Raw genomic sequence first — 72,089 nt, 5'->3', positions numbered from 1 at the left:
GTTCCTAACAAGAAATCCCTGGTAATTACGTGAAAACTTTATCCAGGGAGAACATGGGAAACAGAACTAACCTACAGAGAGAAGGTAATAACTTCCATTTATTAAGAGCCAATTTTGTGCCAGCCGCTGTTCTAAGTACTTTGTGGTCCTAACTCGTTCACACAACTCCAAGAGGTCTCTTACAGGTTGGGCGGGTCTCGAGATGGAAATCCTGGCTTCACGCCCTCCAACAACCCACAGGGCAAACTGGATGTGGAGCAGATAGCCAGGGGAAGATTCTGCCTCCCAAAGCACTGTTGCTTCAGGTTTGTTTTTATGTTCCTCTGAGTAACCAAACAGCCACAGAGGAGGAGTGCTTATGGGGTAGGGGGCAGGCAGGAGAGGGGTGGAACTCTTGGGGTAACAGACCAAATTCCAAAAAAAGGAGAGAAAACCTCCACCCCAGGCTGCACTTACTCTTAGATTTTACTCCTCGCCAAAAGAGCAGGACCTCATCTTGGGTTCAAGGAGACACAGAAGAAATACAAAACTGCAGCAGCAGAAACTCAATCAGCTTGGGAGGCCTGCCCAGACACCTGGATGGCTGGAACCATCATCACTCCAGAGACAGCGCCCAGGCACACTGTCTGAAGGATGTTAACTGACCCACCTGGATTGAGAATCTTCTTGGGTCCTTATCCTGGATCTGCTAACTGTGATGGTCAAAATGACTGTGCCTCACCTCACCCCAGGAGCCCTTCTATACGCCTGGCTCCCCATGCCGGAGGAAGAAGTATGGGTAGGGACTGCTTGGAATCAATAATAGGCCATCTTCCTTTTGCTATATGTTAATTTTTATAATTAGTATATTTTTCCAAGATTCAGACAGGCATGATTTTTATGCAATCTAGCAAACCAAATGATAATCACATGAAAACCACTGATTAATTCATAAATGTTTACACTGAAAGGTGACAGCTGGATGGTTGGATGGTGGCTATTTATGAGACTTTTACATTCTTCTGGCTCTTTTGGAAACTAACCTAACTTTTACAACGTGTATTCTGAACTTAAATGTAGTGTGTGAATGTATTTATTGGAATAGAACGTGGGTGAGGCACATTTAATGTATCTTCTGAAGTCTATATTGAGTAACAAGTACCAAATATTGTTCTCACCACTTTGATCAATGAGTTCATTAAGAGTTTTACTAACCCTGAGAAAACCATAATTCAAAAAGAGTCATGTACCACAATGTTCATTGCAGCTCTATTTACAATAACCAGGACATGGAAGCAACCTACGTGTCCATCGACAGATGAATGGATAAAGAAGATGTGGTACATATATACAATGGAATATTACTCAGCCATAAAAAACCAAGATTGAGTTATCTGTAGTGAGGTGGATGGACCTAGAGTCTGTCATACACAGTGAAGTAAGTCAGAAAGAGGAAAACAAATACCATATGCTAACACATATATATGAAAACTAAAAAAAAAATGGTTCTGAAGAACCTTGGGTCAGGACAGGTATCAAGATGTAGAGAATGGACTTGAGGACATGGGGAGGGGGAAGGGTAAGCTGGGACAAAGTGAGAGAGTGGCATGGACATATATATACTACCAAACGTAAAATAGATAGCTAGTGGGAAGCAGCCACCTAGAGGGGTGGGATAGGGAGAGTGGGAGGGAGACGCAAGAGGGAGGAGATACAGGGATATATGTATATGTATAGCTGATTTACTTTGTTATAAAGCAGAAACTAACACACCATTGTAAAGGAATTATATGCCAATAAAGATGTTAAAAAAAAAAGAGTTGTATCTAAGGAGAATAAAACACAGTATATGAATAAACATAATGCACTGATGCTTTATTAACAACTATTAAGGTCAGCTAGAATGACATGTTATACAAGGTGAACATGAAAAATGATCAAGTGACATGAAGAGATAGTTCAAAAACTAGGAAATGCAACATATAAACACATTTATGAAAAATTAAAGGGAAATTCAAATAAAAACAGTTTCCCTTTTAAAACTCTTCAATTAGGAAAAAATGGTTTTAAACGATAATATCTCATACTGTCAAGGGAACAAAGAAATGGGTACACTCATGCATATCTGATTGTGTTTTTAAATGCTCCAACACTTTCAGAAAGCAATTCAGCATTATATTAGAACCATAAAAATTATTCATACTTTCTGTGCCAGAACCCCCATTTATGTAAATCTGTCTTAAAGAAATAACCTGAAACACTGAAAAAGTTATAAATTTAATCCAGCATTACTTATTATACCACCAAATAGAAATAAATTAAATGCCCAGTGATAAAGAAATAATCAAATTATAACACAATGAGTAGAATATTATGCATCCTAATATATTTAATAATTATAAACACTTATGCAGCAATACGGAAAATGCTTATGACATAATGGGAAATAACAACCTCCTATCATTTTGGAGCAATTGGTAGAAATAAATTAAGACAAATAATATACTTCAATTAAAAAAAAAAAGGGTGGACTTCCCTAGTGGCGCAGTAGTTAAGAATCCACCTGCCAATACAGGGAACATGGGTTCAAGCCCTGGTCTGGGGAGATCCCACATGCCGCGGAGCAACTAGGCCCGTGAGCCACAATTACTGAGACTGCACATCTGGAGCCTGTGCTCCACAACAAGAGAGGCCGCGATAGTGAGAGGCCCGCACACCGCGATGAAGAGTGGTCCCCACTTGCTGCAACTGGAGAAAGCCCTCTCACAGAAATGAAGACCCAATACAGCCATAAATAAATAAAATAAATTTAAAAGTCGTGTCTTTAAAAACAAACAAACAAACAAACATGAACTCAGCTATTAATATCAAGCTACACTGTATTCAAGGCAAGCAGAAAAGAAAAAAGAGCACTTTGTAATTATACAGCTAAAATTCACAGTGGAAAATATAACTCTCATAAATGTTTATATTTTAATTTCACAAATTAAACTAAAACTGCAAGAACCAATGGAAATGTCATCATAATGAGCGATTTTTCACCCACTCACACTGCTCCATAACAGATCAAGGAAACCAGAAATAATGGATACAACTGACTGAATATTATAATGAAAAAAAATTTTGCTTATATTTGCAATATGCCAAACTGTAAGCTGAAAACAAGTGTCTGTAGAACATTTCTTTGAAAATGTATTTTATATCACACCAACATCGTAACTTCAGTGATTTCCAGAAAAAACAGAAATAATGCCACATTATTTAACCATAATAAAAAAAATTAGAAATACAAATACTTTAATATTCTTAATACTTACTCTTAAAGACCTTCTGGGTCAAAGAGAAAATCAAAACCAAAATAGAAGAATATCTTTAAAGTAGCAATAACTAAAGGACTAAAACTATGAGACAACAAAGCTTTATACATAGACATATGTTCACCTTAAACACTCTGACTGATAGTCTAGGAAAAGTGAATATACAATAGTTCTGCATTCAAAGAAAAAGATATAAAAAGAGAAACAAAATAAAGTAGCCTATATGAAGAATGCTCAACATCACTAATCATTAGAGAAATGCAAATCAAAACTACAATGAGGTAACACCTCACACCAGTAAGAATGGCCATCAACAAAAAATCTACAAACAATAAATGCTGGAGAGGGTGTGGAGAAAAGGGAACCCTCTTGCACTGTTGGTGGGAATGTAAATTGATTACAGCCAATACAGAGAACAGTATGGAGGTTCCTTAAAAAACTAAAAATAGAACTACCATACAACCCAGCAAACCCACTACTGGGCATATAGCCTGAGAAAACCATAATTCAAAGAGTCATGTACCACAATGTTCACTGCAGCACTATTTACAATAGCCAGGACATGGAAGCAACCTAAGTGTCCATCAATTGATGAATGGATAAAGATGTGGCACATATATATGATGGAATATTAGCCATAAAAAGAAATGAAATTGAGTTATTTGTAGTGAGGTGGATGGACCCAGAGTCTGTCATACAGAGTGAAGTAAGTCAGAAAGAGAAAAACAAATACCATATGCTAACACATATATATAGAATCCTAAAAAAAAAAAAAAAAAAAAAAAAAGGTTCTGATGAACCTAGTAGAGAATGGACTTGAGGACACGGGGAGTGGGAAGGGTAAGCTGGGACGAAGTGAGAGAGTGGCACGGACATATATACACTACCAAATGGGAGATCAGCTCAGTGCTGTATGACCACCTAGAAAGGTGGGATAGGGAGGGTGGGAGGGAGACGCAAGAGGGAGGAGATATGGGGATATATGTATAGCTGATTCACTCTGTTCTAAAGCAGAAACTAACACACCATTGTAAAGCAATTATACTCCCATAAAGATGTTATTAAAAAAAATAATAATAATTTAGTAAAAATTGGTGAACAATTAAAATCATAAAACTGATAGAGCAACAGCACTTTAAAAATTTATTTATTCATGTTTTTTTATTTATCCTATCAATTAATAAAACCAATAAAATAGTTAAATTGCCTAATATTAACAATGACTTTCAGTATGAAATACTCATTTCTCTGTTTCACACAATTCCTTGGCTTTTGAAACATCTTGAATGATACTCTTAGATGTTGTTCTATCTCATGTGGAATTTCTTCTCATTACCCTAAATAAAAATGCACATCCCAGGCTTCCCTGGTGGCGCAGCGGTTGAGAATCTGCCTGCCAATGCAGGGGACATGGGTTCGAGCCCTGGTCTGGGAAGGTCCCACATGCCGCGGAGCAACTAGGCCCGAGAGCCACACTACTAAGCCTGCACGTCTGGAGCTTGTGCTCCGCAACAAGAGAGGCCGCGACACTGATAGGCCCGCGCACTGCGAGGAAGAGCGGCCCCCACTCACCGCAACTAGAGAAAGCCCTTGCACAGAAACGAAGACCCAACACAGCCAAAAATAAAACAAAATATTTTTTTTAAATGCACATTCCATGAATGTTCTTTTCCTTAGTGTAACTGAGCTCTTGGATGGTAAGAAGAAAAAGGGGAAAAAAAAAAAAAAACGGCTCTGGCCACGTTAAATAGGAACAGAATTTGTTTGAAGCATATCTATAACTTCCTGGCTCAAAGTGAAGGCTTAATAACCAGATTTATTTATAAAAAGGATGGGATGCCAAGGCAGTCTTAGGGATCCAAGCTACAAGGACTAAATGAGAGTCTCACCAAACTGCATGATCTAAAATAAATACTCTCCAACTATTTTTTTTAATTTTCCTGTCCTTGTGCCATTCTACTCAAGATGTAATGACCCAGAAGATTTTGATCTCATCTTGTAACTAGAGCAGAGCAGAGCAATTGATTTTCAACATACCAAGAATGAACACAATGGAGAAAGAGGTAATTCTCCAAAAGGAAATTAAGATGCTGATTAATAAAAGAACCAGGACTAACCAACCAACTTTCATCACACTCAGTGCTCTGTCCCAGTCACTGCTCTCTCCTCCTCTCCTCTCCTCTCTTCTCTACTCTTACCTTCTCACGCTACACACACTCTCTGGAAATCTCACTCCCCGCCATGGCCTCAGTTATCATCTATATTCTGAAAATTCTCAAATCTGTATCTCAATCTTGGACCTCTTCCTCAAGCTTCAGACATTTATCCCCAACTATCTACTATAAATTTCTTCACTTAAAAAAGGGCATCTCGGGCTTCTCTGGTGGCGCAGTGGTTGAGAGTCCGCCTGCCAATGCAGGAGACACGGGTTCGTGCCCCGGTCCGGGAAGATCCCACATGCCGCAGAGCGGCTGGGCCCGTGAGCCATGGCTGCTGAGCCTGTGCGTCCGGAGCCTGTGCTCCACAACAGGAGAGGCCACAACAATGAGAGGCCCACGTACCGCAAAAAAAAAAAAAAAAAAAAAAAAAAAAGGCATATCAAACACCTCACATCCCAAATTAAACTCATTTCTCATTCCACCACTCTACCCCAGAGTATTTCTTGGAATGGCCACAGTGATTGCATGAGTTGAGATTATGAGAAAGGATGGGTTCTATTTGAAGTTGAATCACTGGTATAAATTCTGGAAGGGTTTCAGGCAAAGAAGTGCCTGAGGTGACACTAATGGACAAACAGAAGGTGACAACAGTCAGTTCAAAACAGTGTAATCAAGGCAAGAGAAGAGGCATTGAGATAAATGGGGAAGTTTTCTTAAAAAAAAAAAAAAAAAAAAAAAGGGTACCTGAGCAAAATCTCTGATATCAAAGGAGAACACAAAACAGTGAATTCAATATGGATGAAGTATGAAATGAGTATGAGACTGTGTGTGTGTGTGTGTGTGTGTCTGCAATAAGGAAATGAGGTCTACTCTACAGATTAGGGTTGATAGAGCATAAAGGATATGTGACCTATTGGGGGAGCAATGGGAAAGTATTACAAAAGAAATTCATCTATAAAATTTAATTTTTGAAAAATCTAAAGAATGAATTGTTGAGTTTAGAAAAGAGAACACCAATTAGGAAACGTGTAATGTTCCAGTTGAGAAAAAGTGGCCATGCAGATATACAGGAAGCGAGTTATTTAAAGAGCAACTTCAGAGACTGAACTTCCCAAACTTGGGAATGAACTGAATATAATGGGAGAGAGAAAGGACTGCTGGCTTTGGGAACTTGATTGCTGGTGATGTCATTGTTAATACTGGAAATAGAAAAGGAAAAAGAAGTTTAAATGGGGTAGTAGGAAGGATTAAAAGTTTACATTTTGAAACATTTAATTGGAGAATCCTGTAAGGGAAGTCCAGTGGACTGTTAGATGTACATACGTTTGTATTTCAAGACAGAGGGCTAAGTTGGAGATAATAAATTTGGGAGTGATGAACATATCATAGCATTAAATCAGGAAATGGGAGAGATGAGTGATTCAAACAAAAACCTAGAATAGCTTTTAAAGAAGAGTCAGAGGAAGATTCCTAGAAAGAAGATTGGAAAGTATGGCCTGGGAGTGTGGAAAAAAAGACAGCAAGTGTTCTCCAGGAATTGGAAAAAAATATCAGCTTTTAAAGTAAAAGCAGTCTACAGGAGACCCACTTCAGACCTAGGGACACATACAGACTGAAAGTGAGGGGATGGAAAAAGATATTCCATGCATATGGAAATCAAAAGAAAGCTGGAGTAGCAATTCTTGTATCAGACAAAATAGACATTAAAATAAAGACGATTACAAGAGACAAAGAAGGACACTACATAATAATCAAGGGGTCGATCCAAGAAGATATGACAATTGTAAATATTTATGCACCCAACATAGGAGCACCTCAATACATAAGGCAAATGCTAACAGCCATAAAAGGGGAAATCGACAGTAACACAACCATAGTAGGGGATTTTAACACCCCACTTTCACCAATGGACAGATCATCCAAAATGAAAATAAATAAGGAAACACAAGCTTTAAATGATACATTAAACAAGATAGACTTAATTGATATTTAAAGGACATTCCATCCAAAAACAACAGAATACACTTTCTTCTCAAGTGCTCTGGGAACATTCTCCAGGATAGATCATATCTTGGGTCACAAATCAAGCCTTGGTAAATATGTGAAAATTGAAATCGTATCAAGTATCTTTTCCAACCACAATGCTAAGAGACTAGAATCAATTACAGGAAAAGATCTGTAAAAAATACAAACACGTGGAGGCTAAACAACACACTACTTAAAAATAACCAAGAGATCACAGAGGAAATCAAAAAATACCTAGAAACAAATGACAACGAAAACACAACGACCTAAAACCTATGGGATGCAGCAAAAGCAGTTCTAAGAGGGAAGTTTATAGCAATACAGTCCTACCTCAAGAAACAAGAAACATCTCAAATAAACAACATAACCTCACACATAAAGCAATTACAGAAAGAACAACAACAACAAAAAAACAAAGATAGCAGAAGGAAAGAAATCATAAAGATCAGATCAGAAATAAATGACAAAGAAATGAAGAAAACAATAGTAAAGATCAATAAAACTAAAAGCCAGTTCTTTGAAAAGATAAAATTGATAAACCATTAGCCAGACTCATCAAAAAAAAGGGGAGAAGACTCATATCAATAGAATTAGAAATGAAAAAGGAGAAGTAGCAACTAACACTACAGAAATATAAAGGATCATAAGAGATTACTATAAGCAACTATATGCCAATAAAAAGGACAACCTGGAAGAAATGGACAAATTCATAGAAAGCACAACCTTCTGAGACTGAACCACGAAGAAATAGAAAATATACACAGATCAATCACAAGCCCTGAAATTGAGACTGTTATTAAAAATCTTACAACAAACATAAGCCCTGGACCAGATGGCTTCACAGTCGAATTCTATCAAGCACTTAGAGAAGAGCTAACACCTATCGTTCTCAAACTCTTCCAAAATATACGAGAGGGAGAAACGATCCTCAACTTATTCTATGAGGCCACCAACACCCTGATACCAAAACCAGACAAATATGTCACAAAAAAAGAAAACTACAGGCCAATATCACTGAGGAACACAGACACAAAAATCCTCAACAAAGGGCTTCCCTGGTGGCGCAGTGGTTGAGAATCCGCCTGCCGATGCAGGAGACACGGGTTCGTGCCCTGGTCCGGGAAGATCCCACATGCCGTGGAGCAACTAAGCCCGTGAGCCATGGCCGCTAGGCCTGCGCGTCCGGAGCCTGTGCTCCGCAACGGGAGAGGCCACAACAGTGAGAGGCCCGCGTACCGCAAAAAAAAAAAAAAAAAAAAATCCTCAACAAAATACTAGCAAACAGAATCCAACAGCACATTTAAAGGATCATACACCATGATCAAGTGGGGTTTATCCCAGGAATGCAAGAATTCTTCAATATACGCAACTCAATAAATGTGATAAACCATATTAACGAATTGAAGGAGAAAAACCATATGATCATCTCAATAGATGCAGAAAAAGCTTTCGACAAAATTCAACACCCATTTATGATAAAAACCCTCCAGAAAGTAGGCATAGAGGAAACTTATCTCAACGTAATAAAGGCCATATATGACAAACCCACAGCCAACATCCTTCTCAATGGTGAAAAACTGAAACCATCACCTCTAAGATCAGGAACAAGACAAGGATGTCTACTCTCACCACTATTATTCAACATAGTAGCCAAAGCAATCCGATAAGAAAAAGAAATAAAAGGAATCCAAATCGGAAAACAAGTAAAGCTGTCACTGTTTGCAGATGACATGATACTATACATAGAGAATCCTAAAGATGCTACCAGAAAACTACTAGAGCTAATCAATGAATTTTGTAAAGTAGCAGGATATAAAATTGATGCACAGAAGTCTCTTGCATTCTTATATACTAACGATGAAAAATCTGAAAGAGAAATTAAGGAAACACTCCCATTTACCACTGCAACAAAAAGAATAATAAACCGAGGAATAAACCTACCTAAGGAGACAAAAGACCAGTATGCAGAAAACTGTAAGACACGGATGAAAGAAATTAAAGACGATACCAACAGATGGAGAGATATACCATGTTCTTGAATTGGAAGAATCAACATTGTGAAAATGATGCTACTACCCAAAGCAATCTACAGATTCAATGCAATCCCTATCAAACTACCAATGGCATTTTTCACAATTTGTATGGAAACACAAAAGACCCTGAATAACTAAAGCAATCTTGGGAAAGAAAAAAACGGAGCTTTAGGAATCAGGCTCCTGGACTTCAGACTATACTACACAGCTACAGTAATCAAGATAGTATGGTACCGGCACAGAAACAGAAAGATAGATCAATGGAACAGGATAGAAAGCCCAGAGATAAACCCATACATATGGTCACCTTATCTTTGATAAAGGATGCAGGACTAGACAAGGGAGAAAGGACAGCCTCTTCTTCAATAAGTGGTGCTGGGAAAACTGGACAGGTACATGTAAAAGAATGAAATTAGAACACTCCCTAACACCATACACAAAAATAAACTCAAAATGGATTAAAGACCTAAATGTAAGGCCAGACACTGTCAAACTCTTAGAGGAAAACACAGGCAGAACACTCTATGTCATAAATTACAGCAAGATCCTTTTTGACCCACCTCCTAGAGTAATGGAAATTTAAAAAAAAACACACACACAAATGGGACCTAATGAAACTCAAAAGCTTTTGTACAGCAAAGGAAACCATAAACAAGACAAAAAGACAACCCTCAGAATGGGAGAAAATATTTGCAAATGAAGCAACGGACAAAGGATTAATCTCCAAAATTTACAAGCAGCTCATGCAGCTCAATATCAAAAAACAAACAACCCAACCCAAAAATGGGCAGAAGACCTAAATAGACATTTCTCCAAAGAAGATATACAGATGGACAACAAACACATGAAAGGATGCTAAACATCACTAATCATTAAGAGAAATGCAAATCAAAACTACAATGAGGTATCACCTCACACCAGTCAGAATGGCCATCATTAAGAAATCTACAAACAATAAATGCTGGAGAGGGTGCGGACTAAAGGGAACCCTCTTGCACTGTTGGTGGGAATGTAAATTGATACAGCCACTATGGAGGACAGTATGGAGGTTCCTTAAAAAACTAAAAATAGAACTACCATACGACCCAGCAATCCCACTACTGGGCATATACCCTGAGAAAACCATAATTCAAAAAGAGTCATGTACCACAATGTTCACTGCAGCTCTATTTACAATAGCCAGGACATAGAAGCAACCTAAGTGTCCATCAACTGATGAATGGAAAAAGAAGATGCGGCACATATATACAATGGAATATTACTCAGCCATAAAAGGAAATGAAATTGAGTTATTTGTAGTGAGGTGGATGGACCTAGAGTCTACCATACAGAGTGAAGTCAGAAAGAGAAAAACAAATACCATATGCTAACACATATATATGGAATCTAAAGAAATTTTTTTTAACAAAAGGTTCTCATGAACGTAGGGGCAGGACAGGAATAAAGACGCAGACACAGAGAATGGACTTGAGGATACGGGGAGGGGAAAGGGTAAACTGGGATGAAGTGAGACAGTGGCGTGGACTTATATATACTACCAAATGTAAACTAGATAGCTAGTGGGAAGCAGCCACATAGCACAAAGAGATCAACTTGGTGCTTTGTGACCACCTAGAGGGGTGGGATTGGGAGGGTGGGAGGAAGACGCAAGAGGGACGAGATATGGGGATATATGTATATGTATAGCTGATTCACTGTTATAAAGCAAAAACTAACACACCACTGTAAAGCAGTTATACTCCAGTAAAGATGTTAAAAATAAATAACATTTTTATGCTGCTTATATGTCAATAAATAAATAAGTAAAGTAAAAGCAAAGTTTTAGGGGTTGCACTCAGGAACATGTATGTTTTTGTTCTTCGGGAAAGCAGTTTTAATTATGCAATGGTGACAATGTTCATTTTGAAATAGATTAGATAGCACATTAAGGAAGTACAAAAATCAAAGAAGAGAAGTTTTGTTTTTGGTTTGGTTTAGTTTTAGTTAAAGTTGGAAAAGAAACACATGTTTAATTGCTAATGAGAAGTAGATTATAAAGGTTGAAAATGTAACAGGGAGGGGTAATAGGACCATGGTTCCTAAGTTAGTGGAAGGAGATGGGATCCAGAATATAGATTAGAAAAATAGAATTAGATTGAAAATATAGCCTTATACACTATTTCAGAGAAGGAGGAGAGGCTGGACCTGGATACAGACAGTTAGAACATTATGGGAAATCCTCTGTTTCTGCAAGGTTTGCTACAGAAGTGAAATGGGGCAGGAACTGGGAGTTAGGGTTTGAGGAAAGTGGAAAATTTCTGAAATATCTCATGAAGAGAATAAGGTAAAGGTGAGTGACAAAAACAAGCAGAAACTCCTGATTACTGAGGTTGGATACCATGAATTTAGAGTGGCTCCAATCTCTAGAGTTGTGGAATTATTTACAGTAGCTCTGATTCTCTCATTTGAACATGTGGAAAAGGCAAACATCTAAATTGGGATTTGGGGATGCTGGGATTTGGGACGATGGAGTGAGAGATATAAAACAAATCTTTGAAGTGATTTATCATGAAGAGGGTTATTTAAATTTAAGATTTCATGATACAACAATTCTTTATGACAAGGCCCAGTGGGAAACTAATGGCTAAAATGAAAGGAAAATCATGGTCTCTCATGATAAGGAGGTTAGGGAACTTAGAAATTAGGGTGATGAATGTGTCAGCCACATCAACACTGAAGTCATTTTGGATGACGCAGCAGGATTCAAGGAGGAGAAAAAGTGACCCAGGTTTTTAAATCTCCAATGAATATTATAGGATGACAAGAAGCACAGTGATGACAGCAACAAGTTGAGTTGGAGAATGTCTACCTGGAGGTTGTGAGCCTCAAAAAGCACATTTCATACAAAGGTGTTGGAACAATTGTATGGTAGTGGCCATTCTGAAGTTTTCAGTTTGTAGGAGAATGAGCTACCTCCATCTAAAGTACTATAGGCAAAATACTATACTCAGTGGAAATCCAAGGTTTAGTTAAAATAAAGAGGTAGAAAAAATATTCTGTGAAAATTTCCAAAGATCTAAGGAGCAAGGAATGGATGGTCTGGGGTCATAATGACAATTTTTGGAAACAGCAGAAAGCTGTGATAGGAGAGATAAGCAGAGCTTATCGGGATAAGAAAACAGAGGAGGATTGAGGACCAGAAGCACTAACATCTTGAGAGGTTACCAAGAAGAACAGGGATTTTAGAGATAGTATATGTAGCCCCAATTTTTCAAACTGACTAATCCTAGAATTTTCCTAGTTGTGAATGCAGGGGCCGGGCAGCGGGGTGGAAACTCAGACCTCTTAACCTATGATCACTTGCTTCTCTACAAAATAAATTTCCTCATCTCTCAGCTAGCAGATCACTGTAAGGTAAAGCCATGGATACAAACACAGAGGTATTCTGCAGAAGTAAACACAGATCTGGAGTCTAGTACACTTATGAAATGAAATTCAAGACTTCAGCCTTTGGCAGAGAGCGTCCCCAAGGATGAGGTGCACAGCCAGAAAGTTTCCTGGCTACGTGGCCCTGACCCTCCAAATTCACCCCCAGCAGCTGCCCAGAGCCTTAGATTTATTTTGAGCCCACAGTGTACTGAGACTTAAGGGCAGAGGAGCAGAGTAATTAAGATGTGGATCTACTGCTCTCCTGGCTTTGGACAGTTATCTTACTTTTCTCACCTTAGATGCTTATCTATGAAACAGATGTAGCTTCCTCCTTGAATTGTTGTGAGGATTAAAGTAAATAGATCTAAAACACCTAGCACAGAGGTGGAATAAAATATGTGTTCAATAAATGGTAGCTTTTATTATTATTTTTTCCTGAATAATGTTCTGGCAAGAAGCACATAGAGCTTTTCTGAGACTGCTCATAGTACCTTGCTGAAAGATGGTGGGGAAAAAGGATCCAGTTTTAGAAAAGGTGTCTCACTTCCTTCACTGAATTTTCCTGGTACCAAGCCAGTCTTCTCTCCCTGCCTACTCCTCCTTTAAAAACTGCAATCCAGTAGTTTCTTGGACCTCAGCATTGGAAATTCTGATTCTTAATTCCAAGGAGGGACCACACAGTTCTATATTTTTAATACCTCATGGGAGAATCTGGTGCATAGCCAGGGTTTCAGACCATTGTAAACTGTACACTATTCTAGAAAGTCACAAGAGTCTTCATCAATGTAGGTATTAGGTGAAAATGAGGTTCACAGAGAACAAGTAATATCTCACACATTTCACCTTTAAACAGGGAAAATTCTGAATAACCTCTGAATTATTTGGCTCAGTTATCAATCTTTACTTTCAGCTTAGCGTCCATACAGGACTAGTTTATTCTTTAGTCACAGATCATTTCAGATAATGAAGGTCTACTCCCTGACTTCTCAACCCCACCCTTCCCTGAACTACTTCACATTCTTGCCTCAATGTCTCTGCTTCTTCTTTGCCTTTTTTACCCCAAAGCTAAAAATAGAAGTCTTTATTTCCTTTTTAGTAGATATTACATCTACACACAGTAAGTACATAATTCAAAAAATCCAAATTGCATATAGTGGAAAGTTGATTTCCATCTCTTTTCTGTTTCCTAGCCACCTACTCCCACGACTTGGAGACAAGCACTGTAACAGTTTCTGGAATATCCTTTGCAGGATAAACATATTTTTCCATACAAATGGGAGTGGATTATACCTTTGCTTTGCATATTTCTCACATTACAATGGACACTGGAGAATTTTCTATATCAGTATACATAGATATTTATCATTCTTTATAATAGCTGCATATTCTCCAGTGTTTGAATGCAACAGCATTTTATTTAGTTAGCTTCCCTGTAAAAAAAAAAATCACCATTTTCAGGCAGCTCCTATACATACTATGAAGGAAAAATATTCACACATTATGTTGAAAAGAAAGGCAAGGAGGTGAAATTACGGGACAGCAAGACTAGAGCGAGTAGATTATATTTTGTTTTTTTATGAAATATTTGTGACACAGAAAAGAATATTTGTCACAGATACAGATTACTATATATACAGATTTTATGAAACAAAACAGAGAAACAAACACCTCTGACCCCATCAACCAACTTAAGAAATAAAACATCATCCATAACTTTGAGGCACCTGTCTCCTGTCTCCTTCTGTCCATTCTATCCCCCGCCCTCTGCTTTTCTTTATAGTTCCGTTAACATATTTATTGAATTTTATATTATAGAATCACACTGCATAATTTTTTTATGACTTGCTTCTTTTATTTATGTATTAGCTTTCTAAGATTCAACCTTTCTAACGTATGTAGTTTGAATTTATTCATTTGCACTGCAATGTAATGTCCAATTCATGGACATTGGACAATTTCATTACCCATTTTTTCACCAACGAATATTTGGGTCGCTTGCAGGTTTTTGTATTTGTTTTTACTATTATTAACAATGCTACTGGGCTTCCCTGGTGGCGCAGTGGTTGAGAGTCCGCCTGCCGATGCAGGAGACACGGGTTCGTGCCCTGGTCCGGGAAGATCCCACGTGCCGCGGAGCAACTAAGCCCGTGAGCCATGGCCGCTAGGCCTGTGCGTCCGGAGCCTGTGCTCCGCAACGGGAGAGGCCACAACAGTGAGAGGCCCGCATACCGCAAAAAAAAAAAAAAAAAAAAAAAAAAAAAAAAAAAAAAAAAAAAAAAAACAATGCTACTTACACATGATTCCTTGTACAAATGGGCAAACATTTCTCTAGTGCATATGCTAGGATTGAATGTGCTCATATTCAACTCATAAGATAAACCAAATTGTTGTGCAAATTTAAACTCTATAGTTTCCTAGTGTCCCCATCGTCCTTTATCTTGTCAAAATTTGCTATTGTCATACTTTGAATATTTACCAATGTATTGAGCATACCACGGTATTTCATTGAATATCTATATGCTTTTCACTGGTTATTATAAATTTGAGCATTTTTTATATATTAAAATATACAACTAACATAATAAGTATAACTTTATATATTTATTGAATGTTTATATTTCTTCTGCGAAACACTAGTTTGTATCTTTTGTCCACTTTTCTGTTATTTCCTCTACTGTGAAATTTTTTTCACATTTTGCCTATTTTTATTGGTTTACTGTTTATAATAATATTTCATTGATTTTCAATAGCACTCCTTTTTCAATTTTATGTATGACAAAAAAATCTTCTCTCAGTATGTGAACTGCATTTTTTTTCTTCATTATACCTTTTGATGAAAAGAAGTTCAAAACTTTAATAGAGTCAAATTTATCAAACTTTTATTTTATGCTTTGTACTTTATATATATTATTTAAGAAATCCTTTCCTGCCTGAAGGCCATAATGGAATTATTTTATATTTTTTCCAAGTTTTTAAGTTTTCCTTTCACATTTAAATTATTAGTGTATACAAAGTTCACACACACAGAGATAGGTACATACATAGACAGATGGATAGACAGTTGTTTGTGGACTAGTACACATTTTCTCCACTGATGCTCAGTGCCACCTCATCATTCATCAAATATCCATACTTTCATTGTGCTGTTTCTAGACTATCAAATTTCTGTTTTCTATTGGTCTATTCCTGTACCAAGACCACTGTCTTATTTTCTATAGATTATAATGCATCTTGATTCCTGACAAAGCATATCTTCCCACTTCATTCCACTTGAAGAATTTTTCTCCACCCTTGGCTCTTTGAATGTCCATGTAAATTTTTAAATTAATTTTTCCCATTTCCTTATAAATTCTGTTGGATTCTGAGTTGAAATTGTTTTGCTAATATAATTTTGATGAGAATCACACACACACATATACATTTGTTGGTCTTATAAATATTTTAAATTATATTGTCTAAATCTTTATTGCTAATGCATAGAAAGGCAATTGATTTTAATATCAATATCCATATCTATCTTGAACTATCCTATTCTGTGAATTCACAGGTACTTCTGTGTGTGTGTGTGTGTGTGTGTGTGTGTGTGTGTGTGTGTAGAGAGGAGTTCCTATTTGGACAATTGCATCATTTGTGAATACTGACAAGTTTTATTTCTCCCATTACAGTCATTATTCCTATGATGGCTTGGACTTCTATTACAGTGTGAATTAGAAACAATACTAGCAGGAAATTGTGCCTTGTCATGATTTACAAATACTCATGCTACAGCATTTCCCCATGGAGAATGATGCTTGCTTTAAATCTTAAATATATAGATTTTTACCAGATTAAAGAAGTTCTCTTCTACTTCTAATTTGGTAAGAGTTTTAGCATGAATAATTATGAATTTTAACAAATGCTTTTTTTTCCTGTTTCTACTGAAATGCTCTTGTGTTTTTTCTTCTTTAATTTCTTAATGTAAGGAATTGCACAGGGCTTCCCTGGTAGTTCAGTGGTTAGGAGTCTGCCTGCCGATGCAAGGGACACAGGTTCGAGCCCTGGTCCGGGAGGATTCCACATGCCGCGAAGCAACTAAGCTCGTGTGCCACAACTACTGAGCCTGCACTCTAGAGCCCATGAGCCACAACTACTGAAGCCCATGTACCTAGAGCCAGTGCTCTGCAACAAGAGAAGCAACCACAATGAGAGGCCCGTGCACCGCAACAAAGAGTAGCCCCGGCTCACTGCAACTAGAGAAAGCCCGAGTGCAGCAACAAAGACCCAAATAAATAAATAAAATAAATATTTTTAAAAAGAAATTGCATTAATAAATTTCCTAGTATTGAAGTAACACTGCATTGGGACTTCCCTAATGGTGCAGTGGTTAAGAATGTTGTCTGCCTCCCTAATGGTGCAGTGGTTAAGAATGTGTCTGCCGATGCAGGGGTCATGGGTTCAAGCCCTGGTCCGGGAAGATCCCACATGCCGCAGAGCAACTAAGCCCCTGTGCCACAACTCCTGATCCTGCGCTCTAGAGCCCTCAAGCCACAAATACTGAAGCCCACGTGCCACAAATACTGAAGCCCATGTGCCTAGAGCTCATGGTCTGCAACAAGAGAAGCCCACGCACCACAATGAAAGAGGAGCCACCACTCGCTACAACTAGAGAAAGCCTGCACACAGCAATGAAGAACCCACAGAGCCATAAATAAATAAATAAATAAATAAATTTATAAAATAAATAAAGTACCACTGCATTATTGGACTAAACCCCAAATGGCCGTGATGAAGGAACTTTTCTTACACTCTGTTGGGTTTTTCGATAATACTGTGTTTAGAATATTTACATAAATGGTCATGAACACGATTGGCTTTTTTAGATTTTGGTACTTAGAATTTATAGGGGAGCATTCCTTCTTTCTATTCACTGAATGATTTTATATGAGACAGAAATTAGGATTCTGGTCTTTATGTTTATTTTGTGGGAAATTTTTTTTTTTGCTAATTAAATGTCATTAATGATAATAACTCAAATTTCTTATTTCTTCTTAAGTCAGCTTTATAAGTTATATATTTTTTAGTTCATTTAGTCTGTCTTAAAATTTATTTGCATTAAGCTATTTATTTTATCCTTTTCCCTTTTTAAAATCTCCGTTCTATCTTTATCTATGACATTTCTTTCTAATCAATTTTGTCACGGGTCTCTTAATTTTTTTGTTATTTCAAATATTTCTCAGGAATATGAAAATGCATTCCAGCCTGTGACTCTTCCTTTGGTATAAGAAGCTGCAAGTGTCCAGAGGAAAATTTATTGATTTTTCTTCTCTAAGCTTTCTTTAGAGGCATTCAGATTTGTCTTAATTGGGTGGGAATCTGGTATTCGGTTTGGGAAAGGTTGCTCTCTGAGCCTCCCTGTATTGGAAGAACTCTGTGAAGTGGAATGTCTCATCTACACTTCAGTCCACTGGGAGATCACCCATAGTCAATGCCTGATGACTCCATTCCAGTCAATCTGAAAGAGCCTCTTAATCCAAGACTAGGCCCTCCTGAGGGCACCACCAGGGTATTGGAATACTTTAGGTAAATCTCCCAAGAATGCAATGTTCCCATTACCCAAGTAATTTGTCTATTGGTGATTTTATTCAGGCAAAGAATCCACTGAAGTGACAATAACATCACAGTTACATAATGAAATTCATTTCCTTCAATATAATTAAATACAACAATGTCTGTTGGATATACAAATGGAAAATCCAAAGGACAGAAGGGAAGCAAAAAGAGAACCAACAAAATTATTCCCATGAAGTTATCAAGGCTTACCTAATTTTTTCAACTTTCCATTGAAAACAACTGAACGCATAAGATGGGGAGGGATCTGGGTGGTGGCAGGAACATAAATTCTCACATGTGAGAAAACAAGAACTAAAGGAGAGTTAGGAGTGACCAGAAGGAGAGGGCACCCTTGCTAAACACTTCCTGGCTGCTTCTGAATAGAGAAACTCCCCAAGGGCAGGCCAGGAAGTCTAGGCAGACATCTACGTCAAATGCATGGTAATCCTGGGGCAAGTTTAAAGTTGGATTCTGATCCTGTTGATTGTCAAATCTCCTTCTTTTCTAACATGTGGATTTAAAATTATAAATTTTCCTCTAAGCACCACTTTGGCTCAAGACTTCAGATTTCAAGGCATGCTGTTTTTTTTCTTTTGGTTTAAGTATTTTCTAATTTGCAATATTATTGCACATAGATGCATTAATTACTTAGAAGTATGCTTTGTAAAAAATAATCCAAATGCATGGAATTTTTTCTTAACGTTTTGTTACTAACTTCTAACTTAACTTCACCCTAGTCAAAAATGTGGTCTCTGTGATACTATTTTTTTAATATTGTTGATATTTGCTTTATGGCCAAATATGTGCCATATATACAAATAATCTATGTGCATTTGGGAGAAAAAAAGTCAGTATACTTCATTGTTATTATAGAAGTTGATACATATCTATTACATAAATATAGGAATTTTTTTTCTTCAGTTTCTATGCTTTTACTGATACTTCTTTTCCTGCTTAATCTCTCAGTTACTGAGTAAAATTACTAAAGTTTCTCACTGTGAAGATGGATTTGTCAATATCTCCTTGTAGTTACATCAATTTTTGTTTTATATACTTTCAAGCTATTCCATTAGTTATGTACACATTTAGAATTATTATATCCTCCTGGTAAATCTAATCCATGAGTGAGTCTTTTTTCTCTTCTAATGCTTCTTCCATAAAATACATGTAGTTGCTATTATTATAACTATACAAATTTCTTTTGGTTAGTATGTACACAATATATCTTTTCTGTTTCTTTGTTTTCATCCTTTTATTATCCTTATGTTTAAGTCTGTCTTGTATGGAGTTGGATTTATTTTATTATCAAGTGTGACAACTTGATTCTTTTTTGTAAGAGTTCAATTAATTTACATTAATTATTAGCATTACTATATTTTTACTCATTTATGCCATATTTTTATTTTCTGTTTATTTTTTCTACCTTCTTTCTCCTTTCTTACCTTCTTTTGAAATAACTGAGTCTTTTCTCATTCTATATTTTTTCCCTCTACTGATTTAGAAGATATGCATTTTATCCTTTTCATGGTTACTACTGAAATTTTTTTTTTTTTTTTTTTTGTGGTATGCGGGCCTCTCACCGTTGTGGCCTCTCCCGTTGCGGGGCACAGGCTCCGGACGCGCAGGCTCAGCGGCCATGGCTCACGGGCCCAGCCGCTCCGCGGCATGTGGGATCTTCCCGGACCGGGGCACGAACCCGTATCCCCTGCATCGGCAGGCAGACTCTCAACCACTGCGCCACCAGGGAAGCCCAACTGAAATTTTTAATATAAATCCTTTATGCCTCACTCTACCTTAGGGCCACCCTGTTGCACAACTCCACAAGTTAAGCATAGCAGTAGCCCAGCCCCATGCTCTAAAATCTTTAACAATAAAAGAATCTTAAAAAGCTTTAACCCCATCAGCTTCCTCCTGGTTGAAAAGCTATTTTTGCCCTATATTTTATCTTTCTCCATCTTTTTAACCTTACTTGTTAGACATTTTTATTATTGTTTTATTCAATCAATATCTGTTGCAATTTATCCACATTTTAAATTTCTTTTACTTTTCATTCTTTCTCGAATCTCTGATATTCATTCCAGGATTCTTGCTTTTTTCCTTGTGTCCTTCAGGCAACACTTTAGTGAGGTTTTTCTTTTTTGTAGTAAGCACTCAATTCTTTTATGTTTGAAAAAATGTTTTGAAGCTTGTTTTTTAGAGTTTTACAATATACACAATTTTATATTTAGTTATATTCCCTAAACACTTTGAAAATATAATTCTACTGCTGACCATCCCCAATGTCACTGCTGAAGCTAAGAGTCTAACTGTTCCTTTGTAGGTAATCTGTCTTTTTTACTGGTTGCTTTCATGATTACTACTATTGTTGTTGTTGACTTTATTTTTAGAGCTGTTTTAGGTTTACAGAAAAATTGAGCACAAAGTACAGAGAATTCCCATATACCCCTCACCATCTCCACCACCAACCACAGTTTCCCCTGATGTTAACATCTAGCACTAGTGTGGTATGTATGTTACAATCGATGAGCCAATATGATACATTAATATGAACTAAAGTACATAGTCTACGTTAGGGCTCATTGTTCAAGTTGTACATTGTATAGGGTTTGGCAAATGTATGATGACATGTATCCATCATTACAGTATCACACAGAATAGCTTCACTGCCCTAAATATCGCCTGTGCTCCCTTCCTTCCTTCCTCCTAACCCTGGGCAACCCTGATCTTTTTACTATCTTAATAGTTTTAACTTTTCCAGAATGTCATATAGTTGAAATCATACAGTATGTAGTCTTTTCAGATTGGATTCTTTCACTTAGTAATCAGCTTTTAAGATTCCTCCATGTCTTTTCACGGCTTGACAGTCTGAGGGTTGTGAGGGCCTCCTTACAAATTTATCTAAGATGCAAGTACACCTCTAAACTAAGCTTCTATTTTATTTTTTTTGAATTTTTTAAAATTTTCAATTGAAGTACAGTTGATTTACAATGTTGTGTTAGCTTCAGCTGTATAGCACAGTGATTCATCTATACATATATTCTTTTTCAGTTTCTTTTCCTTATAGGTTATAGGTTATTACAAAATATTGAGTACAGTTCCTTATGTTATACAGTAGGTCCTTGTTGGTTATCTATTGTATATGTAATATCAATAGTATGTATATGTTAACCCATCAGCCAGACAGAGAAAGATAAATATCATATGATATCGCTTAAATGTGGAATCTTAAAAAAAAAAGGGGGGGGGGGAACTTCCCTGGCAGTCCAGTGGTTGAAACTACACACTTGCACTGCAGGGGTTGCAGGTCTGATCCCTGGTTGGGGAACTAGGATCCCGCATGCTGTGCAGTGGCGTGGCCAAAAAATATTTTTTAATAAATTTTTTTTTAATAAAAAAGATACAAATGAACTTATTTACAAAACAGAAATAGACCCACAGACATAGAAAACAAATTTATGGTTACCAAAGGGGAAAGGTCGGGGGAGGGATAAATTAGGAGGATGGGATTAATATATACACACTGCTATTTTCTTGGAGGAACAGTCTAGTTTCATATAAGACTATTCTTCCTGTTAGTAGAACACTGACCGTGCCCTTTGTGAATCAACAATCACAATATTACTGTACTAAGGAATAGTTAACTCTTTTTTTGGCATGCCTTACATTACAGTAGATACTACTTTGGCCGTAACAGACTCTCTTAGAAATCCAAAGCACTACTGTCTACTTCTGTTAATTCAATTTTAAAATCTTACCTATTTCCCATCTGTCCCTATCAATGGACAAACGGTTCTCTTCCAGTACATCTGACCACATATTAAAATCATATATCGTAGGGTCATTCTTATAATAAGATTGTTTTCAAATGGTGGAGATTGACCAAAATCTCACTATAATTTTCACCAATCTATGGAGTTACATTCATTCTAATATCATTTCCATAGCTGTTATTCAAAGCCAGTCACCCCCAAGGCAACATTAGTATTATTTGAGAAGCACAAATAAAGATTTCCCAGCTGAAAAATTTCCTTCCCACTAAGCTGCCACTAGGGAAAGAAAGAAATTAACATTTATTGAGTTTCTTCTAAATGTGAAGCACTCTCACAAAAATTTATCTCATTTAATCCTCACAACATGCTGCAAGATGGGTACTATTATCCAAATTTTGACACTTGGGGAAACTAAAGACTGCTGGTTTTCTCTGCAGGTAGGGACTCTGCCCTTTATCTGTTATTCCTTCAGGACAGCTCAGTGGTGGACTCAAAAGAGGTACTCAATAAAAGGTCAGCTGAATAAACAAAACTTGAAAAGGCTAAAAAAAAGTTTCTGAGGTCAAAAACTTTCTAAAAAGCCAAGAAAAGATTCAAATCCTATTCTTACTCCAAATTTCTAACCTTTATTAAGAGCCTAAATTACACCAGGTGCTAAGATTGTGCTGTCTGACAATTAAGTTTACATCATGGTATAACTTAAACATCGTAAGTTGGACTTCCCTGGTGGCGCAGTGGTTAAGAATCCACCTGCCGATGCAGGAGACACAGGTTCGAGCCCTGGTCCAGGAAGATCCCACATGCCGCAGAGCAACTAAGCCTGCGTGCCACAACTACTGAGCCTGCACTCTAGAGCCTGCAAGCCACAACTACTGAAACCTGCGTGCCTAGAGCCCATGCTCTGCAACAAGAAAAGGCACCACAATGAGAAGCCCGCACACCGCAGTGAAGAGTAGTCCCCGCTCGCCACAACTAGAGAAAGCCGGTACACAGCAACAAAGACCCAATGCAGCCAAAAAAAAAAAAAAAAAATCGTAAGGAAGTGAAATATCTGTAAGTACTCTGCACTTTAATCAGTACCTGGGACATAGCTGGGATACAGTAATATTATTTCCCTTTCCCTATCTGAATAGAGCTACATTAGATTCTTCTGGAACCAATTCTCTCTTGGATCATCCAGACCAGAGACATCACTGTTATCTCACATGTGGAACTAACTGATATCCATGTATCTTCTTGGCTTGAACCAATAGCAGGATTTTCTGAGACTGTATCCTGTTCTTCTAATGCGTGCCCATCACTATGATATGTATTATGAAAGAAGAACCAGAAAAAAAGCAACATTTGTTTTGTAGTCAGTATGTGCCAGACCCTGGACCTAGTCACACAGCTAAAAAGTGAAGGACTTGGAATCCAGTCTAACTCTCCCAGATTTCCATACTGTGTCTCATAAAAAGTTAGAAAGTACAGAAAGGTGAAGAGGTAGGGAGTAAAACTGATCAGCATGCTAAAGATGATAAACCGTATTTGTTAAATCAATGAAATCTAAATGCAGAGTCAGCTGGGGAAAAGAAGGAAACAGAGAAGAAAAAGGAGGAGACAGAGGAGAAGACGATCTTTTCTAACTTTTCACTTACTGACTCAGAGCACAAAGATGCAGGAGCCCACTGAGCTCTCCAAGCCTGTCCTTCCACTCAGCTTGGACAATTCTAACATCTTTTTACACGCAAATACTCCCAGCAACTCTCCCTATTCCTGGCACAATGGGCTGCTTGGAATTCACCTTCTAATCACAGAAGGATCTACCCAATCCATAAAATTGATCCCAATTCTAATGAGCCCTAAGGAGTTTATTGAAAATCTTTTATGCTTTCAACTTTGCTTGTAAACACATCATCTTATTCACAGAAGAAAGATATTTTGTCAATAGCAACCAGAATATGTCAACAACAGCGTCAGTATGGTGTGCCTGTCTGGACTGAGTCCCCTGTGCCATTTATTGGCTGTGGCTCTACCAGACGGTCTCAGCACTTCAAGGTGCCTCTGCCCTGGTCCCAAGCGAGGTCTGCCTCAGCCCCTGGAGCTAACTTGGCACTCAGTGGAAAAACATGATTGTAATCCTTATTTTCAGTTAAGAAGTGAAGGTCTTTCCTTCACCTCCTCCTTCCCGGCCTCCTATACCCTTAATGTGTATTTATTTTCTATCTCTGCTGTAACCAATAACCACAAATTCAGTGGCTTAAAATAGCACAAGTTTATTATCTCACAGTTGTGGAGAAACAAAAGTCTGAAATCATTTTTCCTAGGTTGAAATCAAGGTGTAGGCAAGCCTGCATTCCTTCTGGAAGATCTAGGGGAAAATCTGTTTCTTTGTCTTTTCCCAACTCTAGAAGCCACATACAGTCCTTGGCTTGTAGCCCTTTCCTTCATTTTCAAGGCCAAGAGAGTAGTATCATTTCTCCCGTCCGACCTCTGCTTAATCCTTACACCTTGCCCACAATTCCCCTAGCTATCATCTCCATTTCTTCTCATGGCCAGTGACACCGCCACTAAATGGTTATTTCGAGCAGTTGTTGCAGGGTATACAAAAGTGAGTGCCCATCACTGTAGTTCAGGCCACTTCAGCCAGGCCGCAGGCTTTTTTCAGGCATGAGGCTGACACCACCCCACGTGCAATCACAAGCTTTGTAGATGCACAGTCAGCTGTCTCAGTGCCTGAAATCCCTCTTACCAGGCATGAGATGAGGGGAAAGTAAGCTCTATCCTTCTCCCATAAAAGCCGGATCCAGGGTCCCAAGTGTACACGTTACTCTCTCCAAAGAAAGCCTCCAGTTTCCCAATAAACATCCAGCTGCATCAACTTTAACATTAGCCCACTTAAAGCAAAAGTAAATGAAAAGCTATTTTTTTCCAACTCCTTTTTTTAACATAAGGAAAAATGAGGAGATTGTCACATAGATGATCGTGATCCTCTGTGGAAGCCTAAAGAAAAGGAGTTCCATTTTAACATCCTGTCATATATGGTCAGTTCTGCTAGAATATTACATACATGTTCTTAAAAATCACCACATTATTGTGGTGATAAAAACCACAGGGCTTATGGGTTTATGAGCATAACACTTTAAAACTTTTTCAGTGACACATTAAAAAAATAGGACCCTAATAAATACAGAAGCACAGTTCTACACTTGTTAAATGGTTAGGAAATACATAAATGGGTTGCAATAAATACGCCACTTTACCTTGAAGAGACTTGGGAGTGTTCTTGTGGACACAGGCATCAGAAAGATGGCAACTTGTGGGTTATTGTGAGATGGTGAAAAGAGGGTCATCAGAAGGAAGAGGAAAGGAGGGAAATCAGATGGATTTAACACCAAACGTTAATGGCGCAGCTTGTAACACGTGCAGTGAATCAAGGTAGCTGGCAGATGTTTAAGGTGTGTGCGTGCGCGCGCAGAGGCTTTGTGCTTTCCTGGGTGGCTAGGTTCAGCTGAATGCAGTTTTCTATGTTTGCCTAGTGTTTCTTGTGGATAAAATCATGCATAAGTAAACAGGAGATTCCTGTTATGCTTGAATTATTCTCTGATACACCCATTGTGTTGGAACAAATTTGCATTTTCAAAACAAGCATTATAGCAAAACTGAATGTATTTGTGTATGAGTGTTCTGATCAGATCCTCCTGAGGGAGAGATATCAAAGGACAGTAGCTTATCAAACTATTAAGCATAAGTTGTTTCCACTTGTCAGGCATCTTCGTGTATTACTGGACAGATGGTGAGAACTAAGAATCATTCCCCTACATTAAAGGCAAAAGGGAGAAGAGAGTGTAAAGATGTCTCACAGGGACACAAGAGAAAATGTAGGTAAGGAGGCAGTCTATCATAGCAGGAAGGAAACTTCCACCGAATTCTTGGTCCAAAACATTCTAGCTACATACTTTATGATTCCAACTATATGACATTCCAGAAAAGGCAAAACTATGGAGACAGTAAAAAGGTCAGTGGTTGCCAGGGTTTAGGAAAGGAGAGATGAGTAATCAGAGCACAGAGAATTTTTAGGGCAGTGAAACTATTCTGTATGACACTACAATGGTAGATACTTGTCATCACACATGTGTCAAAACCCACAGAATGTACAACAACAAGAGTGAGCCCTAACATAAACTATGAGCTTTGGGCAACAATAATGTGTCAGTGTAGGTTCATCAGTCATAGGAAATGTACCACGCTGGTGGAGGATGGGAAATCTCAGTTGGAGGCAAACCTGCCCTGTACTACCAGGAGAATAGTTTTAGCCTTTATTTATCTCACTAAGTATGAATAATCTTACATTTCACTATTACATTAATAATACTATAATCAAATATTAATTTATATGCTTAAAAGGTACTGCCTCAAATCCCACTGGGATGTTACACAACACGGAGTATGTGTAACACTACTTTTCTACAAACTAAAAATCTTGACTTCCAAAACATATTTAGCCTAAGGGTGATAAGGAATTGAAAACCTGTATGATTTTCAAAGTATTCCTGTCAACCAGGAAACATAAAGCTAGGTTTTAGTACAGCTGCTGAAGAAACTGCTAGGTGACCCCAGATGTGTTCTTTCTGGACATGTAGCTACACATAATTCCCAACACCCCTTGCAGATACGTGTGAGCAGATGACTAGAGGAATCTGAGATGAAGAGATATGTGATGCTGCTGTATCATGTGGTTAAAGGCCACATCTCTTGCTCTGGACTTCAACTTTTCCTAACCCGCCTTGCCCCTACTAGCTTGAAATGTTCATGACTGAAACTGACCTGGAAGCCATATGCTGGGGGTGGCAGAGACACTTTGCTAGCCTCGGTTTCTTCATGACTTTGGAGCAAAGACCACTTAATCACCAAGCACTGTTACATGAGAAAAAGGTATTCTCTGCTATTTAAACCATGGTATTTGGTGGGTTTCTTTGTTATAGCACTTTAACTGCTACAACAGCCCAAGCCCATGAGATCACCAACTTGAAACTAGAATGTTGGTTTCATTGTTTCTATTAAAAATGTGTCCACAAATTTTTGAGTAGGTTTCTTAGTTTAAATAAGATGCCCTTTCAGCTCACTGATTTTCTTTCCCTCTTATTGAATCTCAATTAGCGTGCAAAACAATCAGCTGGTCAGCATTGGCCCAAATTGACTAAATTGTTTTCCTTTGTTTCCAGTCATTTAATAGTAAGTTTCTTAACTACCAACTTTCTCAAACACTGTTTTTCTCTCAGATAAAGTACAGAAGTAGCAGCCCTCAAGGCTGTGTTCTCTTTGCCTCGATTTCATAAACACACTGAAGAAGTTTTCAAAGCAGCTCGATTACCTGAGCAACTAAAGTGCCATGATCAGCCATCGGGCTGGAAAGCCAGGGTACAGTCCCCAGAGGGCCAAGTTTCCAGGGAAAGAATCTGAACCCAAACACAGGGCCAAGATATTGTCCATAATGAAAGATAAAGGTGGTAGAACTGAGAAGAGGTGCATAAAATGGAATCTGATTTCTAGCAGAGATTACTGAGCAGATCATGTGTCTTCCACAGCTTGTTCTTTTTAAAGACTTATTCTTAGCCTCTTCCCTATAGGAGCTAATAAGAAAAAAATATCAAATTATTTGCTCATCTCCTGAAGAAATAAGAATGTTGTTGTATATTTAGTATGTGAAGGATATATTTTATTCTGCAACTATAATAGTAGAAAAATTACAGATTTCGAGCCAGACCACTGGGGTTCAAATTCTACTTCTACTCCTTGTTGGCTCTGTGAACACCGTCAAAGTTAATCAACCTCTCTGCGCTTCATCTTCCCACCTGGAAACTGGACATAATAATGGTAACTATATCTCTGCATCGTTGTGAGAATAAAATGAGTAAATGTATTTAAGTACTTAGAATAGTCCCGTGCAAAGAATAAGTGCTGTAAGCCTTTGCTTTCATCATTATTATTACTATTATCATTATATTTCAACACGTTTCTTTTCTCAACAGAATTGTCCTGCTGATGACAGCAGAAAACAATTTAAATATCAAGGATGGAGTCAAAAGCAATCCGCTGCTTGTTGGGATTCTTTATCAGAGGGGGAAGCTTGCTCTTTTCAGCTACATGTATATCAGCTGTACACACGCGTGTGTGTAGAGCAGATGAGGCTGATGGGCAGCCAAATTTAGGCCATAACAGGTGACATTCATAACCAAAGTCCACTGCATCTATCTTCGCTCTAAATTAACTTATGAAGCATGTGCTATAAAGCATTTTAAACCACATTAACTAATAGTGTGCAGCACCTGAGTCACGGCACTCTTCTCACTACTGACGTAGCAGAAATCCCGTCGCAAAGAGTAGAATGGAAATAACCTAAGAGTTCACCGTCGTTCCAACAATGCAAAAGTACAAAAATTTCATCGGCTTCGTGTTTTATCATCCTTTCCTTTGTGTGTATAATGCGCGTACTGTTCTACAGACAAAGCCACACGATACCAAAGGAGATTGTTAATCAGGCCTTAAACACAACACTTAATGATATTCTTAGCTTGCAACATGGCATAGAGAGGGTATGTAAGCATCTGTATCTGTCGCACTCTTTGAAAGAAAATTATTTTTTGTTTGCTGGTCAATAAACTTTTTTTAATTGAAGGTATAATACGGATACAACGACCAAGGCTGCTTTCACTACATCCTCAGTGCCTACCCCAATGCATGATGGGTAGAAGCGCAATAAATATTCGTTGAACAAATAAATGTAGAAATAGCCCTCACGTGGGAAGAGGCGTCATAAAATTCATTTCAGGGAGGCAAAGTCTGGACTTTGGGGTCCATATCCCCAAAATAGCCCAACATATTGGGCTACTACGTATTGGGCAGACTTAGGTGCTAGATCTTATGCCATGTCCTTTACGCGAATTATTGGCTCACTAACTCTTCACCGAAACCGAAAAGGTAGATTACTTTTCCTGTCAGGTGAGGAACCGAGGCGCAGTTAGAAATTAGGATTCCCGAGGTCGGACAGAGAGACCAGCGTCGCCGCCACTACGGAGCCCAGACGGCGCTGGACCCTCGAGGCTCGTGGGGATGGAGACCCGCCCGGGCCGTCCTGGGAGGAGGGGGCTCGGCGGGGGACGCGGGGGCGGTTGGAGGAGCAGGACCCTCAGGCCCCAAAGCCGTCGCGGGCTCCTAGCCTCACTTCCTACCTCTTCTGGTGGTGCCTGGCGACGCGCTCCCGGTGCTGAAAGTCGTGCCATCTGTGAGGACTGCGAGACGCCCGCCACTGTTCCCGCCTAGAGCCCCAGGGGCCCCTCAGACCGACCTGCTGCCGCACCTCGCACGCATCCGGCGCGGAGCCGTCCGCCCGTCAGCCCGCGCAATTCCCGCTGCCTCTGCTCCGCCCCTCCAACCCAGCAGCCTCGCGATTATGGGAGGACGACTTCCGGCCTCTCTCAGAACCGGAATTCGAATGAGCAGGTATCCATGTTTGAACACTTTCAGGGCGGCTTATTAAGTGTCATAAGAACAGTGCAGGGAATTCCCTGGTGGTCCAGGGGTTAGTACTCTGCGTTGTCACTGCGGAGGGCCGGGGTTCAATCCCTAGTCGGGGAACCAAGATCCCGCAAGCTCTGGAGCGGGGCCAAAAAAAAAAGAGTGCAGGCCTTTTTAATTGATTTTCCAAAAGCTAGAAGGACTTTTTTTTTTTTTTTTTGCGGTACGTGGGCCTCTCACTGTTGTGGCCTCTCCCGTTGCGGAGCACAGGCTCCGGACGCGCAGGCTCAGCGGCCATGGCTCACGGGCCCAGCCGCTCCGCGGCACGTGGGATCTTCCCGGACCGGGGCACGACCCCGTGTCCCCTGCACCGGCAGGTGGACTCTCAACCACTGCGCCACCAGGGAAGCCCTAGAAGGACTTTTTATTCCCATTTAATTCCCGCGGACGGTGATTTAAGAGTCAGTACCATATGCGCCAAGAAACAAGTCTGAGAAGATGCATGGAGATAAGGAAGCCACTCCTGCCTTCGGTTAACAATGTCGTACTGAACACTAAGTATCTGTTAAGACGGTAGATCTCATGTGTTCTTGCCACAATAAAATAAATAGGGAAAGAAAAAAAAGATAGTTTTTACAAGGGATCTTTTTATAAGATAATGCATGGAAACTTTTAATTTAACCACTTAGAAAATATAAAGCATGGTTTTACTACCAAAAAAAAAAAAAGAAGAAGAAGAAGAAGAGGGGGCTTCCCTGGTAGCGCAGTGGTTGAGAGTCCGCCTGCCGATGCAGGGGACGCGGGCTCGTGCCCCGGTCCGAAGAGGGAAATATAAAAAGAAAGAAGAAAGACAGAGAAAGAAAGGAGGGAGCGAAGGCAACGAAGGAAGACGGGAAGGGAGGGAGGCAGGCCTTGTCTCCAGGACATTCCCTAAAACACAAAGGACCTACTTGCCAAACCTCCCACTCAGCATCTGCTCCTGCTCCTGGGAACCCAGCCTGCAATAAGAGGCAGCCACTTTTTCGAAAGTTTTTATTGAAGTACAATTTACATACAGAAGTTGAATATATAAATTTCCAGCTCGATGTACTTTCACAAACTGAATATGAGGTGTAATCAGATAAGCACAGAACATTTCCAGCACCACCAAAGAGACAATACTTATAACACTTCTAGACAATACTTCTAATAAATACTTTTTTAAATGTCTAATAAAATGTTCACTGAGTGTAGCAGTCCTTTAGATGTATGCCAAGGGAAGAAAGAAAGGAGCAATCTGACATTATTTCCAAAGATGGTGTGCAGAGCTCAAACAAACAAGAGATTTAGACTTTAAATACAAAATCTAGAATATTGTATAGCATGGTTTTCAGACCAGTTCTCAACCACTGCATCACCAGGGAAGCCCCTAACATGTTTTTATAAGGCAGTAGAAGGAGGAAGAGGTTAACAAAAATTTCAGAAGTGGAGACCAATTAAAATAAAGAGGTTTATTTGGGGGTATGTTCAAGAAGCACTTGAATTGTGTTCCACCTGACTACAAAATGGGGGGAGCTTATAAAGGCAAAAAACTGCAAGGTTACATATTGTTTGTCAAGAATTAAGATTGGGGACTTCCCTGGTGGTGCAGTGATTGAGAATCCCCCTGCCAGTGCAGGGGACATGGGTTCGAGCCCTGGTCCGGGAAGATCCCACGTGCTGCAGAGCAACTAAGCCCGTGAGCCACAACTACTGAAGCCCACTCGCCTAGAGCCCGTGCTCTGCAACAAGGGAAGCCACCGCAATGAGAAGCCCACGCACGGCAACGAAGAGCAGCCCCCACTCACCACAACTAGAGAAAATCCCGTGTGCAACAACAAAGAACCAACACAGACAAAAATAAATAATTTTTTTTTTTTTTTTTTTAAGAATTAAGATTGGAGCTGGCAAGAAGTAAGGGTGCTTGTTTAGCAGGATTGGTTGAGGTTCCAAATGATTAGTTGGGAGCCTGGGACTTTGAAACTACAAGGTTGCATTTGGCAGCTGCTAGCAGATTTTGTTTTTAAAATGGCTGGTGGTGTTCTTTGACACAGTTGAGAAAATTCAAGTTCTCAGTGATGCAGGAAAGTGTGTGAACCACATCCACGTGGCCACCTGGCTCCATTTTGGATGCCTAAACCGAGGTTGCTACAATTTGATTTTTTTTTTTTTTTTTTTTTTTTTTTTTTGTGGTACGCGGGCCTCTCTCACTGTTGTGGCCTCTCCCGTTGCAGAGCACAGGCTCCGGACGCGCAGGCTCAGTGGCCATGGCTCACGGGCCCAGCCGCTCCGCGGCATGGGGGATCTTCCCAGACCGGGGCACGAACCCGTGTCCCCTGCATCGGCAGGCGGATTCTCAACCACTGCGCCACCAGGGAAGCCCTACAATTTGATTTTTAAATGATCTTAAATATGTCATCAGGTTCACAGCTGGTGGTGACCACCCTAAGTCCCAGCCAGACGCTAATAGGATCAAGATTTTAGGGGACCTCTAAGCCCTTGAGTTCCACTGAATGAGGCACCGTGGTTGAATAAGGCTACATTGCTCATTCCTCTAGGTTCAGTACTTCAAGTGCTAGCAGAGCTAATGATAGGAATGTTCAAACCATGTCCTAGGAGCCCAGAGCAAAGGTGTGAGATTGTCAGGTTTGGAGGAATGAGAGTGAGATTACCACTTTATAATAGTTTTTATTTATCTCCTATTTATTATAGTTAGTAATTTTTTAATTGGGTAATGAGATGCTCACAGGTGTGAAGAGCAAAAGGACTTCCATGAATGATAACAAAATGATCCACAGGGATTTTGGGGGTTTTTTTCTCCAACTGAATTTTGTGTTAATACTTTTCCCCCTTAAATAGTAACACCTACCTTGGAAGTATTTCAGAGATTTTGGTGCCAGTGTTTTCCATATTCCACACAAGCATGCTACGGCTTTTCTGTCCCCTTTCTGACAAATTGCAAAATGGAGTCTCTAAAGGGACAGGGGTGAGGCTGACAAAAATTCTTCATGCACCATGGATTATTTGTTTCTCGGTGTTCTCACCTAATTATCACAATGAGTGGTATTTCCCAAATTTTTGAGAAGAGGAAAAGTAAGGCTATGAGAGTTAAAACAACTTGCAGAAGTTGAAACATTACTTTGTGGTGAAGTTCAGTGCTCCATCCAAGGGCTGCCTGATTTCAAAGCCCAAGCACTGTTCCCCCGTTCCTCCAGGATTGGGTTTTTTTGGCATACATACAGTGCTTCTGGCAAGACCATAGGGCAGAGGAAAACATGTTCACTTGTCTTAAAGCTGTGTGTCTGCAACTTCAGTGTGGAAATGCCAGTGAGTAAGACATCCTGGACTCCCTGTAGTACACATTAAACTTTTGTAGCGGGATGTATGACCTTCAGACACGTACCCGCAGGATCCACTGGCAGCTTTCCCACCTGCAGAGAGATACTTGGGGAATAATTAAAAATGTACCCAAAGGTTTATGTACAGGTACGTTCATCACAGTGTCGTTTATAATAACTACAAATGGAAAACAATCTAAAATGTCCCACAGTAGGGGAATTATTAAGTAAATTAGGGACACTCATATGATAAAATATTACTCCCATCAGGAATTATATTTTCCAAAACAATTACTTTTAATACATGATCCTATATTATTTCTGGATGCTGGAAGATGGAAAAACAGCTGTAAAGAACATTACAAGACTAATTGGGAATTTTTTAATTAGACTATTTGTAAGATATCATTAAATAATATTTATTGAATGTATATTTTTTATATAATAAATGTAATTTAACAAAATGTACTAATTCTTAGAAGATACGTATATATTTAAAGATAAAAAAGCTGTATTTTCAAGAAATATCTAATGATGAGAAGGAAGTTCACAATATATATAATTTAAGGTAATTAATTTTCATTTTGCTTAAAATATACATAGAAAAAAAATTAGAAGGATACACACCAAAACATAACATTGGTTATATGTGTAGTGAGATTACATCCAACTTTTATTTTATTTTTTTGTACATTTCCACATTTTTCTTTTTTTCCTACTGTGACCTATTATATTTTGTTCCCACTCCTCCAAGGTATAAGCACAGGGAGAAATCCAAGACTAGGCAGAAGCTGATTGGGCACATCATTGAGTTAAATTAGTGTAGGAGGGCCTTGTAAAGTAATCCAAAGTAAGACAAGGTACCAATAAGCTCAAAGAATAACAGGTCAAAATTATGTCATGGGGGTGGAGGGATAACTAGAGCAGGAGGGTCGATAAAGACCTGATTTGAAGAATGGAGTTTTATTGGTAAATCAGATTTCAGGGCAAGATATGTATAATATTTATTTTTAAGGTACTCTAAGGCAAACAAAGAAAAAGTTTTCAAAGGTAATCAAACTGCAGTCCTGCATGGAATCCTACGTGATGTCCTCCAACCTCAAGACCAGACTGTCCCCTCTCCTCCAGCCAGTTGTGGAGAGGTTGGGAAGGAAATGGCAGTGATTCTGGATTCCATTTGGTAATGTTCCCTACAAGAGGTTACCAGTGACTTGCTATCTCCTGGGGAAATTGTCCATTCAGGAAGGGATGGAAGAGAGAGATTTGGGAGGAGAGGGGGAGTTAATGGGGGGATAAAAGGGATAGCTTGAGTGATGGTAGCAGGTTCCTTGTGGGACGCCATTCATGTTGAAGGAAATGTCTTTGTCAAATGTTCTGTCTGAGGCAGTGAGACCCAAACCCTTGAACAGTGCAAGGGGATGCATTTGCCAAGCAAGGGAGCACGTCTTTTAATTTTTCATTCTGGCCATTCTTGCTCCCATCCTTACCACCACGTCTGCATGGCTTGGAATTTGTATCTAGGAAACCTGGGTGAAAATTTTCTTGCATCTTTTACATAGTTATTTATGCAAACCCAGAAGAGTAAGAATAATATAGATTTAATCTTCCCCCCCACACACTCAATCAGTGGCAGTCCCAGTGTAGATAATCATGCAGCCAAGATCCACTCAGGATGACTTTCCCAGAGGGAAAAAAAAAAGCTGGTTTCCTTGGCAATACCAACTCCTCTGGGACAAAGAGAATAAATAAATAAATAAATAAATAAATATAAGGGCTATCACCAGGATTATACTACAATTAAATGTAACGTACACTAAATTAAAATTTATTACTTTTATATTCATTTATCAAAATTTTTAAAAATTCAATTTTTTTTTTGTAATTGACAACAATATATTCAAATATGCTTGGTGTTTGCTATTTATAATTTACTTCTTAGCTTTTTGAGATGATAAATCAAGAAATAAAATTTAGTAAAATGAAAAATGGGAAGCAGCCACAAAGTATCTGAAAAGGATGTGATTGGCTCACCTCCTCCACGATTCTCTGAGTATATGTTATGTCAGGGTGAAAATGCAAGTAGGGAACTCAAAGAACAGAAGAGGGCATTATCTGGGATGTAAAGTCTAGTTCATGTCTGCTCCCCACATTGAGTGCACAAGATTAAAAATGTATAAGGTTGAAAGACAAAGCAGATCTAGATTAATGAGAAGGGTGAACAGAGACCCTAAAGTAAACCCAATTACTGACCTCCTTCTATGATTTTCTATGCTGATTAAGAAGTTCAGTTATCAACTTTTCCTCACTTATTCTCTAATTTACAAACTAAAACCTGTGATCAATTTTTTCTTAATATTTTGCAGTCACACATGGGTTAAATCCATCAGTTTTCTTGTCAGAGATTGAAAATACTGGCACTAACTTATCTGAGTAGGAAGAAGAGGGGAAAGGGTGCCCTCTGTGACTGGTGACATCCTGCAAATGAGAGTAAGAAGGAAGAAATTAAAGAAAAAAACAAAACAAAAAAAACACCTGTAAGGACAGAGCACTAAGAATGGGGAGCCTGAGTAAGACCAGCCAAAAGAAGCATCTTTGCTCAGTCGCTAACCCCTTCCTGAACCCTGGCATGTTGGGATAAAGAGTAGGCTTGATTTGGTCTTGCAGAGATGAAAAGCCTCTGCTCATAGCAAATAGCAAAAGCTCAGAAAATAACCTTCTATAAAACTCAAAAAGTTACTCGGCATCCACTGCCTTGATACATTTATTGGCTAGGGACTTTGCTCTGTCATCTTTGAACATATTAACAAACAACAAAAGGTTCCATCCTCTTGTGAATACGTTAACACGAATGCCACGATGATATTCCCACATATCTTTGTAGTGTCTGAACACATAAGTCTTCCTGAGTACAAATACTCCAGGCCCCATGGGATGGGAAGAAAATCGACTTTTCAGAGGAGGCTGAGTCATGAGTGAAAAGGAGAACCCGTACCTCCAGCCCCCTGGAGGAGTTGGGGTTGCCCTGGCACGCAGAGCTTTGCACGTAGGACAAAGACACATGCAAATAGTAAAGTTTTTTAGAGTCAAATAAATAAATGCAATTGAAAAAAAATGACATATATTTATAAAACTGGCCTATGACAATGGGATTCTGGTCAATAGGAACTAGTTCTATCTCTCCGTTTTCAGTGATCAGCACATACAAGGGGCAGTCTAGATAATGAATTTGGTTAAAGACACAGGATATGATCAGCTTTCTCCTATTGGTATTAGAAGTTGATTGGCCAATTTGGCTGTTCATTGGGGGATCAAGTTAATGGAAACTCTTGGGGGTTGGGGGTGGGCTTTCCTTTCAGATCACCTGATGTTAATACTGTCAATGCGTTAATCATCCTAATTAATAGTCACCTATTGGTCCTAGACCTTATTCTCAGAGAAGGCTGAGGGAGCCTCCCTCAGACATGGTTATTCAGTGAGCAGATGGTAAGAGGGCCTGTGTTTGTCCCTTCATTTGGGAGACAAGGGGAGAAGATGGGCCTGAGAGCCTCTTGGAAAGAGGCTGGAGGGAAACTGTAGATAAGGGACTCGTCTGTCACATTGTAGAATGCTATGTGTCCAGACTCATAGTCTAAGAAAACACCAACCTTATGCACTGGCTGTCTAACATATTGGCTTTTCAAAGGTGATGAGACCCAAAGACTATAATCATCTCCAATTTTTAAGCCTATAAGTGAGAAGAGGTCCCCTGGAGGCTTGGGGAGATTCCCCTTTCTGCTCACTGAGTCCTTGCAGATGCCTACCTCCCACTCAGTCTTGCTGCCCACTTCCACCTCCCAGTAGTGTCTCCCGCAGGTGAAGATCTGAGCGCCCAGCACCGTTGCAGATTGGTCAAATCTTTCAGGGTTGTCAGGCAACTGCTGTCGGATTCCTCCATGTTTCACACTTTTCAGATCCTCAGACAAGACAAGATAGGCGTTGGCCGTGGCTGGATCTAGAGTTATATCCGCTGCAAGAGGGAAAAAATGAATCCTCATTTGCATTCTAGAAAACCCTCTTATGTATGTGGAATTGAAATTAAGGTCTTAGTATCTAGTCCTATTTTTTAAAACTTAATTTAGGTGAATGTGGTGGGCGGTGTCTCTGAACCCCTTCTTTTAGCGTTTTACAAAACACAAGAGAGTGAAACTCTAAAAGGAAACCAAAGACAGTCATGTCAAGAGTGATATTGGATCTCTGATAGTGAAATGGAGGTAGTTCTGTTTATAAGACAGTTTTAGAGCTAGGAGCTATTTATCCACACTGGTCATATCTTTTGTCATTTGTATTTGCTTTAGCCAAGGTTGGTTATGGTTCTTCAGCTGGGGTGGGAGAGAAATATAGTTATCACTTACTGAACTCCTACTTAGGTGCCAGGCATTTTCTGTACATTATCCCATTTAATTATGGCAAGTATTATTATCTTTTTTCCATGTTCATAAAAGAAAAAACTGAGGTTCATAAAGGTTAGGAAACTGGGCCAAGATTACAAAGTTACTGAGTGTTTGAATAGCAGCTCCTAATCAGCATTTTTCATTACGTCATGCTTAAGTGCAACTTCGTATGAGTTAGTGCAACCACCAGTGACCATTTGATGAAACACATTTTGAACCACTGAGAGAGCTCCTCTCCCAGACTCCTGGGAGGAACTTTCATTGATTATCCAGACAAGATTAGGCTCCCCATCATACCATTTCATACTTTTATTTATAGATCAAATCACAATCACTAATTCTCTGTTTAATATCATTCTCCTCAATCTCACTGTAAGTTCTACAGAAGCAAAGGCAAGTCTGTCTTATTCATCATTGTAAGTACACTCGGAGACTGATAGCACAGTACCTACTATAGCACATTGTAGGCAATTCTCAAATATCTGTTGAGTCCAACGTCCATTAGGCCTTCTTCTGAAGGTCAGATTGTCAACAAGATAAAAGGTGAAAACTAATGCTGACCTCTCTAGATGTTAGCCTGCCTAAATATTTAGAGCATTGTAAAAGAACATTCTTTGAATGTTCCCTCACTGAGATTTAAGAGTTTAAATCAACTTTTATCCTGACAAGAACAAAGGTAGAAATGCAGAAACCCCTGAGGAGGTATGTGTGTGTGTGCATGTGAAAGGCAATGGGATGAACAAAACAACAATGAAAACAAAGGAAGGAGCAGAACTCAGACAGAAAACAAAACCAGATCAAACATCAATCAAGTCCCAGTGCTTTTGTCTGTTCCAGCAGGGATGGTCTGTGGCCCTCATTAACTCTGAAAACCCCTGGAGGTTCAAAAAATCAGGCTGACTTACTGCTAAATTTTCTTAGCATCTCCCTCATTCCAGTGATGTGGCACAGAGTCAGTTCCGTGGTGATGGCCTCTGGACACTGAAGCAAGAGTGGCTCACTCCTACAGGAGGGCAGAGACAGTCACTAAGTCTCCTCCGCGCAGACCGCATGACCTGCTCCAACTTGACAATCCAGCTCATTTTGCCCCAACAGCATGGACACTCTCATCCCCACTCTGATAACCTATTGCATCAACACCACACCCCAATAACCGAACATAGAATTGAAACCTACCTTTCCAGTATTCCTCTCACATCCTAAGGGTATAAAAGAAAGAAGGTTAGTATTTGTGCACTTTGATCACTAGCAAAGACTGAATCCGTTTTGGATACAGTCCTTTGCAAATTTCGCAGAATCCCCTTCCCATGGCTCTAGAACACCTTGAGTGGGAGAGCATATGGTAGAAAAAACCCCAAACTTCTTCTAGGGGTGAGCTCTTTTGAACGTGATATGGTTCTCCCAATGACTAGAGATCTCTTTTTCTCATATTGTCACTTTGTTTAGAGAATCTATTGCTGAGAAAGGAGCCAAACTATTGGCCTCATTATCCAAAGCCTCCAGGAGGTAGAGATAAGAAAGGAAAGTAGCCCAGTAAGAGCTGAAACTACACCTGTGTACAGTTGGACTGGGTTGTTGGGAAGGCACCGAATTAAATAGCATTCTGTGGAAAGAATGCTAGGAAAGAGACATGAAGCTGGAACATAGCTTAGTTTAAGAAGGTCCCAGAGAATGCAGTAGTCGCCTAGGAAGGCAGTAGAGCAAAGATGGTGAGGATTTGGGGCTCAGTACACAGAATACCTGTGTTCTATCACCTACTAGCTATTTGACAGGCAAACTATCTAACTGCCATAGGTCTGAATTATTAAACAATTGCTACTATTAACCCATTTTGTAGATAACAATCACCGGTTGTAAATATCATAATAGTATTTAACTTAATAATGTCTTTTTGAGGATGTAATTTAATGTGCCCAACACCTAGTAAATGTTCATTAAACTTAAATTTTTTATTTGGCAAAGCTGAGGTTGCAGCAAGGCAGGCACACAAAAAAAATTGGAGTCATCATTTGACTTGGTTCGGATGTATATTCCGCTGTGTTTTTCCTCCTCTTCAAGACTTTATTTATACTATATAGAACACTCATTCTTTAGGAAAACTTTTTTGGGGGCCAGAATTTAATTTTTCAGGTAAATAAGGAAAAGTTTATTTTGTATGACTTGAAATATGATAGGGGCTTACTTGTGTTTTTTTCCATGAATTTCTCCAATATTCTTACCTCAAATGACGCTATGATGGAGTTCTGACACATAGACTCTATCTGCCCAATTGTTTTGCTCAGGCTTCGAATTTGCTGGCTCAGCTTGATCTCACTGTCCCTCAGTTTCTTCAGGTTCTCTCCTTCCTCCATTGCCAGTAGCTGGAGCTGCAGCTTCTCCTCCTCCTTCAGGAACTGGTGCATTTTTGCATATTCTGACACCACAGCCTGTTTACAGGTCTTTGTCTCTTCCTGCCATCACACGTGTGTACACACACACACACACACACACACGAACAATAAAGTTAGTGACAGAAACACTTATGTCGATTTTTAACCCTTACAAAGTTCAAGAGTTCCATTGTGACAATTCTTGAAACCTGACACATAACACATATAGTCTGTTGACTGTGTGGATAATTTGATATTTTAGAAGATGTGTGTAGTGTAGCTATAGTAGCAAAGAAAACCAAAATTTCTACTCCTAGGAGGCTGTCATTCTATTGGGAACAATGAAAAGTAAACAGTCAAGTAAAAATATAATAGATGGTGATCACTACCATTATTTTTAAAAAGTAAAGCAAAATAAAGTAAGGGAAAAAATTAGGGGAGGGACTTCCCTGGTGGCACAGCAGTTAAGACTTTGTGCTCCCAGTGCAGGGGGCCCAGGTTTGATCCCTCATCAGGGAACTAGATCTCACACGCATGCCACAGCTAAGTGTTTGCATGCCACAACTAAGAAGCCTGAGAGCTGCAACTAAGGAGCCCTCTGGCTGCAACTAAGGAGCACACATGCCTCAGTTAAGACCCAGTGAAACCAAAGAAATAAAACATTTTAAAATAAATAAATAAATAGATAAATAAATAGGGTAACTGCTTAGTCTTTTAAAAAAATTAGGGGAAAAAACATGCATTCATTTATTCAACAAATATTTATTCAATGAAGTAGGCAATGGATCACATACTAGGACTAGAAATGATCATCACAAATACTCCCATATAAGAACTCAAAGATTATTGGAATAATCAGATACACGCTTATTTTTTTAATATTTAATAAAACATTTAATTCTGTGCTTTGCTAGACAGCTCAAATTCTGATCTGTGACTAACCTCAAGCTTTTGTTCAGGTGTACTAATCCACACCACTATTTCGCTTTAATTTCCCTTTCTGTTTATTTCTTTTTTATCTGCCCTTTTTCCCCCAAAGGATTTGAGATGTTCCTTTTTCTGTCAACTTCCATTCTATGTTATATGTCTATAACTTGTATATTTAATAATTATAATCAGAGCAGAAATAAAGGTAGCCACCATGTGGTATTGGTACACCAAGAAGGGAGAAATAAGCCAGCCTGGGGATGGGAGAATTGAGATGAGTCTTGAGATTCCCGGATGGACAAGCAGAGGTGGGCAGCCCAAAGCAAGGATACTGCATGTTATAGGACTGGGACTGGAAAATTTTGTCATTTTCCTCTCGGTATTTCGCGACATGTCCCTTTAGTCCTCCTCATAGAATCACATACAAGATGCAAAAGTGAACCAGATACTGACCTTACACAATATCACTCTCTCCTTCTCATGGGTTAATATAACCTGAGTTTCGTTCTTCTTTTTACGCAACATATTTAGGATTTCCTGGAGTTTCTCCTGCAATAGAAACAAACTCTGTGGCAAATGAGCAGAGCACCAGGTCATGAAGGGGTCTTGAGGACCAGTAACTAGATGACTGAGACTCTAGATCAAAGGGTGAAGCAGGACCCACACCAAATTTGTGGTCTGGTGCCTGGAGATTAGCACCCATGAATGTCACCCATAGAAAATATTATGGGAATTAAGTGATGGAACCTGATTTGTGTTGTGAAATTTATATCAAGCAGCCAATCTTACTTTATGACGCTCCTCAGCCTCATTTGAGAGATTCATTCTGTTTATTCCATGACCTTGGGTTGAGAAATGATTTACACCCTGCTCATCATCAGACAACACCTTAGTGGCAGCTAGCATTCTCTCATAGCTGCCTTGGTTGCCCTCACTGTGCAGCACCTGGGATCTGAGCTGCTTGCAGATGCCAGCCAGCCTCCCCAGACGCTCATTGGGCTGGAAATGTGGGATCTCCAAGGTCCTCCAGCACTCAGGACAAGATACAGGAGTGTTATGTTCCTTCCAGCTTCTCAGGAGACACACCAGACAAAAGCTGTGTCCACACTCAGTGGTCACTGGGCTGGTGAAATAGTCCAAGCAGATGAAACAGGTCAGTTCCTCCCTGAGATTCTCCATCAAATCTGCTGTAGACATATTCTCAAAGGATCAGAGCAAGGTCACGCCTTTATTCTGCAATTAGAAAATCCTCCCTGAGAGTCTACTGTTTTGAGTAACAAGTGGGTAATCAGTTGCTATGTTGTTACTACATGAAATTCTTACTCTCCTCTGTGACTGATTTCACCAGTTGACACAAAGCTAATTATGACTTAATGTGGAACCTCTGTATACCGGGTTCATCATCAACCCCAAACTTTCAAGGAATCTCATCGTACAAGCAAGCCACATGCTGGATACTGAGGATACTTGCTCCTAACAGTTGTCATTTCAAGAGTCGGTTACTGTATATGAATAACACCATGAAACCGTTGAAACACATTGGTTCTCCATTACCTGTGTTATTCCATTAATTCCTTTCTGACTTTCATGGTTCCAACTGATTCTTCTTTCCCACTCATCTCCGGCAGGATGTTGAGTGTTTCCTTATCTTGAACTTTTGTTCAAAAAGGAGTTTTCTAGCCTGAAATAGTTCTTCTTCTACCTTCCTTCCTCCTAGTCAAAACTCATTTTTCTGGGCATCCCTGATGGCACAGTGGTTTAGAGTACGCCTGCCGATGCAAGGGACACAGGTTCGTGCCCCGGTCCGGGAAGATCCCACGTGCCGCAGAGCGGCTGGGCCCGTGAGCCATGGCCACTGAGCCTGCGCGTCCAGAGCCTGTGCTCCGCAACGGGAGAGGCCACAGCAGTGAGAGGCCCGCGTACCGCAAAAAACAAAACAAAAAAACCCCTTCATTTTTCTGAAGTCATTAATGTTTTAAACATACATCCTTTGTGAATGAGTGGGATGAGAATTTTTGCTAGGAAAAGGAAGAACTAGAGCAAAGAGTTATACTAGCTTAAATAGGAAGAGTGGGGTCATGAAATCTCTACTGTTCAGATTGCTTCTATGCTAATAACCGGGGGCTTCAAAATATTGTTAGGAGTTAGTCTCAAGTAAGGGTCTTGCAAAACACACACACACACACACACACACACACACACACACAAAACCAAAAAACTACACTAACATGAATTGCTATCTCTGGAAAAAGGATTTATGAATGACCACCTACATTCAGTGTGTTCTTCACACACAAACTCAGGAATCTTTAACATTGACCAGAATCATTAGAATAAGCCCTACCCTAGAGTTAAGGTACATCACAGAACCTATATTCCAATTTGGAATGGGGAGACTGGCATTTTCTAAGTTCAAGTCACACTGATCTGTTCCAGCCCACTTCCCTCTTCCAAATAAACTCCTTTCATAAACTCAACACAATAACCATATCTTATTCATTGCTGACTAGAATAATTCTTTTGCACATAGCAAGGGCTCAATTTGTCTGTAAATAAGGTTTCTTTTTGTTTGTTTTTGTTTTTGCGGTACGCGGGCCTCTCACTGCTCTGGCCTCTCCCGTTGTGGAGCACAGACTCCGGACGCGCAGGCTCAGTGGCCATGGCTCACGGGCCCAGTCGCTCCGCGGCATGTGGGATCTTCCCAGACCGGGGCACGAACCTGTGTCCCTTGCATTGGCAGGAGGACTCTCAACCAGTGCGCCACCGGGGAAGCCCTGTAAATAAGTTTTAAATGAACAACTAGGGGAACCATATTGTTGTAGAATCACAGTCTTTTATCTAACTGGAAGCCAAGAGATCATATAATCCAACTATCTTCTAAAGATGATGAAGAAACTAAGACAAATAAATTGAGTTGGTTCCCTGAATACTTACTCTGAGTCAGGCCAGGGCTAGGAAGCTAGGTCTCCTACCTCCTGTCATTCTCTTCTGTCAACAGTGCACTGCATCTCACTTGTTGTCTTGTGAGTGGGTGAAAATTTCCAGTTATGTCAATGAAAGGAATATGGCTCAAGTGCTTTTAGAAGGAAATTAGAGAGCTATCATTATGGCGTGATCATGTTACAAGCATCCGAAATCACTGGCTACACTCACTATTGGGAATGCAGACTTTTCTTTACCTTCTAACACATTGATTAGGCTTAATTCACAGATGAGGATGTTTATAGAGTGGGCCAGCCTTCCCAGAATACATTACACCAACCCTCAGGTATTGTACTGCCAGACGTGATTTCTGAGATCAGCAACTCAAACAGCTTTTTCTCTGGCCTGTCTCCTCCTACGGAGGTGACAGTAAGGATACCCCAAGAGGTCCACAGTCACAACTGTCACCAACATTGAATTAGGGTTGGAACATACAGAAAAGAGGAACCTTAAGGATACAGTGAGGGCTGGGAGTTCCCTGGCAGTCCAATGGTTAGGACTCAGTGCTTTCATTCTGGTGGCCCAGGTTAATCCCTGGTCGGGGAAGATCCCACAAGCCGTGTGGTGCAGGCAAAAAATATATATATATACATAAATATATATAGTGAGTGCTCATTCATTGATATATATGTATTTATATAGTGAGGGCTTATTCATTGGTGAAGGTAGTGGATTAGATAGGGACATAATTTGAAAAATATCTTGCCTGAAAGCCTGGTTTAAAAAAATATGTCTGTCATTTCATATCAGTGTGGAAAAGACAGATTATCCAACGAACGGTTTAGGACAAGTAGGGGTAGCCATCTGGGAAAAAAAAAAAAAGTTGGATCTCTACCTAATACACCAATGTGTATTCCACGTGTGTGTGTGTGTGTGTGTGTGTGTGTGTGTGTATTTTCCCCATTCTAGTCATGAATTTCTACTCATATTACTTCCCTTTGCATTGCTTTTTCCACCTTATTATTTTATTTTTTGTATGTGTTTTTGTTCTAGATTACCCCACATCTATTTAGCAAGTGAGAAGCATATTTGTTAAACATATAGCCAATTATTGCATCCAAAGGATGAAGCACATTGTAAAAGGAGATTATTGGTAACTTAGTAGAAATTTAAAACGGAAGACTTAGAGAAGGCTTTTTAAAGCGTGCTTTGGAGTTTAGCCACCACTAAGGAAAAAATGAAGCTAAAATAACTAAAAATTAAATATTTCTATACAGCAAAGTAATAAAATAACCAAATAAATGTTTGAAAATTACAATCTAGGAAAGAGACTTTGGAACAGACAAGTGGGACTACATTAAACTAAAAAGCTTCTATACTACAAAGGGAACAATTAACAGAGTAAAAAGGCAACTAACAGAATAGGAGAAAATATTTGCAAACCATGTATCAGATAAGAGGTTAATTTCCAAAATATATAAGGAAATCTTACAACTCAACAGCAGAAAAACAACAAAATACCACATAACTAATAACCCAATTAAAATATGGACCAGGGGGCTTCCCTGGTGGCGCAGTGGTTGGGAGTCCACCTGCCGACGCAGGGGACACGGATGTGCCCTGGTCCAGGAAGATCCCACATGCCGCGGAGCGGGTAGGCCCGTCGGCCATGGCCGCTGAGCCTGCGCGTCCGGAGCCTGTGCTCCGCAACGGGAGAGGCCACAACAGTGAGAGGCTCGCCCGCGTACCACAAAAAAAAAAAAAAAAGACACACCAACGACTAACAGGTATGTGTATAAAAAGATGCTCAATGTCACTAATTACCAGGGAAATACACGACAAAACCACAATGAGATATCACTTCACAGGAAGACCATAATAAAAAAAAAAAATGTTGGTGATGATGTGGAAACACTGGAACCCTTGTACACTGTCAATGGGAACACAAAATTTTCCATACTATGCATTAAAATAGTATGGAGGTTCCTCAAAATACTAAAAATAGAACCACCATATGATCCAGCAAACCCACTTCTGGGTATTTATCTAAAAGAATTGAACTCAGGATCTTGAAGAGGTATTAGCACTCCAGCGTTCATTGCAGCACTATTCACAAAAGCTTAGATGTGGAAACAACCTAGATGTCCATTGATGGATGAAAAGAAAAAGAAAATGTGGTATATACACACAATGGAATTATTCAGCCTTTAAAAAGGAGGAAATCCTGCCATGCATGACAACATGGGCCTTGAGGACATTATACTAAATGAAATAAGCCAGTCACAAAAGGACAAATACTGGATATTCTACTTAAATGAAGTAACCAAAATAGTCAAGTGCACGGAATCTGAAAGAAGGGTGGTTGTTAGGAGCTGGGGCAGGTAGGATGGGAAGTTGCTAATCAAGAGTCATAAAATCTCAGTTATGCAAGATAAATAAAACTGAAAAAGAACGAAAAAGTATGAAAAGATACACACCAAACTGGTAGACTTTGGTATGGTGAAATTGGAGCATTGGAAGGAATCGCTTTAACTTCTTTGTATATGAAAATAGACTTTATTTTTTTAACCATTTAATGTATTTTCAGCATTTTTCCAGTAGAGAAATATTGGGGAATGGGGTAGGGTGTGGCTTCGAGTAAGCCAATTAATGAGGCAGTTTCCTTCAGGTTGAAGGATAAAATCATCTCAGAGGATTGGTTTTGTCATAGGGAACAACCTTTGTATTCTATTACAAGTTAATCACTAAAGGGATGTTGCCTATTATCTTCAATTATATGTAATGGCACATCTCGGGGAGCCCTGCCTCCCAGGTAAAGAGCATTAAGTTAAAATACCTTTGTTTAGCTCACAGGAAACATCCTGACAGGCCCACCTGTGAATGACAGCGGGGAGGAAGAAATTAACACATCCCCTCAGGAGGCTGACAGGAACCTGGAAAAGTTTGACTTTACTTCCTCCTCTTTTAGTATAAAAGAAGCCCGAATTCTAACTCAGGCAGGATGGTTCATTTGCGACAGGAGTCCACCATCTTCTTGGTCTTCCGGCTTTCTGAATAAGGTTGTTATTCCTTGCCCCAACAACTCATCTCTCAATTATTGGCCTGTCGTGCAGCGAGCAGTAAGAGCTTAGGCTCGGTAACAAGATCTGTTTTCTTTCTTGAGAAAACAAGCCTCACAGTGTTTACCATTAAGAAGGCAAAAATTTTCAAGGTAAAATTGTCTTCCAGATTTTAGGAATTCATTTTCCATCATTCTTTCCTCTTTAAATACTTTGGGTCTCCAGAGTGATACATATTTAAATCATTTTTCCATCCCTGACCTGTCAACTATGGAGATTTGGGAGCCCCAAAGACCCCATTTTGAATGGGAATAATTAATTTTCACTTTATAACTCATGCCTAAGTTTGTGTTATAACTTCTGTCTTATAGATCTAGCATAGCAACCTCCAAGAGGAGTTAATAGTGATCTTTCCTTTTCAGAATGAGGTCCAAGAAATCCTGGATTTTCTACACAAGGCATCAGAGTCACATGAGAGGGACCTTCCTTAGAAGAGAGAAATGAACACGTACGTATACCTGGCAGTCTCCTGAATAAGGATGACCACAAGATCAAGGAGTCTTCAATGAGTCCAGGCTCGTAGGTTGTAGCTCCACGTTTTACCACAGCATACAAACACCAGTTTGTTCAAATGTGAGGACCTAGAGTGTACCACAGGCTGAAAAATAAGTTATCTCTGCAAAGAGGCTAGCACATGAAGAAACCAGAAAAGTATCAATAATTGGACAGTCATGATCTAGAACCTGTTGTGCAGTGGCTGTAGTGGATGTATAAAGAAAACAAACTTGGACATAGTTTCTAGGAAATATATAAGGATTGTGCCCAAAGTCCCCTTCTTCAAGTCTAATAGGGTGTGGGGAGCACAGGGAGGTCCAGAAGACACAATTATTATGTACAAAGACGTGGAAATAGGAACAAGTCAAACTCATCAGTAAACTAAAGTTACTTGGGAGAAGATAGGCAGGGTCTTATAAATCTAAAGAAATCTTAGTTGACTCCAAAGAAGTAAATTCATATCAACTAAAGTGTTAAGAGACTGGCATAGTCAGATTTTTTTTTTTCTATGACTAGCTGTAAGGTGGGTTCAAAATAGCTAAAACTGTCACAGAACTTGATAGTTGGTTGCAGTGCCAAGCTGAACCAGGGGAATGGCAATGGGGATGGAGAGAAGTCAACCTACTAATGATGTGTAAAGGAGACTAGTGTCTTAGTCTGTTTGGGCTCCTATAACAAAATACCACAGATTGGGTGGCTTATAAACATTTACCGCCCACAGTTCTGGAGGCTGGAAGTCCAAGATCAAGGTGCCAGCCTGGTCACAATCTAATAAGGACCTTCTTCTGGTTCTCACTGTGTCTTCACACAGAAGGGATTAGGGAGCTCTGTGGGATCTCTTTTAGCACTAATCCCATTCATCAGGGCTTCACCCTCATGACCTCATCACCTTCCAAAGGCCCCCACCTTCTAATACCATCACATTGAGGGGTTAGGATTTTAACATAAATTTGGGGAGGATACAAATATTTAGACCATAGCAATAGCTGAGACTTAACTGTAGAAGTATGGAGAAAATAGACACTGATAATACAGATATCTTTGAACACCTGAGGGGATATTGTTGCCTTTTTCATAGGAAGAGAATGGGGCTAGAAGGGTATGTGTGTTTTCTGGATTTGTTGACTCTGAGGTGCCTGCATGATCTCTGAAAAGAGATTTCCAACAATCAACATACTCAAACCTATGAGTCTGAAATGAAGATCAGCAGAAAGATCTAAACTAGAGATGAATATTTAGCATACAGATGGTAACTGAAGACTAAGGAACAGATAACTGCCCAGGAAGAATATGTAAAATGAGTCATATAGGTTGGAATGATCCTAGAAAATAGGGGAAGTTCAAGGTTTTATTAGATATCAGACATCCTTGGGAATTGTCTTATTAGGACTAGAAATTGACTGTAGGACTAGAAATAGCATGTTCTATGATACAAAAAAAAAAGAGTTGTGACAAGAAAATCACATTGATTCAAACGTGACTTTTTCCCAGCATGTTGAAGTTTTAAGCCAGGTAAGAACAGTTGAAGGTGAAGTACACTAATATAGCCAAATGCAGCAAGCCATCAGTGTGGTAACCTCTCCACCACCATGATGACCATTCACCCTAGAGTCTTCTTGGCTTGGTTTAACCAGATACCGTCTTTGAGATGCTTATTTTGTTGTTCCTCTGTGCATTTTGCCCTTGCTGCCTTAACTCCACACCCTCAATCCTTTGCTAAACTTCTACCAGATAACTTTGACTCTTTAAAAAGCTGGTCCAACAGGTAACTGTTTTTGTGTTGTTGTCTTCGACTGTACTACATTTTTTAAGTGGCTGTTAATATTGTAATAAACATCTGGTTCAAGTTGTATACTGATTGGGGACTTTCCTGGCAGTCCTGTGGTTAAGACTTCATGCTTCCATTGCAGGGGCACGGGTTCAACCCCTGGTCGGGGAACTAAGATCCTGCATGCTGCTTGGCCAAAAAAAAGAAAAAAAAGAAAAAAAATTGTATAGTGATTGAGCATTTTGCTCCAACACTTATACAAACACTATTAGTGCATGATTTGGCAGAGTGTAAGGTGTCTTGAATTTTTAAGAAAACGTACAACATAGCAGAAATGCCTAATTTAAAAATGCAGCATTCCATCAAGATCAAGCTAGATTTAAATGAAAGACAGATAACTCTATTGAATCGAGGAAAAAACTCATGCAGAAACCTATCAAATACTGTGTATATGTTGTTGAGAAGGGAGGCATGTTTTCAGTTTCAGAGACAGAAAGCTATGGGGCTGCTAACACAGGGAATAACGTTCAGAGTCCCACCAGGGTCTCTGACAAGATCCTAGTGAGCACCTGGCCGACCTGCCTGGTCACTGTACCACACTATGCAGGGTGAAAAGGAACTACAAAATAATCACGTAGGAAGGTATTTATCAGAATCAGGATGGCAGTTTGCTTGATGGGTAGCCTGGATACCTGCAGCCTCAGTGCTCATGCCCAATGGAAGTTTCTAGCCAAATGTAACCTCACTTAACCTAGAAGCTAATTATTTCCTAGTAGGTTAGTACAGTACCTTTTAACCAATCACAACCAGACTCTTAAATATTTTGGTATTGAACATGTAAAAATCTACTTAGTGTCATTCCTAATGTTTAGAAGTACATAGCTTATGGTAATAGCTATGTAACTCCAATCTGAAATATACAATTGAGTCACTGATTTAAGATTTATGATTTTAAGTGGGGACCCAAATATATACAAAGCACTGTAATATTTTAAAACTCCAGGTTTACTATTTTTATAAGCTTAATTTATCACAAGAATTTAATGCTTAGGGGAGTTTTTTTTTAATTAATTTATTTATTTTTGGCTGTGTTGGGTCTTCGTTTCTGTGCGAGGGCTTTCTCTAGTTGTGGCGAGCGCGGGGCACCCTTTATCACGGTGCGCGGGCCTCTCACTATCTCGGCCTCTCTTGTTGCGGAGCACAGGCTCCAGACGCGCAGGCTCAGTAGTTGTGGCTCACGGGCCCAGTTGCTACGTGGCATGTGGGATCTTCCCAGACCAGGGCTCGAACCCGTGTCCTGTGTCCTCTGCATTGGCAGGCAGATTCTCAACCACTGCGCCACCAGAGAATACCCAGGGGAGATTTTTAAGTCAAACAATTGAAGTACTCAAAGATATTGACTATACTGTTGTTACTGGAGGCCTATAAAAGTATCTTGTGGTAAACTGTAATTTAAATTTGAGGCATTTTCTTTTATAAATTGGCAAAATTTTTAGTTAACATGTAATAGAGGTAAGGAAGTATTATGAAATTTGACTGTGATTCAAATTTTCTGTACTGAGTGCTCTGGATCAATTACTTAACCTCAAAATCATGAGCTTTATAAGCAGTAAAATGTATTGATACCACATACCTCACAGGATTGTGGGAAATACAGAGATATAAAAAGAGCCTAGCACACTGTGTCACATAGTGCTATTTATAGAATTATCTTAGTTAAAACATAGTCTACAGTATTCCAGAATAATTTACTATCTACTTAGAGTCTAAGATGGACCTTATAAGACTCCAAGATATGAGAATTTTGCCTGATGTTTAACCCTTTGATTCAAAGGTTTCAATGTTTTCCTACCAGAATGAAATCATAAATTACGCAAGTTCAGGATGATAAGAATAAACGACCAGGTAATTGATAAAATCTTCACAGAAGTTGGCTGCATCCAAGCTTAAAAGAAAAAAGGTAGACTGAGTAGAAAAAGAGTAGAGAAGAAGGCTGGGGAGGGAGGGACACACAGAACAGAATGTGATTTACTTGAAGGAGAAGAGGGTGTGTGTGTGGGGAGTGTTGTTTGAGATAAAGGGAAAGGAGGTACTTAAGATTCCACAGGGTGGAACCAGGTTTTGGAAGGTCAGATAGCAAGCAGAAGAATTTTTTCATCATCCCGTCAGCAGTTTGAAAACCACCACAACAAAAAAAAACAGGCACTGATGTTTGATCAGCAGGGAATTGACTGAGGCAAAAATAAATAAATAAAAAATAAAACCTACCAGAGACAGAATTATAAAACTTGGGAAGCTGTGCAGATTTTCCTTCCACTGAGGTCAACCGTGAACTATCTGAGATTGTCCCCTGACCTCCCATCTGTGACACATTCCTCAATCAGGCAGTAATTTCTACTCTTTTCTACCTACAGATAATGCAGTGATCACTTCTTTCAGCAAACATTCTGGAAACAATGAAATCAGGCATCATCTTCTAATGAAACTATTGTATTTAACAGCTTAAGATAAAATGGTATGGCTAAGGAAGGAACACTATGAGATTCTAGGGTAATGGCTTAGAGAAGAATTTCTTCCTGTGAAATTGTTACTGTATCCATGATGTTCATGAAAAACGAAAAACAAACATAAACTTATACAGTGAGTGCCTACCAGATAGTAGCCCCTTAAAAAAGACCTTGGAGATATAGCAAAGAACAAAATATTCACCCGTCCACAGAGACTGAACTCCTGAACAAAGTCCCGGGCTATTCAGTATTTTCTAGGAACGCATTAAAATGTAAATTAAGACTCCACCTCAGATCTGTCCTAACAGAGACTCTCAGGGTGGGGCGCAGAACTCTGTTTGAATAAAGCTGAGATGATTCTACTGCTCCCTGAAGTTTGACGGCCACTGTCCTAGATTTATTCTAGGGATACGATTTGAAACTTCACAGGTTTTCTACCTGATGGGGAGGGGGAGGGATTGGGGGAGTAGCTGAACAGACAGCTCTTCGGTCTCCATTATTCTAGCTGTTTTCCCTGAAGGAAATACCTAGGATTACAAAGAAAGGTAAGCTTTTCTCTGAAGATCATTTCCTTAATCATGGTTTTCTTTAAATACCTAAACTTGATTTTAATATTTATGGAAGATTTAAGAATATATATGCCATGCAATGGTATAAAATGGTAAGTGAGAAAGCCAGGGCAAAAAAAAAAATAAAATTGGGAAAAACAAGTATAGGTATGAATTTGGCACATAGATAAAATTATACTCATGAGACAAATTATTCTCCTACTTTGCTTTCTCTTGGTTTCTGTAAAAATATGTAATCTCTATTCTCTGCTACTGATTTCCCTTTGTGCTGGTTTGATTTAAAATATGTCTAAAAATATTATTAGGTAAAACAGATACAAAGAAAATGATTATGAATGGTAGGAAGGTATTTCAAGTTGGGCAGTTATAGAAAGGCCTCTCTGAGGAAGTGATGTTTGAGCTGAGAACTGTAGGGAGGAAAGAAGGAGCTGGAATGGCAGAGTCTTGAGAGAAAAGCATGGCCAGCTGAGGAAGAGGAAAGAGCACAGATAAATTTGTCGTAGTTGGAATGGACAATGGTTGGAGGAAACCTATAGGTGAGATTAAATGTGGGCAGGAGGCCAGACCATCTAGGACTGTTCGCCATTTGGATTTTATCCTAAATGCCATGGAAAGTTGTTAGAAATGATTAGAAACCTGATTTAGGTTTTAAAATAATATTCTGGTTATTAAGCTGAGGAGTTGGAGACAGGAGTGGGACAGGGTTGAATATGAACTAGTTGAGATGATGAAATGATGGTGGCTTAAACTTAATGATGAAATTTTAAAGTGAGTTGGGGGAAGGGAAGGCTTCCAAATATTGAAATCCGAATAGTGTTATAGATAATGTTAAGGTGGGATGCTTATTAGACATTTAACTGCAAATGTGTTGGGAGTTCTGGGTCTGGGTAGAAGCTTAAATTGGAGAGTGGTACTTAAACTTTTGGAAGTAAATGTGATTACCTAGGGAGACATTGGAATTAGAATAAGGTAAGGGACCAGAACTGACCCTGGAAGCACACCCAAATTTAGAGGTTCAAGAGGATTCCAAGCCAAAAAAGAATGCTGGGAAACAGACGAGTAACACAGGAGGGGTGTCATTTACATGATCTTGATTGCAAAGAGAAGAAACCATTCCAAGAGGAGGGTCCTGGCCAAGTGTGTTGACTGCTGAGAGCTCAAGTCAGATAAAGCCAGGAGTGACCACTGACTTTCTAAACTTCTTCATTTTTGTAACTGATCAGTTTTTTTTTTTCCTGTCTAGAACATGTTCAGGGAGGCAAGACAAGAGAAGTCACAAGGGTTTGAAGGACCCAGCAAGAAAAAATTGAAGTAAATTCAAATCCAAATGATACGTAGAGAGAAAACATTTGCAATTTGTATAATAAGGGGATAATCTTTTCAGTGTATATCTTAAAATTAAGAAAAAAGACCAAAAACCTGATAGGAAAAAACAGCTGAAAGGCTTAAACATGGTTCATAAAAAAAAAAAAAAAAAAAAAAAAAATGAAAATGGCTCTTAAGCATATGAAAATAATGGCTTTATTAATAATAAAATAAATGCAAGCTAAAAATAAAGATACAATTTCTCACCAACCAAGTGAAGTTTGACACCTTCTCATGTTGTTTGAAATGCAAAATTACATGATCTTTGTGGTTAGGAATCTGGGAAAATGTACCAAAATTACAGGTGCATTTATATTAATAGTTACTGTATTCATAATTAGAACTTTTAAGAAATATTAAAAATAAATATAACTTTTTTTTTTTGTCAGTACACGGGCCTCTCACTGTTGTGGCCTCTCCCGTTGCGGAGCATAGGCTCCGGACGCACAGGCTCAGCGGCCATGGCTCACGGGCCCAGCCACTCCACTGCATGTGGGATCTTCCCAGACCAGTGCATGAACCCGTTGTGTCTCCTGCATCCGCAGGCGGATTCTCAACCACTGCGCCACCAGGGAAACCCAATATAACATTTTTATGAAGAACATTTTCTGAATAATTCTCAAGACAAGTGGCATTGTTTTACAGTTTTGCAAATCTCTTTAATTTCTGGTTTATATCTACTCCAGCATTCCATCTATTGCAGTGTTTTTTTAATAAATATTTTTTATTTTATTTATTTTAAAATTTATTTATTGTATTATTTTATTTTTGGCTGCATTGGATCTTTGTTGCTGTGCACGGGCTTTCTCTAGTTGCAGTGAGGGGGGGCTACTCTTCCTTGCAGTGTGCACGCTTCTCATTGCAGTGGCTTCTCTTGTTGCAAAGCACAGGCTCTAGGCATACAGGATTCAGTAGTTGCAGCACGCAGGCTCAGTAGTTGTGGCTTGCGAGCTCTAGAGTGCAGACCCAGCAGGCTCAGTAGTTGTGGTGCATGGGCTTAGTTGCTCTGCGGCATGTGGACTCTTCCCAGACCAGGGCTCGAACCCATGTCCCCTGCATTGGCAGGCGGATTCTTAACCACTGGGCCACCAGGGAAGCCCTATTGCAATGTTATTTTAGTTGAAGTATATGAAGAAAATCTGTCCTCACACTAATACATAGTTGGAAAAGGGGAGATCATTCTAATATCTTTTACAGATAATTGTTTCCTTTTTTTGAAATCATTTTAATGAACATTTTGTCCTCTGTAACATTAAAATCCATTGATCTGTCTTATACTTTGAGTTCACTTTACCCCTTGCATAGTCTTGTAACATCATGCGTTGGTCTATTGGAAAACAATTGGTTCACCGAATTTGCAGATTTTCCAAATGTTGACACATTTCATTATGAAATAGAAAAATAAAAACCAGTTAATAGTCCTACCAATTTCATCAGAAAAGACCAAGTATTGGGAAACTGTCAAGCTTAGAATAGTAGATACAAGTTTTGCAAAACTCTCATTTTTGCTTAAAAGCTCCAATTTTATCATTGGGAACTAATACACTCACTTGGTTTCCTTGAAATGACAGGGTCATTCTGTCAGTGTTTGAGAAAATGTCTTTTCCAAATCGCTACATCTGAATTACCAGTTTGTCCCATTTGTTCTTTCTACTAAAAATGACCTATGAAAAAACGCTGCTAGTATGGCTTGCAACGCAAACAATCATAGAAAATGCTGTTTTGTGAGACAACCATTGCTTTCCCATATGCAGCATAAATGCTTTACACATATTTTGCAACTTCTCACCCAGAATGCTAAATCCTGTACTCGGGGTTGAGATTTAATACTTTACTCTTGCATCAAGAAATAAGAATGTTCTTAAATAAAACGGGCTTTTTTTTTTTCTTTTAAACTGGGAGAATGGAAATAAGTAGAGATTTTAAAAATATAATAAATGACTATGGTACTGTTTGGTGCTGCTTCCTTGATTAATGGTAAGACACCAGCAGTTTTATCTATCAGTGCAAATGTCAACACAATGAAAAGGCAAATCAAGTCTGCTGCTTTAATATGTACCCTAAAAAAATAAGTGTCATCCCGTATAGAAGAGTAACAGCTTCAGACATTTGTTTTGAAGTTTTGCATATCTTAAAAATTAAAAGAGAGTGAAGAGATTGATTGGTTGATGGTCAAGTTTGGGTGGAATTGAGAGTGTGAGAGGCAGAAGAAGCTAATAAATCCAGAAATGGAAGTTTGGGAGTTCTGCGCTCTGGCAGGTCAATTCCTTTCAAGAGCTATTGTCAAAAGAACTGGCTAATGAGATGGAATGAGCAGTTGTAAATTAGATAATTTTGATAAATTAATACTTGGTGTTACCCAATAACGGCCAGAGATGGGATTAAACAAGGAAACTAAGGAAATTCTTTTTTTTTTTTGGTGGTACGCGCGCCTCTCACTGTTGTGGCCTCTTCCGTTGCGGAGCACAGGCTCTGGACGCGCCGGCCCAGCAGCCATGCCTCACGAGCCCAGCCGCTCCGCAGCATGTGGGACTCTCCCGGACCCCCTTGTTCTGTTTCCTTAAAGTCTGTATGTACATATGTATATCTGTGCATATGTACATATCTATATACATGTATATACGAAAAATATATGTATATGTACATATAAATGTGTGCAATTTCCCTTTACTATTTTTGAAAAGGTTTTATTTATTTGGGGGGGTTATTTATTTATTTTAAAATTTATTTATTTATTTTTGGCTGCGTTGGGTGTGCCTTGCTGCATGCGTGCTTTCTCTAGTTGCAGCGAGGCGGGGGCTACTCTTCGTTGCAGTGCGTGGGCTTCTGATTGCGTTGGCTTCTCTTGTTGAGGAGCAGGGTCTCTAGGCATGCGGGCTTCCGTAGTTGTGGCTCGCGGGCTCTGGAGCGCAGGCTCAGTGGTTGTGGTGCACGGGTTTCATTGCTGCACGCTATGTGGGAACTTCCCGGACCAGGGCTTGAACCCTTGTCCCCTGTATTGGCAGGTGGATTCTTAACCACTGTGCCACCAGGGAAGCCCTACTTATTTTTTTTAACGAACACCTTTTAATGGCCAAATCTCTAGTGAGACATGCCTTGGGCTTCTGGCGCAAAACTTGCCTTACCTCACTCAGGCACATGCGCACTTAGGGAGTCCAAAAGGGAGCGCTTCTCGTGTATGCGCACCTTGAAATCTGAAAGTAAGCCCTTCCTTAAACTTGGTAACCCGGTGCCTCACCTTTCTATGGTTTAAGGAGGCAAACAAGGAGGCTCTCGCTTTTTGGCTCAGGCAAGCACTGGGTGAGTGATTCCTTTAATTTGCGACCTGAGTGCCTGAGGCTAGGCTCTGCCTCTGCCTCCCCTTAGTCCTGGAAGCTCCGAAGTTCCTCTCATGCTCTTTGCAGCAGTGTGCTTTCTTTGAGCACCATTTTTTTTTCTTTTCTTTTTTTTTTTTAGGCCATGCCGCATGGCAGGTGGGATCTTAGTTCCCTGATCCGTGCCCCCTGCAGTGTAAGCGCAGACTCTTAACCACTGGACCACCAGGGAAGTCCTTCTTTTTATTTTTATTTTTATTTTTTTAAATGACTTGCAGGGAGGTGGCTTGCTGTGTTGTCACTTGTAAATAATTTTCACCCAGTTGCTTGAAATTCTTAGGAAACTTGATCGTTCATGTAACTCCTCCTGTCTCCTTTCCCAAGCACGTGGGTGCCAAAGATTTGCTGGATTTGAGGAGTCCAGGATGCACTGACCTGCTGACGCTTGATTGCGGACTGAGGTTTTTAACAAGTGTGTCTGCACCACAACACTGCCACTCTTTTCCTTTTCAGAGTACGGGGAGGTGTATTCCACATCAGAAACAGCCCAGTCTTCAACTAGGGCCACCTGCCGACATGTCCAAAAGGCTCCACTCCCAGTTAGAGCATGAAATCCCAGAAGATGCCCACTGTGAGATACATCTGGAGCCACCACAGCTGTTCTGCCATGATGACCAAAACACGGTTTGTGACAAGTACTTCACATCCCAGGAGCACAAGAATCACGTGGTATATGGAGTACAAGAGGCTGCTGAGAATTATAGGGTAAGCTTCATGCAGATCCCAGACCACTCTGTCATTCTGGCTGCCTCCTCTTATTTATTAACTTATTTATTTGGGGGACAGATATTCTGATCCTACAAGACCATTCCCTTAGTTGATGTTTATCAAAGAATACTAGATAAGTACCATATTTAGACCTTCAACTTCAAGGCTAGGAAAACATTATAGTCAGGGCTATTGGCCTTTCAGTTGTCTAAGGTTGGGAATCTATCTGTTGTAAAGCAATTACTTAACTTGGAATTCTGTGATATATTTCTCTGCAGAAGTTATTCCAGGAGATATTGAACACATTGAAGGAGAAACTTGAAGTAGCTAAAAGCATATTGGCTGATGAGCAAGAAAGAATGGTGATGATGCAGGTCAGTGCTTATCTTGATTCTTAGAGGGAAATTACCCATAATGTTGGATAGCAAATAACATAAACAAAATCAAAGGACAAATGACAAAGCAGGAAAAACTACTTGAAATCCATAGGTAGGAAAAGTGTTAATTTCTTCACATGTAAAAAGCTCTTAAAGTCAATAAGCAGCGGACTTCTCTGGTGGTCCAGTGGTTAACACTCCAGGCTCCCACCGCAGGGGGGCATGGGTTCTATCCCTGATTGGGGAACTAAGATCCCACATGCTGCGCAGCCAAAAAAAAAGTCAATAAGCAAAAGACTAGAAACTCCACAGAAAAATGATCAAAGACATGAGAGTTCACAGAAGAGAAAATGCAGATATCTTTTGAACATACTGAATTGGTCCAAAAGCTCATGGTAAGTAAGAGAAATACAAATTAACTATATTAAATTTGCTAGTGAGATGGTATTTGCATCCCTCATTGGCAAAGATTGATAGCACAGTTTATAACAATGCCATAGGAGAATGAGCATCTTATGTACTTTTGGTGGCCATGTAAATCCTGAAGCCATTTAAAGGGCAATTTAAGAATTACTATTCCAGGGTGGGGGGGTATAAATTAGGAGTTTGGGATTAACATATATAGTACTATATATAAAATATATATATATTTAGATCCATAAATATATATATCTTTTATATATAGGGAAAAGACTCTGAGAAATATATATGTGTAACTGAGTCACTTTGCTGTACACCTGAAACTAACACAACATTGTGTCAACTATACCTCAATAAAAAATAAATAATTACTATTCAAATTGAGGAATCACCGTCCATTATGCACGTTTCACTTCTAATTTCAGACCCTCCCTTCATATGTAACTGTTCTGCCAGTTATACTAGATTCTCATCCAGTTGAGGATGGTACGCATTTTTTTCAACTCCAAGCACCATATATTAACAAATATTGGGGTCTCACTGTTTGCCAGGAGCTATGCTAGGTGCTGGGGATTCAGTAGTGAAAAGAAAAACAAAACAAAGCAAACAATCTGGCCTTGTGCAACTGACATTCTAGTGGAGGTAAACAAGTAAAATGTAGTAGTATGTTACATTGTAAGTGCTGTACATTTCATTTAAAAAGCAGGAAAGAGTGATGGGAGGTACTTTGAAACAAAGTGATCAGGACCTTGCCATTCCAAAATTGGTTTTGAGAAGACTCCAGGAGGTGAGGAAGTGAGCTGTGCAGTCCTGGGAAGAATATTCTAGGCAGAGGGAAGGGCAAGTACAAAGATCTCAAGACTGGTGTGTCCTTGGTTGGGGTTATGAAGGAATTGGAGGCTAATAGGTGATGAGATCAGAAGGCCACATCTTATAGGGAAGTTGATTTTCTTTTCTTTTTTTCTCTTTTTAAAAATTTATTTATTTATTTATTTATTTTTATTTTATTTTTTTTTTTTTGCGGTACACGGGCCTCTCACTGTTGTGGCCTCTCCCGTTGCGGAGCACAGGCTCCGGACGCGCAGGCTCAGCGGCCATGGCTCACGGGCCCAGCCGCTCCGCGGCACGTGGGATCCTCCCGGACCGGGGCACGAACCCGTGTCCCCTGCATCGGCAGGCGGACTCTTAACCACTGCGCCACCAGGGAAACCCAAATTTATTATTTTTTAATGAAAAAAGAAAGCCAGTGGAAACTTGAACAGAGTAGTAATGTGATCTAACTTCCATTTTCATAGGAATAGTCTAGCTGCTGAATGAGAATAAGACTGTAGGAGGGTGAGAGCACAGGTGGGGGGACCTGAAGGGGACTGTTTGCAATAGTCAGGGACAGGTAATGGTGAACTGCGGGGGAGGGGTGGTAGAAGTGGTGAGAATAGTCAGGTTCTTGATAAATCTTGGCTCTATAGAGTCTCATGAGGTTAAATATGGTCATTAAGCTGACTACTCCCAATGGATGTCTTCAGCTTAGACTTCCCAGTGGTGGGTTTTCATGTCTGACTTCCTGCCTTAGCATCTCTCCTTTGGATGGCTAACTGACTAATCAAAATCTACATATCCCACACTGAGCTGCTGATACCCTCCCCACTTCTGGAGTCTATCCCTTCCATACTTTTCCTTTTATGTATTGGCAACTCTATTCTTTTTCTAAAAACCTTAGAGTCACCCTTTGATTTCTCTTTTCTCACACCCCCTATCCAAAGCATCAGCAAAAGCCATCGGTGCTGCCTTCTAGTTTTCCTGGTCTCCTTTTTGGTCATTGAGGTTGTATAGATTCCTCAGTTTTCTAAGTCAATTGACATTTCTTCATTTGCATTTCATGTTCTAAGATTGTCTTAATGTCTTGGTTGGTGTTGACTCTGAAATTCTCTCTGTCCTTTGTATTATATATCTGTTACTTCTTCCCATGTACTTTTTTTTTTCCATGTACTTTTATATTTCCTTGTCTTTATATTAAAATTATAGATGCAAAGTAACCATAGGTATTTATCTGTGGTGTTTAACCTGAATTCTGTCATTTATGGTGAAGGAAGAAGAGCAGAATTTTAAAGCGATGATTGAGTCTGAATATAGGCTAAGGTTCTGGTTGATGATTGAAGAAAACAAAGTGAACTTCCAGAGCCCGCAATGGTGCGGATTCAACCTGAACTTGAGAGAAGCTGGTCAGAACCAACTGATGGAACTTGCCACAAAGCTAAAGGAGAAATTCCAGGAAATACTACAGGTGAGATGTGAAACATGGCATCCTAACAATATTTGGGAAATGAGAAAAAGAAGAGCTGAACAGTATGTCAATTCCAGAATAAGACATCCACTGACAACCATGGATCTATTAAAAGAAGGGATATAGTCATCCAGCAATTCTATTTCTGATAATTTATCTCGCAGGTATACTTACATGCATATAAAAAGACACATGGGTAAGGAAGTGTGGTAAAATTATTTCAGTATAGAGCCTTGGCTTTGAGGTAGTCTTTGAAGGCAGATTGATGAGATTCATATCTGGGTTCTGCAATTTACTAGCCTCTAGGTGACCTCAGACTGTTGCTTAACAGCTGACTTGGTTTCCTTAGCTGTAAAATGAGGATAATGGCCCTTAGTTCATAATATTGTTGTGAGGCTTGAGTATGATAATCTACATAAAGCTCTTTAAATAATGTTTGTGTGTGTGTACATTATTGTGTAATGTAAGTATTAGGTGTTATTATTACTATAATATTTGTTGATAGGAAGAGAGTAGATAGAACTTGTATCCTTCAGTGTTGGACTCATGAACTACATTGTACAGGACATATAATGGAATGCTTTTCAGCATTTAGAAATGATAACATGGCTCTATATGTATAGATAAGGAATGCTTTCCAAGAGCATATTATTTATTAAGAAAAAAGCAAGCTGTCAGATCAGCAGTGGAGTATAATATGATATCACTTGAGTTAAGAAAAAAATAACATGGAACATTCATGTATTTAACTAGGTGGAGCTTCTTTGCAAGGACAGAAAGGAAACTGGTATCCTTTCTGGTTTGATTATCTATTTTATTCTTATCACTGAATTTAATTTTTAATTAAATTATAATAAGTCATAGTTTTAATTTAATGAAGGAAATAGGAAACTTCCTGAACAAAACTGCACAGCAAAAAAAAAGTGATCTGTTTTAGGTCCAGGTTGTGAAGTGATTAAGTAGACTATGTGGATACTGTCCACATCAACATAAATATATTGTGTCAAAGAATCAAGTTTCTATTGAGGTGTCTTGCTTGACACAGAGGAATACCCTGGCCTTATCTAATTACGTCTGTTCCTGGGGTGGCAGGCAGTAAAGCAGGTTTTTAAAGAGATGGTTGAATTAGCGAATAAGAGAAACTGTCAGCTGTTGAATAGTAATAAGGATGCTTCTGCAGAGACTGAACTGTTTGGGGAGAGAGAACATGCGTAAACTGAGGGAGAGTGAAGGCAGGCTCTCTGAACAGATCTGCAGCCTCCAGAAGATCACCACGGAGCTGGAGAAGAAGTGTGGGCAATCTGCCTCAGCGTTGCTCCAGGTAAGAGTCTGGGAATAACCTTCACTACAGTATTTGAGAAATGAGAAGTGGACAGTACTCATTAGGGGCCAGTTCTAGAACACAGTACCCAGTGATCTTCAGTCATACATGAAGGCTACCAAAAGCATTATGACTCATTATGAAATCATAGTATGTATAGAGCTGCTTCACTGATCAGTAGTAAATATGAATTGAGATGTCCTTTAATAATAATAATAAATAATAATAAGGTAAATAATTGGTTAGTCAAATTATGATGTATCCATACAATAGAATATTCTGCAACCATAAAAAAATGAGTAAAGCAGTTCTAAATGCACTAAAAGATTATCTTCAAGGTATTTCATTAGGTGAAAAAAACAGGCAGAAAACTTTTTGTTATTTAGAGAATATGTATAGATGTATATGCTCATTAACATTCAGACAAATCTCTGGCAAAATAAACACAAACATTGTAATCAGCAGTGACCTTGGGAAACAAGGGTGAGACTTACTTGTATAGTATTGTTTGTTTGTTTTTTAAACTGTTTTGATTCTTTGTATTTTTTATTTTGGGCCACGCTGGGCAGCTTGTGGGATCTTGTTCCCCAACCAGGGACTGAACCCCGGCCCTTGGCAGTGAGAGTGCAGAGTCCTAACCACTGGGCCGCCAAGGAATTCCCAGTATTGTGTATTTTAAATTTTGTTCAGTAACGTGCATTACTATTTTGAAAAAGTAAATTTTTATCTTTTAAAGACTTTATATCCTTCTGCCAAGCCCACATTTGCAATATGAGTACTCTGAGAAGCCCTTGCACATAAACCCTTAGGTTCTGTTCTAGAGCCATGCCTAGTTCCAGACAGTGCAGAGAGGTGTGACCTGTTATGTTCAGTTCCTGACCTGGTTCCAGCCACCATCCCCAGCTTAGCAGGCTCAATTCTTTTTTTTTTGTTTGTTTGTTTTTTAAATAAATAAATGAGTTTATTATTGTTTTAAATGAATGACTAAAGAGCAATTTCTAAATCTCTTCAACTTTAAATTCCAAGAAGATAAACAGCAAGACAGAGCCCCATCGCAGAAATGCCCCGGGGGCCTCAATCAATCACAAGGCTCTGGAGTCCCAGAACCTCTGTTTCAGGGGCTGAAGAACAGGGCAGCTGGCACACCCCAGGGTCTGGGTGCCCCACCATGCCCCTGGCGCCCACCCTCTGAAGGACGTCCCCTCCCCACCCCTGCCACCTGCCAGGCACCCCCAGCCCCTCCCCACACGGGGCTTCATTCTGGGCCCACTGGGCCGGCCACCCCCAGGTCCTGAACCCACTGCCTCTCAGGAGTCTCCGAGGGCACCCTACCCCTCCACCAGCTGCCCCTGGGTTCCCACCTCCCAGGAACACCCACTACCCAACACCCACAGGGGACAGAAGCACTTGCGGCCACATGAAGGCCCATTCCCACACCCAGTGTGGGTCAGTGGTCCTGTCCCATGCGCCCCCGGGTCCCCCCCTTCCTGCATCTGTCCAAGGCCTGAGTGGGTCACCACAGGGCTGGCTGGGGCCCAAGGTGTCCCAGATGTACCCCCGCCCTGCCACCCAGGGCTCAACAGGCCCCTCTTCGGGGAACAAAGCCCACCCTTCCCACAGGTGGACCCTCCCGGGGCAGGGACTCCCAGAGCCCGCCCCGCTGAGGCTACGCCTGCCTCCGTGGCTGCAGGAAGCCCGGGCGGAGGACACGGGGCAGCAGGCTCAATTCCTGCCAGCTCCAAGATAGAAAGCAAATAGACGGGCAGAATTTGAATGTGGAGCATTGTGAATTTGAGGTAGAGAAGATTATTTCCCTTGGGAATATAACAGTGATTTCAAGCATTTTTCTGACCTTTTCCTATTCAGTGTCAAAATTTGGTATCTGAGAATTAGCACCATGAGGCTGAAGAAATTACATGGAAATCGAGTTTCATTATTATAAGAGAAAATACTTTCATGAGCACAATTCACAAAAGGCTTGGCTCAAATACCCACTAGTAATTTTGTCTCTTTTCACCCCATAGAATGCAAGATATTCTTTGGAAAGGTAAGTTATTCATTTTGGAAACACTTAGGTCAGATTTACAATCTGATTTGTGAGCACACAGGGGTTAGAGATGTTGGGGTGTGGGTAGCAAAGCCATGTAATGAAATCCATCCTCTGGATGGAGGGGCCTGGTGTCATCTGCACAGGTAACTGAGATTGTCCTTTCCTTTTTTTGTTGTTGTCCTTTAACAGGAGTGAGTCACTACTGCTTCAGTGTCTAGAGCCCGCCCGAATCACAGACCTGAGTTTATGCCAAATAACAGGAATGAGCAAAATGCTAGAAGTGCTGCAAAGTGAGTTGACACACATCCATGATCACAGGACACTTTATATTTGTATTTGAGAATAAAATGAACATCCTACCATAAGTGAAATTCCAGATAGCTTAAGGATTTAAAATGACTCTATTTGCAAATATTTCTCCTGTGGTTTATATTTTCATTTGCCTAATAGTGTCTTTTGAAGAGCAGAAGTTTTAGATTTTGAAGTTACCTTTTTCTTTTTTAAATGGTGTGTGCTTTTTGTGGCCTAAGAAATCTTTTTTTACTCCAACAAAGATTTCCTTCTAGAATTTTTACAGTTTTAGTTTTTGCATTTAGGTCTATTGTTCATTTAAAGTTGTGTGTGTTTGTTTATTGGCTGCACTGTGTGGCATGCGGAATCTTAGTTCCCTGACCAGGGATCGAACCAGTGGAAGCGCAGGGTCTTAACTACTGGACTGCCAGTGAGACCCCTAAAGTTACGTTTATGTACGATTCGAGATGTGGTACAACTCCCCTCCTCTTTTAGTACATGTATGTATCCAGTTGTTCCAACATCATTTGTTGAAAATCCGTGGGCACATATGAGCAGATCTATGTCAAGTCTAATAGGTCCATTGATCATTGTATCTATCCTTTTGCTAATACCACGTTGGCTTGATTGATTACTCTACAAAAAGTCTTAAAATTGGGCACTGTGAGTTCTCCAGATATGTTCCTTCAAAAATAATTTTGGCTACTCTAAATCCGTCTCCACATAAATTTTAAAATGAGCTTCTTGGTGTGTACAAAAAACCTGCTGAGGTTTTGATTGGTATTACACTGAATCTATAGAACAATTTAGGGATATGGTGGTATATCTCCATTTATTTAGGTCATCTTTGATTTCCCTCAACAGTGTTTTATAGTTTTCAGCTAATATTGTACATATTTAATTAGATACCTAAGTATTTTTTAGTCCTATTCATGGAATTAAATATCAACTTCTAATTGAAATTTTATTTATTTCTAGTTTATCAATGGTATATAGAAGTATTCATTTGTGTATATTGATATTGTATCTTACAACTGTGCTAAACTGATTTATTAGATCTAGTGACTTTTATAGATTTTGAGGGGATTCTCTACAAAGATATTCAAGTAATCTATAAATATAGACAATTTTTATCTTCCTCTCTGTAAGCCTTTTCTGTATTCTTCTTACCTATTGCACTTACTAGCGCCTTCAATATGATGGTGAATAGGAGTGGTGAGAATCATCTACCTTCTTCCTGATCTTAGAAAGAAAGAAAGCATTGTTTTTCACCTTTAAGTTTAATGTTAGCTGTAGGTTTTTCATAGTTGCCTTTTGTCAAGTTGAGGAAGTTTCCTGTCTACTCCTGATTCACTAAAACTTCATATCATGAACAGATGTTGAATTTATTAGATGCTTTTTTTCTATATCTACCAAAATATTTACTTTTTTCTTCATATATTGATATGGTGAATTATATTTGCTTCACATGTTGAACCACCCTTGCATTCCCAAGATAAACTCTTGGTAATAATGTTTTAGCCATTTTACATATTGCCAGATTCAATGTAGTAATGGTTTTTAAAGAATTTTTGCATTTATGCTAATGAGACATATTTTTCTGTAGCTTTCTTATAATCATCCATTGGCACTTTATTTAATACATTTTATTTCTACTTCTAGATAATCTATTTAGTTCTTTGTCAAATCCACTTAGTCTTGCTTTCTTTAGTTTCCTATATTCTATAGATACTTTTATCTTTTTTTTTTAAACATAGTAAGCAAAAATTATTGTAGAGTTTGTGCCTGGCAATTCCAGTATGTAAAATTCTTCAGATTTTTTAAAAATAAATAAAGTTATTTATTTATTTATTATTTTTGGCTGCATTGGGTCTTCGTTGCTGCAAGTGGGGGCTACTCTTCGTTGTAGTGCATGGGCTTCTCATTGCAGTGGCTTCTTTTGTTGCAGAGCACAGGCTCTAGGCATGCAGGCTTCAGTAGTTGTGGCATGTGGGCTCAGTAGTTGTGGCTCACAGGCTCTAGAGCGCAGGCTCAGTCGTTGTGGTACACGGGCTTAGTTGCTCCGTGGTGTGTGGGATCTTCCCAGACTAGGGATCAAACCCGTGTACCCTGCATTGACAGGTGGATTCTTAACCACTGCACCACCAGGGAAGTCCTTCAGATTTATTTCTGCTAGTCTCACTCAGTAGTACTTTTTTACTTTGAGTGTGTGGTTAATGATTTTTTTAATAGTAAGCGTTCCTTTTTTCCCTAAATATTATTTTTAGAAGTTCTTTGAGGACAGAAAAGAAGGTGTATATACTTCTAGAGAAAATTTGCATTTATTTCTGCCAGTCTTCTGGAAATACTAGGAGCCTGGGACAAGTTGAAATTTAAAATTCAAGGCTTGTGGCTTTTAAGACCACTTTAATAATGATATGAATTAAGTGCAGAGATTTAAGTTCATTTGCCCATAAAACTTGCTGCTGGATTAGATGTTAAAGAAAGAAATCAGGGACTACTACAGGTTTATGGCTTGACCAACTATAAAGCAATAAGTGCTCTACTGAAAAGTAGAAACTGGGAAGGGATAGGTTTGGAGTTCCATTTTGGATGGAATATGTTTGAAATTTCTGCATTTTTTTCAACTGGTATTTGTCAACTTTTGTATGGAGTAAGTCATGAACATATAGAAGATATTTAAAACTGAGGCTATATAAAGGCACTTAGGGGGAAAAGAATACAAGTAGTGAAAAGGAAGACCCAGGACCAATCCCTGAAAATCAGAATATTCAAAAGTTGAACAGAAAGAAATGAGAAGGAACAGTTAGCGATATGAAGGCACGTACCACTTTCATTCACATATAAGAAATCACAGTGAGCGTTCTTGATCTCAGCTTGATTTTTCTGGAGGATTCTCACAGGATTTCTGGCCTCCGATATGTTCTCTTTTGATTTACTCAATATTAAGGGCCTGCTGGCAGCAGTTTCTAAGTATCTGTCACATCTTGGTGATATTTAGGATGAAGAAAGCAGTTCAGTCACAGGATAGAGCCATGAATCAACTGCTCTATTAGGAGACTTCATGTTTCTGGCTGTTCCAGGCTTGGAGAAGATCTTTAGGGACTAGAGTTGGGTCTCCGGTGATACTGGGCTAGGACTGAGTATCGGGTCATCTTTATAGCCCAGCAGAATTCCTTTCTGTTGTGAGAGGTATTTCTAAACCTCTCCATAGTTCATTATTCATTGTTTTGTTCTTCTTCCTCAGATAGATTTCATTTTTATCTCCTTCCATTATCTTATTGACTTTGTTCCTCTGTGGTGTCCATTTCTTTTCTTTTTTTTTTTTTTTTTTCTTTTTTGGCTGTGCTGCACGGCATGTGGGATCTTAGTCCCCTTCATTGGAAGCACGGGAGTCATAACCACTAGGCCACCAGGGAATTCCCTCATTTCTTTCTTTTTTTTTTTTTTTTTTTTATTGCGGTATGCGGGCCTCTCACTGTTGTGGCCTCTTCCGTTGCGGAGCACAGGCTCCAGACGCGCAGGCCTAGCGGCCATGGCTCACGGGCTTAGTTGCTCCGCGGCATGTGGGATCCTCCCGGACCAGGGCACGAACCCGTGTCTCCTGCATCAGCAGGCGGATTCTCAACCACTGCGCCACCAGGGAAGCCCTCCCTCATTTCTTGAAACAGAGCTTAGGGGTCCCTTTATCTGTACTTTCCTAGATTGCCTCTCCTATATCTGTGCCTGAGACTCGTGCCCACTCATGAGGAAGCCCCTGCATGTTAGAAATCATCCGTTTCTGGCATTGACAAACCCCTAGGTTAACTAAATTTCTTTCTCCCTGCAGGACCTATAACTTTGGACCCTAAAACAGCTCATCCCTGTCTGGTCTTATCTGAGGATCTGAGAAGTGTGAGACTCAGAAATGTGCAGCAGGATGTACCCAGTCACCCAGAGAGATTTGACTTCAGCGCCACCGTGTTGGGCGTGGAGAGCTTCACCTCAGGGCGGCACTACTGGGAGGTGGATGTGGAAAAGGCAACACAGTGGCAGCTGGGCATACACAGAAGCTCTGCCAGCAGAAGTGCTTCCGGAGATAGGGTCTTATTCACAGGATCCATGATGGGAACTGATTATACTTTCTGGGCCTTTCCCCCTTTAAAAAGGGTTTCCTTGAGAGAGCAAATGCACAGAGTTGGAGTTTTCCTGGACTATGAGTATGGCCAGATATCCTTCTATGATGTGACAAAGAGGTCCCTCATCTATAATTTCTCTTATCTCACCTTCCAGGGAGCTCTCAGGCCTGTATTTTCTCTTTGTATTTCAAATGGAGGCATGAATTCAGACTCTCTGAGCATCTGCCTCCCTCATGTTTCTTCTTGTAATGGTACTTTTAGCCCTCAGTCTTTGGTGTGAAATCTAAGACCACAAGAGGCCAGAATGTTACAAGCATGACTTTATATAAATTATTTTACAAAGTAATCCAATAAAAGATTTTTAGCACTTGAGTTGGAAACCAGGTTAACACCCCAGAGCCTTTGCATTCATGTGGCTTTCAACACCCATTTCATGGAAGAGGTTACATTTAACCTGAATCATGGATGATAATAACTGAAGGTCTCCACGTTAATTAGAACAGCAAATGCCTATGCAGCATAAGATTGGGAAATTAGAGACGGAAATAGTCTGGGATCCTTAAGACTAGGTTAAAGACTCTAGAGATTTCTGAAAACAGAATTGGGTATAATCAAGACTTTAGATTTGAGGCTATCATCAGAGTGACATGTAGAATGGAGACATCCTATTCCTGACATTGTCAAGACTTAGAACATCACTCCAAATAGAGAACAACTTAATTTCCCTGGATACCTTATCTCAGTGGGGACGAGGTGTTGCAGGAAATGTATTTTTAAAAATATTTCAAGTATCCAACTTCTGTCTTACAAGGAAAATTAGATTTCTTAAAAGAAGCCTGATAGTTCACTGCTTTGAAAAACTATTACATTAAGTAATGTTGTAGTGGTGTCTTGTATTTGCCTTCATCTTTCTCTATTTGATAATCCACTGAAATTTTTTTCCTAGAGCCTTGTTCAGGGATGGTCATACAATGATGAAAAGACAACAAAAATATTTATTAGAGGGACTTTTAATGAAAGGTTTATCATAGTGTATCTCCCTTTATGTTTTTAACAACCTGTAAGTGTGTATTGATCTTTATTATTTAAATATAGAAGCTGAGGCTCAGAGGTGATTTAATTTTCCTAAAGTCACATAGCCGTTAAGTATCTAGTAAGTTACAAGGGTAAGGAATTAAACCTGGATCATCATTTTAAAAGCAAGCTCTGTCTCAAATTTGTAAAAAATGTAAGCCTGGAAGAAGTCATTGCATATCTTCACATCAAATCACAAGACTTAAGGGGAAAGTAGCCCTGATCTGAGAAGTGGGGGTTAGCTCAGGTGAGTGAGCTGGAAGTTGGATGATCATTTGAAACACTGAGATTTAGAACTCAGAGCAGTGGTTCTCAAACCCCTTCCCAATTTCCTGTGGGAAAGATGATGATTTACTATATAGGGAAATGTGAGGATTTAATAATTGTATATATGAGTCTAAATCTTCACCTTCATCTTGCCTCAAATTTCTCCTGCCTCCACAACTTGACTCTTAAGAACTATTTTCCCAAACTTAGAAACCAAAAGAGAATGCAGCATGTCCTACCAATGTCAGTTGGAGACATTGTCTAACCAACACAAAAAGATTAAATTATTTAGGAAAATGCATATGCCATTGACTTTGGTAGTTACCAGCTGATGAGAACCCAGACACTGAAGTTGCATGTTAACTCGAAGAATTATCTGGTAAAAAAGAAATCCTTAAAGGTTTTGGTTTTATTACCATGTAGAGTATCAACCAGGTTTGGATCTACCCTAAGCAATTTTATTTAAACTGCTTCTCATTTCTCTTGCAACAAACTTTACTCTCTTAACTGGTTCCCTAGCTAATTACTGAGTTGAGCAAAATCTTTGACTTACCACTGTCAATATTTGTATGAGGATCATGAATTTTAGCCTTTGAAAATAATACTTTAGCACAGCCTACTGACCCTCTGAGTAAACGGATGCCTAGTGTATCCTTCCACCATTCACAGAGACTTTCACATACATTTCCCTGACTTCAGTCACCACTCTCCCCTTTTTCGCTAATTTAGGTCTTAGCTAAAGTGTTGCTCCTCAAAGCAGCCTTCCTTGACAGACTTAACAGGGGAGGATCCTGGGACATCACTGCACCAGTTACAGCTTCTTTTATGCAAAGCACAGTTGCAATTTTATATTTATTTGGACGATTCTTTGATTGCCTTTCCCACTAGACTAAATACGAGAGTAAGGACTGTGCTTGTTTCTGTTCATTCTTTTATCTTGTGTTAAACAGTCTTTAGCACATAAATTCTCAAATACATATGGAAAGTGAGGAAAAAGCAATAAGTAGTGTTGTATATTATGGAGCTGGGTGGGTGATGGTTATTGATTACAGTGTTGGAAGGGAGGTGCACCCATGCCACAATGAAAAGGTCAGTAAATAAATTCAGGTGAACTGGTGGTTTAGTTTGTTAGGGCAGCCATAACGAAGTACCACAAACTGGGTGGCTTAAGCAACAGAAATGCCTTTTTTCATAGTTCTGAAGGGTAGAAATGGAGGCAGGGCCACTTCCTTCTGAAGATGGTTGCATGCCTCTCTCCTAGCTTCTGGCGGTTTGCTGGAAATCTTTGTTCTTTGTCTTATCGATATATCACTCCCTTCTCTGCTTCTGTCTTCACTTGGTGTCCTCCCTGTGTCTCTGTCTCTACACGTGGCTTTTTTAAAATAAATAAGGGCATCAGTCACATTGGGGTCGGGGCCCACCCTACAGTATGGGTTCATTTTAACTTAATAGTGACCCTATTTCCAGATAAGGTTACATCTGAGGTACGGGGAGTTACGACTCTTAGGGGGGCATGGGGGGTGGTGGGGGACGACACAATTTAACCCATAGCAGACGGGTTAGTATGAAAAGAGTTTTTCAGGTACAGCAGCAGGTCTGCAGATTCTGTGTATCCTATAAGCACCTGAGGATATTTTTTAAAATCATCACCCCTTACCCCCTATCACCCTTTACCCCCCCACACACACACACTAATTACATCAAGATCTCTGGGACTGGGATCCAGGAATAACTTTTCCAAAACTCCGTGGGTGATTTACAACATGGAGCCAAGATTAAGAAGAAAGCTAGTAAACGCAAACAGAACAACTGGTTTGGTCAGTGACTCCAGCCTTTTGTGTGGCTTGTAATTTTAAGTCTTAAAAGGCTAAGATGTGTGGTGATAGCGCTGGGGAGGTGGGCTTTTAGGTCAAAGATTAAGGTGAGCCTTGGATGCCTTTTTTAGTAATGAGTAAATGTGTGGTTCATATGACTGGGACTGCCAGTCAGCCTGCTGGCTTAGAAGATTGTTGATTGGGTAAGTATACTTGGAAGTCACTTTAAGAAACTGTATGTCTTGGATAACTGGGCTAAGCAAGACCTAGGAGCTCTCAGGCCACTGGAGGAGCCTCCAGTGTTTTAGAACAGGTAGGGTTATCCCACCACACTGGGGACACGTCTCTACCCGTAGGACACTTTGCATATGATAAATGTACCTTGGGCAA

General features: G+C 39.6%; 2 protein-coding genes across 3 annotated transcripts; one reads left to right on the top strand and one right to left on the bottom strand.

Annotated features, from left to right (window-relative positions):
- Nucleotides 1-35,011: 35,011 nt before the first annotated feature.
- Nucleotides 35,012-42,056, bottom strand: TRIML1 (tripartite motif family like 1). Its single transcript, XM_059049196.2, has 6 exons — nucleotides 41,649-42,056; nucleotides 41,313-41,408; nucleotides 39,783-40,013; nucleotides 38,740-38,762; nucleotides 38,469-38,566; nucleotides 35,012-37,139 (listed from the first exon to the last, which is right to left on the bottom strand). Exons 1-6 carry the CDS (start codon nucleotides 42,054-42,056, stop codon nucleotides 36,589-36,591), a joined length of 1,407 nt encoding a protein of 468 aa, XP_058905179.1. The 3' UTR covers nucleotides 35,012-36,588.
- Nucleotides 42,057-51,991: 9,935 nt separating this feature from the next.
- Nucleotides 51,992-69,739, top strand: TRIML2 (tripartite motif family like 2). Of its 2 annotated transcripts, none has more exons than XM_067022317.1 (8): nucleotides 51,992-52,215; nucleotides 57,432-57,683; nucleotides 57,965-58,060; nucleotides 60,570-60,764; nucleotides 61,945-62,085; nucleotides 64,110-64,132; nucleotides 64,325-64,425; nucleotides 68,256-69,739. In XM_067022317.1, exons 2-8 carry the CDS (start codon nucleotides 57,495-57,497, stop codon nucleotides 68,822-68,824), a joined length of 1,314 nt encoding a protein of 437 aa, XP_066878418.1. In that variant the 5' UTR covers nucleotides 51,992-52,215; nucleotides 57,432-57,494; the 3' UTR covers nucleotides 68,825-69,739. The 2 variants fall into 2 exon arrangements, with proteins under 2 accessions (XP_066878418.1, XP_058905519.2); XM_059049536.2 differs by lacking the exon at nucleotides 51,992-52,215 and adding an exon at nucleotides 52,637-52,775 and having other exon boundaries at nucleotides 68,256-69,650.
- Nucleotides 69,740-72,089: the final 2,350 nt, after the last annotated feature.

The sequence above is a fragment of the Kogia breviceps genome, chromosome 20 (genome assembly GCF_026419965.1).
Source record: "Kogia breviceps isolate mKogBre1 chromosome 20, mKogBre1 haplotype 1, whole genome shotgun sequence".
Lineage (NCBI taxonomy): Eukaryota > Metazoa > Chordata > Mammalia > Artiodactyla > Physeteridae > Kogia > Kogia breviceps.
Note: the sequence above shows the minus strand (reverse complement) of the source record. Positions and strands in the feature narration are given on the sequence as shown.

Excerpts from the sequence above, each read along its gene's own strand:
- TRIML1 (XM_059049196.2), bottom strand. The coding sequence starts at position 42,056 with ATGTCTACAGCAGATTTGATGGAGAATCTCAGGGAGGAACTGACCTGT. Across the intron at positions 41,409-41,648 it reads AGGCTGAGGAGCGTCATAAA|GAGAAACTCCAGGAAATCCT; the intron begins GTAAGATTGGCT and ends TTTCTATTGCAG. Across the intron at positions 38,763-39,782 it reads CCATCATAGCGTCATTTGAG|GATGTGAGAGGAATACTGGA; the intron begins GTAAGAATATTG and ends TTATACCCTTAG.
- TRIML2 (XM_067022317.1), top strand. The coding sequence starts at position 57,495 with ATGTCCAAAAGGCTCCACTCCCAGTTAGAGCATGAAATCCCAGAAGAT. Across the intron at positions 64,133-64,324 it reads GCAAGATATTCTTTGGAAAG|GAGTGAGTCACTACTGCTTC; the intron begins GTAAGTTATTCA and ends GTCCTTTAACAG. Across the intron at positions 64,426-68,255 it reads AATGCTAGAAGTGCTGCAAA|GACCTATAACTTTGGACCCT; the intron begins GTGAGTTGACAC and ends TTCTCCCTGCAG.